A 72,089-nucleotide genomic window follows, 5' to 3' on the forward strand; every position below is an offset into this window, starting at 1 on the left:
ATGTACTACTAGATGCCACTCATGATCATTCCACAATTAATGATTAATTACGAATGACCAAAATAATCGAAAACCTATTGGGTCACACACACCACAAGTTTTCTGAAGGACTTAAAATGAGTTTAAGAATTTGATTCTTAGTTCGAGAGAATGTTTGTTTGGTTGGACCAAATAAAAGAAAAAACTAATTTGATTCAAATCAAAGGTGGTTTGGTTATTGAACCAAATAATTTGATGTTGAACTAAATTGAATCAACTTGATTTGGTTCATAATGAAAATTATTTTGGCAAGATAGAAGCGATGAGGAGATTCGTCTTGCGAAGACGAATTGAACAAAATTGATTTGAGCCAAATCGGAGGTCATTTGGTCATTGAACCAAGCAAACTAAAATTGAACCGATTTGATACAGTAAACCCTAAAAATTAGGTAGGCGTCGAACTGACTTAGGATTTCATTGGAAACCTAAAGTCAAAACTAAACAGTTAAAAAAACTATTTTCCTTCCTGTTATTTTTTATTCTGGACTAACTTGTAATGCAGAATAGGAGAAGCTAGAGCTTTGTATTTCAAATGTCCTTATTTATATCTAGGTGACCGGATGGTCTAAGCTCCCGAATGGGATCCAAGTGATCGAACGTCAATTGAACGGGCCAGCGAGACGGATCAGGTGGCAAAGTTTTAGTGGTCTGGACACAACCTCTAGGCGCCCAAATCTTGATAAGGGGTTGCGCAGCCAAAGTTGATTCGGAAACTTCCACGTCAACATTCAGGCATCCAGAAGGGATACAAGCACCTAGAAGATGTTGAGTCAGCATCGAAAGTGAATCGATGGAATGAAGTGGAGGTGCCCAAAAGGACTTCCAAATGCCTAGATCAGGCTTTATAAACAGTTGTGAGGGGAAACCTTCACATCAATTCAATACGCTTCTATGACGACCTCCTGAGCATAAACATTAAATCCAGAATGTCATCATAACGCCGAGGAGTTGCACCGACTACTATAAGTCTACTACTCTAAGTTAGTAGTCTTTTTGTTGCTTTTTGTATTTAAGAAATTAGGACGGTATAAGTTTATCGATCCTAACATATTTGTAAAAGTGATAAACTCCTTCTCGTAAGAGGGGAGTTTTTATAGTGAATTATCCGTCAAAAATGATCACGGATCGTGGGCCTTAGAGTAGCAGCCTGTGGTTTTAAATTAAGTTAAAATAAAAGTGTTCATCGTCATTATTTCCACTGCACTTTTTGATTTTGTATACTTTGTTTTATGCATAAATTATTAAAAGAATGGAAAAGTAAAAAAAGTATTATTCATCCCCCTCTAGCGCTCTTACTCGATCCTACACAAATCTGTGTTAACCGAGCTAGTACAATATATTAATCTCTCTAGGCCATAATGCTCTACAATCTTCATGGAAGGTATGTATGAACATGTGAAAAATATCCTACATAAATATCTAGAATGTAGGGGTACAAATGTCAATGATGCAAATCTAATCCTAAACTCCTCAGAAGGGAATCTAGGATCTGTATGAGGGGTACTAGAAGTCCTAACCTCAGTAGTCTTCCTTTTAATCCTAATGCATAAATTAAGATTTTAACTAAGGAAAAATAATTTAATTGATTTTAGGATCGTTCAGGGACTTACATAGGCATATTGGGTCGAAAAATAAAGAACTGACGACCTAAAAACCTTGACGGCGGTGCGGGAAGAAGTTTTTTTGGAGGTTGGAAGTAGGTTTTGGGTGGCTTGGAAGCTTAGGTCTATATAGACGTAATCCAACACCTGGATTCTAGTTGGGGGGCTTGGATTTCGTGCAGTGTGGGGTGCCAGAATTTTTCTAGGCGCTTGGATTCTAAAAGCTGGGGCGCTTGCACAAAATTGTGTGTGGTATTCGGGAAGAGGTTCAGGGAGCTTAAATTTATATTCGGGCATCCAGATTACGTTGGACCGGGCTTACTATTGGAATTTAAATTTTTTACTTAAGTTTTAATTTGGTAAATATTAAATTAGTTAAGTTTAAGAGTTAAGTTAAGTTTTAATAATTAAGTTAAGTTTAAAAGTTAATTATTAAATTTAAAAGTTAATTAATTTGGTTTTAACGTTCATAATTGCATCTCATCCATTTCTAGTTTATCAAATAGTTAATCCTATGAATTGTGTGAGATGATTTTCAATTTTTATCTTAATTAATTGAATTATTATTATCTAAGATTTGATTAACCTTGGGTTAGATTTAAGTTTAACCGTTAACTAATTAAGTATATATTTCAAGAATCAACTTCTAGGTAGTAGAGAGACACAGGGGTCTTCTTCGGTATTAGAACAACGACCACTTTCTAAAACAAAGCTAGTTTGAGAAATCATACACTTAACTAATCTAGAAAAAAATTTGGTCTAACTAGTCTAGGGTTTGACGAAGTAGTTTTGGTTAGTTCCACTCAGCTAAGTAAATTAAATAGGTTACTCCTTACCCCACTTGACTACTTAAATTGGATTTCTCTAGCATACTATTATCTTGCCCCACCTTGATACTAGGTTGGGCAAGTATTTATCAAATTTGTGTCCTTAACTAGCCTAGGTTCAATTTAAGTTCAACAAAAATAAAAAAATCAAATCAAATAATTTTTATTTAACACATATGGTTTTAGATCCCCTTAGATCATGACCCCTATTGGGTCTGATCAAATAGTGCATTTGATCCTTGAAAACCTAGTATTGATTCAGTCAAATTGGATTGGTCAGGTTAGACTTTGGACTTCATGCTTGGACTCGGGATTTTTTAGTTTATTTTACAAGTGGCAAATATGACCTATATATGGCTTTGTATCCAAGTCCAGATCTATTGTACATAGTCCTTTGAATTTCAAGCATCATATCAAGATACTTGGAGTCTGAAGTAAACTTTTTCAAAGATCTTTTCAAATTGTCAACTTAAAGTTTTATATTAAAATTTTCTTCCTCAAGTTTGACTTGAGTTGAAATTTTAGCTTGAACATTTTTAGTTGACAAGCGGATGTTAACTTTCTCCTTGAGGAGTGTTACCTCCTTTTGGAGAGAGTTAACTTGAACACTGGACTTTGCCAATTTCTTGATGAAACAAATAAATTATTGAGTATAATTTATCAGTCAAATTATTCCTTACAGTGCTAGTTGAACCTTCTGAACCGAATACAGATCCGTGGCTCGAATTTGATTCGGCCTTTGACTCAGTGAATGGTTCAGTCTCGACCTCATCAATCTTCTCTCTTGCTGGGAGAGCTAGGAAGCTCGTGTTTGCTTCCTCCTCTGAGTCTTCTGAGGAGGATTCATCTCAGGTGATTTTGAGTGCTTTCTTCTTTGTTTTGCACTCCTTCTTTTAATTAGGGCAATCGGTCTTGAAATGTCACTTCTCATTGCAACCGTAGCAGGTGAGTTTGGTCTTTTTGGTTGGTGTTTTGGTTGAGCTTGCCTTTTGAATCATCTTTTTCATCTCGGATCTCCTAACTCCACACTTCTTCTTGAACATTTTCCGAACTAGATTAACTAGTTCAGTAGCAACCTCGTCATTGCTTTTGGAACCCGATGAATCTTCGTGTTGTTTCTCAGTTCGTCGTCTTATTTTTCTATCTTTGATTTGATCCGCAATAAGAGCAATCCCTTTCTCGACTAGATTGGCGTTAGTCTGTTCGTGCAGTTCAAACTTAGAAAATAGTTCATCTAATTTAATTTTTGAAAGGTCCTTGAGACCTTATATGCATTAACCATTGATGCCCACAAGGTGTTCCTAGGGAATGCTTTCAATGAGTACCTGATTACATCTCGGTTCTCCATGGATTGTCTTATGGCATGGAGTCCATGAGCAGATCCTGAATCCTTGCGTGTAACCCACTCGCGGATTCGCCTTCTTACATTTTTATGTTGTACAACTGGTTCAACAGAAGGTCGCGCTTGCTCACTTTAGTGTCTAACATTCCTTCATGTAGCTCGATGAGTTTGTCCCACAAGTCTTTTACACTTATGAAAGTACCAACCCGGTTGAGCTCTTCCTTTGTTAGACCGCATTGGAGTGTTTGTATAGCTTTAGCATCCGCCTCAATTTTATGCTTTGTATATGCGTCCCACTTTTTGCAAAGCTATGGAATGTCATCGTTGTCCTTTGGAAATGTGAATCTTGTTTGTATCCCAATCCATATTTCCACATGCGTTTTGAGGTAGTACTCCATTTTATCCTTTTAGTAGATGAAGTCTTCTTTTGAGAATAGTGGAGGTCTGGCAATGCGATAGCCTTCTTGATGGATCATTTATCTTGCACAAAGAAAATTAAAAAATATATATACATCAAGACTTGGTTTTGCATTAGTAGTGCGGGAAAAATGAAAATAAAAAAAAAAATTAGAGTGAAAAATTAAAAAAGTTCAATTAGTTGTGGCACTAAATTCGAGCACCCTTCGTTTTGATACCAATTATAGGATTGAATTAGAGCGCTAAAAGGGGGTGAATAGCGTTTTATCACTTTTCACTCCTTAATCAATTCGTGCGTAAATCAGAGTATGCAAAAATAGAAAGTGCAATGGAACGACAAAATAAAGACACTTTTATTTTTTACTTGATTCACAGCCATAGGTTGCTATTCTAAGGCCCACGATCCGTGATCATTTCTGACGAGCAATTCACTATAAAAACTTCTCTCTTACGAGAAAGAGTTTGTCACTTTACAAAATATGTTAGGATCTATAAACTTATACCGTCCTAAACTCTTAAGTACAAAAAGCAACAAAATAGTTATCGACTGAGAGTATTAGACTTGTAGTTATTGTTGCAACTCCTCGACGTTACAATGGCATTCTGGATCAGCTGTTTGCGCGTAGGAAGTCATCGTAGAAATGTATTAAGTTGATGCTAGGGTTCCCTTCGTAATTGCTTATAACGCTTGATTCAGGCACCTAGAAGTCCCTCAAGGGTGCCTCCACATCATCCCGTCGATCAACTTCCACGTTAACTCGACATCTTCTAGGCGCTTGTATCCCTTTTGAACGTCTAGATGCTGATGTGGAGGTTGTCGGATCAACTTTAACTCCGCAATGCTTATCCAACTCCGGGCGCCTAGAGGCTGAGGTATCCCGATCATTGAGATTCTGCCACCTCTTCCACCTCGCTAGCCCATTCGACTGACGTTTAGTCACCTGGATCCCTTTTGAGCGCTAGACCATCTGATCGCCTAGATCTAGATAAGGACGCCCGAAACACATAGTTCCAGTCTCTCCTTTTATGTATTACAAGTTAGTCTGGAAATATAAATAATATGAAGGAAATAATTTTGGTAAACTATTGGTCTTGACTTTAGTTTTTCAGTGAAATTCTAGGTCAGACCAACATTTATTGTTCCCCTTACTGAGAATGTGTTGTCATCTATTCCACTCGGGATAATTTACCTTTTGCCAACTATGTCCTCCAGACCTGTTGGATTTTTGCTAAGCTTTGATCCTCGGCCCTCAGGTCTTCCACTACTAGACGCCCGATCCTCCAAACCTGCTTAGACTTTCTATCTGGTGCTATGATCTGCCAAGACTTTCTGCCCAGTCCTCCAGATCAGGACTTCCTTGTCCGGTCCTCCAAATCAGATCTTTCTTACCTAATTTTCCAGATTAGGTCTTCCTTGCCCAGTCATACAAACCATGTCTTCTTTCCTAATCCTCTAAATCAAGTCTTCCTTACCTAGCCGCAACTAGGACTTCCTTGTGTTACATGAACGCTCAATTCAATTCATCAGTCCACTTCTCAAACTTAATTTTAACTCTTTGCCATTATCAAAACTCAAATTCAATCGTGCTCCCTGCACCAACAAAGATATAATGAAGGATCACTTTGAAAGTGATAATATAGATAATGAATTTTTTATCACACAACAAGGCTATTATAATGAAGGGGAGTCTTGATACAATAGTAAAGTTACTATTGTGTGACTTGGAGATTAAGGGTTTGAGTCTCAAAAATAGTTTCTTGTAAAATAACGTAAAGTTGCGTACAATATATTTTTTTTCTAGGATTCTATATTGGTGGGATCTTCATGTACTAGACTGTCCTTTTACAACAAACTTATTCCAATAAGTTAGTTGAACGATTTGGATTAAATCAAGTAAATGATTTTGTATTCCTTTTAATCCAAATATAAAACTAAGACGTGAAGAAGGATCACTCCTCCCAGATTCTAAAGCTTATCGTGTTCATGTTGGAAGGCTTTTTATCTTGATTATTACAAGGATAAATATTGCCTTCCAACCTCCATTAAAGCCTTACTTGGAAGCTAAAAAAAGGATTTTGGAATATGTAAACTCAATGTTAGACTTGGACTTATTCTTTGAAATAAAGGTCAATAGTTCTTAATTTCACGAATGCTGACTTTGATGAAGATTTGGATAATAGAAGATCTATATGAGGTTATTTTTTTCGGTAATATAATTGTATCTTGGTGTAGGAAGAAATAAAAATTCAATATCTTGATCAACTACTGAGATAAAATATAAAGTAGTTGCACTTGTTGCTTAGGAATGTGTATAGCTACAAAGACTTCTTGATGATCTACCTGTTCTTATGCATAAGCCAGTTGCAATTTTTGAAGATAACCAGAGTACTCTTAAATTTGTATATAATTTTGTATGCCATGACTAAACATATTAAGTTTGAAAATCACTTCATTCAAGAAAAATTCTTTGATGATACTATTAATGCTATGGAAGTTTATAGAAAGGAGAATACTATATATATATATACAATTTGAGTTGCTTTGGAATATTTTTGTAATTTTTTGAATTCACAAAATCTTGAAGAAAATACAACACCTCAAAATAGCCGCACTCATCTTGATCTTCGATTTTCTCAACTTTCCTCTTGTTCACAATACCTACTAAAATTTTAAAATCTTCCTTATGCTCCGCAACATCACAAAAAATTTCATATCCTAGAAATTTCTAAAATTTTTAATGTATTCAACAATATCCTCCTTGAAATGTGTATCTTCCCCGCGGTCATTGATCATGCATTTAAATGAATCAAGAAAAACTAGTACAGATGAATTCGGAGTTGAGAAAGAACCTGCAATACCATCTTCTCCCATTGAGTCCCAATTTCACCACATTGGACACAAGTTGAGATGGAAAAAATTGATTCCAATGTTGATACAAAGATAGATAGCACACGGACAATTTGGATGATAGAAGAAAAGCAATATTTTACAAAATCATATATTAATATTAGTATCGACTTAGTGATTGATAATTTTCAGAAGGATAAAGTTTTTTGAAAATGTATCGGAGATTATTACAATGAGATTTAGGGACATGAAACTAAGAAGAGGAATTTTATGATTCTTTTTTGTAAAGATATTAAATGAAAATAATAAATAAAGATGTGTGATTTAATAGTATAGAATCCATAAAATATTATTGAGAAATTTTTTTGATAATGCAAAGAGGATTAGACTTTTATATTTTTATGTGATATTGATATGATATTTTAAAAATTATAAAAAAAACTCTAATGACATGTCCTTAGAACTACAACCATATCTCATTAAAAACTCAAGCTATTTACTTGAAACTATATTAAGATTAAATAATTTTTGTCCTTTTTACAATTTAAAATGTTAATGGTTGAAATGAAGTGAGTCTAGATTGTTCTTTTGAGTTATATTTAAGGGGATGAACTCTAAGCATTTGCATCAATGATTAAGTCAAGAATTTTTTAATAAAATTCTCTTTTGTCTTTTCTTCATTTGCAAGATAATTATTTCTTCGATTGTCTTCTTCCATATTTTTATTTTGACGATTTTAGATCATTAAAATATATTTTTATATTTTGATGAAGATATATGTACAAACTCCTCTTTAACACTGTCATAATAGTTATAGTCATAATTATTATAATATAAAATAAAATTACTCCAATTTAATTATAATTATAAGAGTAATGATAAACGACATGAAAATACAGCATGAAATTCCAGCATGACACATATAAGACTTGGATCCCACCTCCATACAATGTGTGTGTCATACTGAGATTTCATGTTGCATTTTCATACAGTCTATCATTAACAATTATTATATGTAACATTTTCATGCTGCATATAAAGTACTATTATATCAAAATTATCTCTATTAAATGGGTTAAAATTATTAACAGTTAATCAAAATAATTCTAATTTAGTTATAACTACTTTAACAGCTACGATCATGACTTAAAATAATTTTGAGCAATTTGATTTCGATTCAATTGAAATAAATTTGAATAATTTTAACCAAATCTATAATAATTATAATGATATTTCAACTGTTATATTTTTACTAAGTTAAAGAATTTTTTTAATAATTTGCTACAACTTATTTTAAATTATAATTATATTCATAATTATTACAAGTTATAATAATTATAATAGTGTTAAAAAGAGTTTATTCAAATTAAAATAATTTTAAATAAATTTGAAAATTTTTGACTACATTAATAAAAAGTTTAATATAATAATTTTTATGTATTATAATTTTGATAAATTAATAAAAATGCAATTTAATGCAATATATTATAATATAATTAAACAACTACAAAATAAAAATATTTAAAAAACAATAAAAATATTTTAAAAAAAGAAGTTTATGAAATGCAGTCCCTATTTAAGTCGGTGGTGGGTCCCACTTGAATAGCATCTCTTTTTGGCCCAGGCTGAAATTGTCAGTGTCACTAATGGCGCACAGCATTCCTGCCATCATTACGCTGGCGGATGTCCTCACCTGCGGTGATCCTGTCCTACCGACCCCTCCATTCCTGCAACAATTTCTTATTTTTTTTTCTCTTTTAAAAACTATAAAATATATAAAAAATAACTCATGTATCACCTGTCTAATAATTTAAAAAATTACTGTGGTTTAAAGTTAACATAATTTCATTGTGATATAAATCGTTATTATTTTTCTAAAATAAATTAAGAACAAGTAATAATGAATTTTCTATCTAATTCATAGTTAACGACAGCTTAGTCGCACCGGTTAGTCAGGTACATCCACCTCTTCCACCTATTCGCACTCACAAATCGCACCCACGGACGCACCCACCTTTAAGCACACTAATTATAATCATAAGTACGGAGATTAAAACTTAAAAAACTTTTTTTTCCTTTTCCTTTTTTCTTTTTCTTTTTCAAACTTCTCTCTCACACGCTTTCCCCTTCCTCTCTGTCCTCCCCCCTTCATCTTCTTCTTCTTCGTCTCCCTTTGCGTCTCGTGCCTCGATCGTGCTGGTGTCGCCCACTTCGTCCCTCTCGCGATTTCTTCTCGGCTGCTGCGGGCCTGCAATCTATTGGGTTTAGTCGAGCTCGGAACTGAAGAGCTCGCGTCGCCGAGGCGGGAGATCCGTCGGCGGAGTCGCGATCGAGAACGTGCGGAGATGTTTCGTGATGCTGCATGCGATTGGGACTTGGCGAGTGTCTTCTCTTCCAGGAAGGTGGTTTCATGACGGGGGAGTTCGAGCTGGATTGGATTTTCGAGCTGTGAGAGAATCTCGGTGTCTTTGGAGGAGGAGCAAGCAGAAGGTTTGGCGGCGTTTCCAGGGAGCAATTATCGCGCGAATTCACTATGTATTTCACCAAGCTCGACGATTCCCCAATGTTCCGGAAGCAGGTGCTTACCTTTTAGCTGATTCCGCGTTTTGTGTTTTGGAGTATTGTTCGAAAGACCACGCCTTTGGTACTTCAGGGGAATGCTTCTTCTTTATTCGAGAGTATTCGACAGCTAGTTTTCATGTAATCTTAGTTGACGTGCTCTTTGCCTCTCGATTTGTCGACCTAATGTCAATAATTGCTTCCACCAAAGTTTAGTTAGATTATGGTGATTGCAACTTATTGACCTGTAGATTTGGTGGCATATGTTTGCATCATTTATTTGTATTATCCAATAAAAACAAGAGAATTAAGAGAATGTGACACTTGACGCAAGCCTTACTTGGACATGCCTACTACTGGATCACTTTTTTGTTTCCTACTGTTAATTTATAGTGATTTGAACAGTTAACGCTAGCATATTCTTAACAAAATAAATTTCCTGCTCGTTTATTGTTTTGCACTTTAATGGTTGGAACCGGAAATATTTCTGATAAAAAGAACTCCTAGTTTTCTATTATTCAACGACATTTTACATTTTCTCAAATATGTATCTTAATCATATTAACGAAACTTGGTAAAGGGATACTAGACACAATGCCAATTATTGTCTTTTCCATTTTCAATGCACTGCTTCTATGGTGCCATATTTTGAGAGAATTGAAGACAAATGACCTTCTGGAATGTTTTAACATTGAAAATAGATGAAAAAGAGCCTTATTTGGCATTTAGTGCTTCAGTCAGGGGTCAACTTTTAATTTCAAACATTTTTCTAAAAAAATTTAACACTCATTTTGCAGTCTTGCTGTTTCATTAAGTTTAATATCAAATTTGGCATCTCACTTCTGCTATGAAATTTAATCTCATATATAAAACCTCTGAATTAACTCAAACTTTTTCAGTTGTGTTAGTTACCTGTACAAATCCACAATCAAAATTAAAATTATATCAATATAAACACTTACAAGTTGTTCAGGGAGAAGAAAAGTAATATTCTGTTTGAATGAGCAATAATTTCAAACTTTTGCTATGTTTGTCATATATTAAAAGTTAGCACGAAGTATATTTTGCATCATACTTTTTATTAGATATAGCATGTGGTTTGTTTTAGTATGATAATCATTGTTATGGGAATTATGTTTTATTCTTTCTTACTTGGGTTCTCTTCATGATAAACAGATTCAATCACTTGAAGAAAGTGCAGAATCATTGAGGGAGAGATGCATAAAGTTTTATAAAGGATGTCGAAAATATACGTATGTGCAAATTTATGTTATTGCTGAAATTTTTGTTGTTTCTTATTCCTACCCTTGTTTGTTGTCTGCACAAGAAAGTTAAGGATCACATCACAGTTGCTAAATACTGCATAGTCTAAGGTGTAAAATTTACAAGTATATGCAGAAAGGATTACCTAGGTAGGATGAACCTTAACAATTTTCCCTATTATCACTCATTAGGTGGAGTTGCTGGCTTGCTGATTGACTTACAGATTGATTTCATGGGGTGGAAATCTACAAGGAACTCTCCTACAGAGAAGATTTCAACCTTTTTCTTTATTTTTCTCCTTTTCAACGGATATCACTTTGGTTTGGTATTAAGGATCTTAACAGTGGCAATGCTAAGGATTGTTTCTTCTATACCTTCTTTCTCTTGGGTCTAGGTATTCTTCATCAGTTTTACTACCTTTACACTTGCAACACTTACAATAGAATGCTTAACCGAAAAGGAAGAATTGTCTCTTAGTTGAGACTACCTGTACACTTCTTCATATGTATGCTTCTTTATCCTTCTTTAGGGCGATGTCATTCTTATTACTATTTTATCAATCACATGCCTTTTTCTACTCTTTGCCAATATGTCATTCTTGCAATATTATTAAGCTCTAAAACTATGACTAGTAATAAAAACATATTATGACATCTTGAGTTTCAAATTCTAATTTCTTTGAAGCTATAACTCTATGACGAGAAAATTATATTTGTTTAGAGTTTTTAGACCATTTTTCCCACTGAAATGAAGATGTTTCATCATGAATCTCCAAAAGCAAAAGTAAACATACAAACTAAAAATTAAGCTAGTTACCTTTCCTTTGTGATTTATATGTGGCTTTACCAAGATCACTTATGAAATTCTTAAAGGATTAGGATTTCTTGTTGTAAGTTAGGCCAGGTTGGCAAATATCATAAGTTTCCAAAACATTGTGCTGGTTTGAATGGGTAAAAAATAACCCGAAACCATAAAGGTTCAAATGGTATAATTTAAATGAAGCAAATTATGAGGGACAAAGAATGTAGGAACGAACTTGACGCTAAAGGGGGAGGGGATGAATAGCATTATGAATTTTACAAGCTAATTTGCGTTCAAAAATAATTTTATGTAATAGGAATTAACAGAAATGAAGCAAATTATGAGGGACAAAGAATGTAGGAACGAACTTGACGCTAGAGGGGGAGGGGATGAATAGCATTATGAATTTTACAAGCTAATTTGCGTTCAAAAATAATTTTATGTAACAGGAATTAACAGAGTTATGCAACGGAAAGAATTCAAGTAACGATTCAATAATTTTAATAATCAAGTAATGAATAACAAAGAATAACAAACATGCAATTTTGACATACTAGTTAGATGTTGATTTTACTAGACTAATAGACATGCAATTTTAACAAATAATAGTAGGCTTGATTGAATAATACTTTAATCAATTAGAGCATGCAATTACTAGACAGAAACAGAAGTAGATTCGCATAATAAAACTAATATGATTCTTAGTTCTAAATTTCTCCTTTTCAAAAAGTCTATGGAGGTGGAGAAACCTTACAAAAAAAGAATCTAAAAATGTAAGCATAGAGATATAGATATATGACAACAAAATAAATAAAAGTTACGCAATGGCTGTCTATTGAAGTTTGAGCACAAGGGTACAACATATTGTTGATGTAGCAAGCGTGGAAGCACGAAGAGCACGAGTAGAGAGTAGTCAGATCAAGAATTGTTGTTCAAAGCTCTGTCTTGAGACTCCTTTTATAACACTTCACTGATTGTTGACATGGCAGGATCTGGTTGCCTGGAGCATATCCGATCTCCTGGATAGTGCTGATGTGGCAAGATCCCAATCGCCTAGATCCTCTTCGATCGCCTGGACATAGTTGATGTGGCTGCAATATTTATCCCGTGGATAACTCGTCCACGGTCTCTGGTCGTCTAGAGCTTGGTCAAATCCCATCTTGACTGGATCACCAGATCTTGTTATCTTCGGTCACTTGGAAGTATCTCGGTCATTCGGACTCTACGATCTCCTGCCATTTCTCCCGTTGCTTGGTAAATTCAGACTCTATCAATCGACGACTATCACAATCCAGTCGTCCGAACTCTTTCCGGTGGCTTGGAAACTCCGAGTTTTAGCTTTCCTGCATTGGTTACGCGTAATGAGTAAGATATTGAATGTAACTTAACTCGTGTGTATATTTGTTGGATGTTCAACTCCCAATTGACCTATCCAATGAGATTTATCAAGTTCAGCTCCCAACTGACTCCAACTTAGACTTGGTTGCTAAAGCTTCAACTCCTAGCTGACTCTGCTTGGACTTGCTTGCCAAGGCTTCAACTCTCAGCTGACTCTACTTGGACTTGCTCTGCCTAGTTCCTGATTAGGGCTTTTCTGCTTAGTTCCCAACTAAGACTTAATCAACCGTCTGGTTCCCAACTAGGACTGTTGCACTTGCCTTGCTTCACTAGGACTTAACTATTTGCCTGATTCCCAATCAAAACTTTGCACTTGTCAAGTAACTTGCTTTACTTGACACAAGAGTGTTAACTTTCAACAAACCTAACTTTACACTTAGTTATACATCAAAATTTTAGATTTATTGTGGTGTTTCTAGTACCAATAATCTCTCCCTTTTTGATTGTATGAAAACTAAGTTAAAGTTAGTTAATAAATAGAAAACAAAGATTATATGATATTCTAAGTATGAAATAAAATGAAATTGTATATAGCCATACATGAACATCAACATTAATTATTCTCCCCCTTATCATAACTCCCCTTTTTAAAACATGGTTTACCAAAAAGAATTTAAGGAAAAATGTTAAAGGGAAAAAAACTCGAAAAATTTAGCTTTCCACAAATTAATTTTCAAAAGCATCTATCAAAAATTCTAAAATGAAAATTTAACTTTCCAATAATTAATTTTCAAAAGCATTTATCAAACTTACTAACTTAAAAGAGTTTATAAAAATCTCTAATTTTCTTTCTCCTCCCTCTTTTTCAAACATTAAAAAGTTAAGGAAATAAAAAAAACGGATGCATGTTTAGGGAGTCAAAAGTAATAAACCTGAAGAGTTTAAACATGGAGTAATAATTAACATGTATAACAGACTAATTAAGTAAAATGAACTAATAAGTAAACTAACAAACAAGCTGGTAGTCAAATAATCAAACATAGATAAGTCAAACAAGTCAACTACAAGTCTAACAAAAAGGGTTCAAATTAGTCTGTTTTACATAATCCAAGTCTTCATTTAAGCGTATTGAATTTAGCTTTTATTAAGGGTTTAGTGAATATGTTAGCTATGTTAGATTTGGACTAACGGTTTGGTGAATATGCGAGCTATGTTAGATTTGGACTCAACATATTGGAGTTCTATGTTATCATTTGCTATATGTTCTTTAACAAAGTGATGTGTAACTTCTATATGTTTGGTCCTAGAGTAATGCATATGATTTTTAGTTAGATTAATGATGCTAATATTATCAATCAAAACTTGAACCTTTTTATAGTTAAGTCCATAATCTATTAATGTGTTCATCATCCACAATAGCTGAGCTACATATCCACCCATAGCCGCATTCAACTTCTGTGGTAGATAAAGCCACACAATCTTGTTTTCCACTAGTATAACTAATTAGGGTCTGTCTTAGAAATTGACAACTTACACTAGTATTTTTTCTTATCTAATTTACATCCAACGTAATGTCACTCAGTAAATCCAACTAAGTTGAAGATACTTGTTCTTGGATACCATAATCTTACATTAAAAGTTCCTTGTAGGTACCTTAGAATTTTTTTTTACTGTGGCTAGATGTGATTCTTTGACACAATATTGAAATCTTACATACATACCTACTACAAAAAGTATATTAGGTCGGCTAATAGTTAGGTATAAGAGTCCATCTATAACACTTCTATAGGATTTAGGGTTAACAATTTTTCCACTTGGGCCACTATTTAATTTTACATTTAGGACCATTGGAGTAGCTAGGTCTTTAGAGTTTTCCATTTCAAATCTTTTAATTAGTTCCTTAGCATACTTAGTTTGATAGATATAAATTCCTTCCTTAGCATATTTGACTTGTAAACCTAGAAAATAGTTGAGTTTTCCTACTAAGTTTATTTGGAATTCACTTTTCATAGTATTTTTGAAGTCTTTTATAAATGAATTACTAGTTGACCCAAATATGATATCATCTACATACACTTGAGCAATAAAAATTTCTTCATTATAAGTTTTGATAAATAAAGTTGGATCAACTTTACCTTATCTAAATCCTTTAGATACTAAGTAGGTAGACAACTTTTCATACCAAGCTCTAGGAGCTTGTTTTATTCCATATAATGTCTTTTTAAGTTTTAAAACTTGGTTTGAACTATTTAGGTTTTCAAATCCTAGGGGTTGAGCTACGTATACTTCTTTTTAATGAACTCATTTAAGAAGGCTGATTTTATATCCATTTGAAATAATTTAAATTCTTTATGGACGACAAAGGATGATAACATTCTAATTGATTCAAGTCTAGCTACAGGGGTATATGTCTCGTTGTAGTCTAACCTTCTACTTAACTGAACCCTTGGACTACTAGACAAGCTTTGTTTCTAGTAATTTCTCTTTTTCATTTTTTTAAAAAAAATCCATCATGTGCCTACAATGCTCTTATCATTTGGTCTAGGTACTAAGTCCCACACTTGGTTCTAATCAAATTGGGCTAACTTTCTTGCATGACTATAATCTAGTTTGGATTAAGTAAAGTCTCATTTATAAATTTTGGTTCTATTTTAAAAATCAGGACTATTTGACTTAGAGTTTGAGTGACAGATCTAGTTTGGACTCCTTGAGTTAGATCTCCTACAATTTGTTCAATTGGGTGGTTAACATTGATCCTAGTTGTTCTTTGATTTTCAAATTGTTGAGTTCTTGGTTGATCTTCATCTAGGTCATGTCTAATTCTTTCTAAGTTATTGTTATTTACCTTAATAATTTCAATTTGATTTTGTTGACTTGTTTTTGTTAAGTTTTTTTAATCAAATGTTACATTTGAGGTTTCTTCAATTTTAAGAGTTTTCTTGTTATAAATTCTATAACCTCTACTACTTGTTGCATAACCTACGAAAATTCCTTCATTGATCTTACTTGTGAATTTAGGTAGGTTATCTTTAGTGTTTAGATATACATTTTACATCCAAATATTTTAAAATATTTAATTGAGGGGGTTCTATTGTAAAATAATTCATAAGATGTTTTTTGTTATAATTTATTAATATGTGTTCTATTTTAAACATAACATGCTGTGTTAACATCTTCTGCTCAAAAGTATGTTTGTAGGTTGTATTTGTTTAATATGGTTCTAGCTGCTTCAATTAGGATTCGATCCTTTCGTTCAACTAGAATGTTTTGTTGTGGTATTCTTAGACATGAGAATTTGTGTTTGTATTCATTATTTAAACAATATTTTTCAAAGTCATGATTATCAAATTCTCCTCCATGATCACTTCTTATTTTCTTAATTTTAATATTCATTTCATTTTCTATTTGTTTAATAAATTGAGTTAATTTTTCTAATGTTTGATCTTTACTTTTTAAAAATATGTCCAAGTGTATTTTGAAAATTTATCAATTATTACTAGACAATATTGACTACCGTTTAATGACTTAATTTTATTACTTTCAAATAAGTCTATGTGAATTTGTTTTAATATACAAGTAGTTTGACTTGAGTTAGTTGGTTTGTGAGTTGACTTAATTTGTTTACCTTTCTTACATGCATCACAAATTAGGTTATCGGATTGAGTTAACTTTGGTAAACCCCTAACTAAGCCATTTTTACTTATTTTTATTGTGTCTAAAGTGAGTATGACACAGTCTCCTATGTCATAGCCTAGTTTCCTCTTGTTGTGCAATGAAGCACGTGTGTGAGGAAGATGATAAACTAATAGTGTAAATATTATTTTTCCTAGCTCCTAGTAGGGTTAGTTCAGGTTCTTCAATAGACTTGACAATGCATTTATTAGAACAAAATTTTACCTTATAATCAGTATCACATAATTGACTAATACTAAGCAGGTTAAAACTTAAATTTTCAACATATAAGATTTTCTTAATAAAGAATTTTGAATTTAAATTTATGTTACCTGCCCCGAGTACCTTTAATTTCCCATTGTTCACAAAGCAAACAGTTTCCATTTCCTTTAGCTTGAGTGATGTAAACATGTCTTTGTTCTCGGTCATGTGCTTGGAGCATCCACTGTCCAACATCCATTTATGTTAAACTTGATTTGCCAAGATGTTTGGGTCCGTCTTGGCTACGAGAGAGGTGTAGCATATTTGGTCTAGCTCAGTTTCTTCGTTTTGGGCCTTTACTTTCTCCCAGAGGTCCTTCGCATCTTTAAATGGTCCAACTTTCTTAACTTGAGCTCGAGTTAAACTACAAAGGATGATGTTGGTTGCTTTTGCGTTTGACTGAGCTGCTTGCTTAGTGTTTCTTGTCCATAAGTTGAACCCGCATAGGTTACCTTTTGAGTCTTTGGGAAGGTCTGTTAGATTTGAGAAATGTTATAAGACAATCGCCTTACAGTTATACTATTTATTAGATAAATAGCAATTCACTATTTGAGTGCACATTCCATATGTGTTTGATTGGATCTTAAACTCAAATACTGAATGCCCGCAATATGATTCATAGTATGAGAGAATTTGTGATTGGATCACAACTCGTGAGCATCTCTACATGTGCAATTATGAATGTATTGAAATTATCCATAGTCGAGGAATTGATGAGCACGGACGTCATTGATTCTGTCGAGACTAGCACGTTTAAACTCCTTGGTTAGCCAAGCAGCTGATCTTACTACTGGAGACATTGGATGTTGAGAGTTAAACATGGATGTTGGTTAAAGGAACCAACTCATTGGAGTGACTTGTCTTGAGACTTCATATGGTTTTATATATATGTCAATGAAGATCTCAGTGCAGCTTAAGTGCGAATTTCCTTTGACTTGCGATATTCAAGTCACCTTGGTCATGAAGGCTTATACTTTGACATCTTAAGCAAGCATCTTCGAGGAGGTGTGAACTCGAGATGATTGGATATAAGTCGAAGTGCCCGAAGGTGTTTGAATAACCCATAGAGGATTCACCGCTCCTTGAAAAAGGAGACGTATATCCTGCGATCACTTGTCAGGATTGTTACTAAAAGTCTTTGGCCAAAGCATTACATGTCAAGAGTAGGCACTTTTGGACACATATACAAGTAACTTTAATCCACAAGACAAGAAAGCAACTTGGGTTACGTGTGACGTAGTCAGCCTAGTGGGATCGACCATAGATCATGTCCTAAACTAAACGAGTATAAGACGGTTAAAGGAACAAGGCACGATTCAGTGTAGCTGTTGAAGGGTTAATTGTTCTGGAATCAATCGTTGATTTTCTGATCAATTGGGGATCATGATGTACTACTAGATGCCACTCATGATCGTTCCGTAATTAATGGTTAATTGTGAACAACCAACATAATCGGGAACCTATTGGGTTATACGCACTACAAGTTCTTCGAAGGATTTAAAACGAGTTTGAGAATTAGATTCTCAAAACGAGAGAAATAAAATCTGGTTGGACCAGACAAAGGACAATATGATGGAATTCGTCTTATGAAGAAGAAATGAGCGAAATTGATTTCGTTCAGATCAGAAGTCGTTTGGTTAGTGATCAAATGATTCGATTTTGAACCAAATTGAAGTAACTTGGTTTGGCTCGTGATGGAAGACATTTTGGCAAAACGGAAGAGATGATGAGCTTCGTCTTGTGAAGACGAAGTGAACAAAACTGATTTGGATTAAATCGGAGGTTGTTTGGTTAGTGAACCAAACGATTTAGCTTTGAACCCGGTTTACTACAGTAAACCCTAAATGAACCTGGTTCGATTTGCTACAGTCTGGTTTGGTTCGCAACAGTAACAATGCTGAACCCAGTTTTTAGGGTTTTCGGGTTTAGTCTTCCTTGCCCGATGCCGCTTGCCCAAAATAGTCGCGATCTCTTTTAAAGATCGCGACTAATGCTGGTGGAGGGTTGCCCTGTCGCGCACCGCCAACCCCTCCTCGATTTTGCCCTCTGCTAGCCATCTGCTGGAGAGGCGAAACCCCAACCCCTGTTCGCGCGTCTTTCTCCTCCATGTGAGAACCTATGTGGAACGCCGAAACCTTTGCCAACCGTAAGCGTGGGAGAGGAGGAAGAAACCCTAGCCGCCGCTGCCAATTATCTTCTTCCCGATCGGTTGCCGTCTTTGCGTGGGAAATCGCCGGAATCAAGCGCCGCCTTCCCTGCTTTCTTTTCCACACCGTTCGCCATTCGTCGAGAGAAGAGCCGTTGCCAGCCCAAGCATCTCCTTCGCGTGAACGCCGTCGATCAAGGCCACTCCTGAGAGTGCTTTGTTTCTCTCGGTCCCTAGCTGCGGTGGCAGGACGGCGGTGTCTGACTGTGGTGGTTGGTGACAGAGGCTAACTGATAAGATCTCCGGTTTCTTCCTTTATGTTGTTTGCTATTGCCGCACTAAATTAGGGTTACGGTGCCGATTTGGTTGTTGGCATGGGGCTATTGCTGGATTGTTTGTTGGAACAGAGCCGCTGTCGGATTGGTTGCCGGAGTGGAGTCGTCGCCGCGTCAATGTCGGAATTGTCGTTAGATTGTAATAGGATTTTTCGTCGGAACTCTGTGCATTCGTCGGAAATATTTCCTATAATTGGATAGGTTGTCTGGCCGTTACCGATTAATCCTCGATCTTTCGACGACTATCCAGCATTTTCTCGGAAGCTTGCGAAGCTTCCGGAGATTATTCCATCCTTGTCGGAAAGGTTCCTATTATTGTCCTAAATCGGGGATCAAAGGTTGATCATCGAAAACTACACCGGGAATATGATTTCCGGTGATAGTTAGAAAGCCCCAGAACGATCGCGACAAACGTTGTTGCGTGATTTCTAGAATAAGGCTTCTCTCGATTCGATTGTCATCGATCATTAGCTAGTATCGAAGATGATGATGCGACTCGTGGCTTCCGAAGCCGTCCAGACGAGAGCTTGGCGTTGATCATCAATAGAGGCGAGACTTCGATGAGGACCGCTCGATTGATTCCAACTCCGCTCAATGTCATCATCCGCGAGGTACACGTTTAGAATAATTTATTATTCTGCAAAAATTTTAATTTCATGCCATGTCTTGTATGTGTTATTTTCTGTTTTGCATTCGTGTGTTGTGTAATAATTAGTCTTAATTATTTGTATATTTCCGCTGCATACGTTTTCGAAATGTGTAAACATGTGCATTGCACCGGGACAATCCCAACAAGGTCGACCCCTTCTTGAATGACTTTCTAGCAGTTTGAGTTATTTTGAGGATTGACTCCATCCTTCTCTTCCAATTGGCAAAACTTTTGCCATTGAAAAGTGGCGGACGAGTTGTGCTGAGTCCCTCTTGAAAAAACATTTTCTCCAATACTCTTGCAAGTTTTGGGTTAAAAAAAAACACGTACAAGTTTGTTTAAGTTATGTTTAAGGTCTGAGTCAAGGTTGTGGTTTGGTTTGAGTTTGTTCAAGTTGTAGTTAAGGTTGGATTTGGCTTAAGTTAGGCTCAGATTTAATCAATTATTTTAAGTTGGTTTAATCCGACTCAAAATGTAAAATTCGTCCAAAGTTAGATTCATGTTTTGTTTTGAGCTAGTTAAATAAAAAGTTCCTAACTTAGTTTCCATGCCGTGGTGAGACACAGTAACCTTCTTAGGTATTGGAACAACGACCCTTTTATAAGACAACACCAAAGTAAGAACTTTAAATTTGACTAGCTTTAGTATAATCCCTTGGTCTAACTTGTTTAGAATGAGGTGAGGTATTTTCGGCTACTTCCACTTGACTAGATGCACCAGATAGGGTATTTACCCTTCTTATACATGCACCTAATTGAGTTTTCCTAATATACTACTAGCTTAACTAGCTTTGATACCAATTTATAGGATCGAACTCGATGCTAAAGAGGGAGGGGGGGGGGGGGGTTGAATAGCGTTACAAATTTTACTAGCTAATTTGCGTTCAAAAATAATTGTAAGTAATAGAAATTAACAGAGTTATGCAATGGAAAGAATTTAAGTAACAATTCAATAATTTTAACAATCAAGTAATGAATAATAGAGAATAACATGCATGCAATTTTGACAAACTAGTCAGATGTTGATTCACTAGGCTAACATGCGTGCAATTTTAACAAATAATAGCAGACTTGATTGAATAATATTTTAATCAATTAGATCATATAATTACTAGACAAAAGCAGAAGCAGACACGAACAATACAACTAATATGATTCTTATTTCTAAATTTACATTTTCCATAAAGTCTTTAGAGGTGGAGAAACCTTACAGAAAAAAATCTAAAAAAGTAAGCACAAACATACAGATATACGACAACAAAATAAATAAAAGTTATGCAATGGTTGCCAATTGAAGTTTGAGTACAAGATTACAGCGTGTCGTTGACATAGCAAGCGCGGAAGTACGAAGAGCACGAGCAGAGAGTAGTCAGATCAAGAATTGTTGTTTAAAGCTCTGCTTCGAGACTCCTTTTATAGCACTCCACCGATTGCTGACGTGGTAGGATCCGGTCGCCTGGAGCATATCCGGTCACTTGGATCCTCTCCCCGTCGCCTGGATATAGTTGATGTGGTTGCTTTTATCCTGTGGATAACTTGTCCTCGGTCTCCAGTTGCTTGGACTCCCTTCGGACGCCTAGAACTTGGTCAAATCCCATCTTGACCGTCTCGTTTGGATTACCGGATCTCGTCATCCTCGTTTCTTGGAAGCATTTTGGTCGCCCGGACTCTGCGGTCGCCGTCTCTTCTTTGATCGCCTAATAAATCCTGAGTCCATCAATCGAGGGTTATCATCATCCAGTCGCCCAAACTCCTTTTGGTCACTTGGAAATCTTGAGTATTGGCTTCCCTACATTGGTTACGCGTAATGAGTAGGATATTGAATGTAACTTAACTCGTGCATACCTTTGCTGGATGTTCAACTCCCAACTGATTTATCCAGTGTGCTTTGTCAAGTTCAGCTACCAGCTGACTCCAACTTGGACTTGGTTACCAAGGCTTCAGCTCCTAGCTAACTCTACTTGGATTTGCTTATCAAGGCTTCAGCTCCTTGTTGACTCTGCTTGGACTTGCTTTGCCTAGTTCCCAATTAGGGTTTTTCTATTTGGTTCCCAACCAAGACTTAACCAACCGCCTGGTTCCCAATCGGGACTTTTGCACTTGCCTAGCTTCACTAGGACTTAACCACTTGCTTAGTTCCCAATCAGGATTTCGCACTTATCAAATAACCTGCTTCACTTGACACGAGAGTATTAGGTCTCAACAAACCTAACTTTATACTTAGTCATGCATTAAAACTTTGGGTTAATTGTGGTGCTTCCAGCACCAACAAAGAAGAGTTAGAAATTATAGTGGATTTAACATTAAGTCTAGATATTCATGTATTCATCCAAATTTGTATAGAAAATATAGGTCAACATAGTAGATTGTTGCTGACTCGTATCAATACGAGTTGCCAATAATATCATTCTGTGTTGCGATTGAGATCAACATCAAACTGAGATTTAAAATCTTGAATCCAGTAATTCATAATTTTATTTCTTATCCCTTCATCTTATGTTACTTTGTGCTAAATCGCAAACCCAAACAAGAAAATATCCTGGGCTCAGAATCAATGGGCAAAGTTCTTCTATAGCAATTTTGAGGATCTGCATTTCTATTGTTGTCATCTTTAATTTTTTCATTTACATGCAAAGATGTCTAGTTCAAAATTTCAGTTTTTCTCTGCCTTCTGTTCTTTATGATTATTTTTTTGATTTACAGAGAAGGACTAGGAGAAGGATATGATGGGGATATTGCTTTTGCAAGCTCTCTCGAAATGTTTGGAGGAGGGCATAATGATCCCATCAGTGTGGCTTTTGGAGGTTTGTTCATGTTGTCTACTTATCGACATTATTTTGAGCAACTGATGGTTCATTTTATTAGTGGGAGCCTCTTCTTGGCTGTGGTTCAGTGATAAACTCAAATTTCAAGTACTCTTTTACAAGACGATGTCTTTGAGCTTGTGTCTGCTGTACATGTGTTTCACTTTTTACCAGGGAATTCAATATTAACTGGGAAAAACTAAGAATATATATTTTTATTTTATATTAGATTCTTTTTTTGTACCCTTTCCTGCTTTGTAAAAACTATAGTTCCTTTCTATACGTTTTTGCTCTCACTTGTTGCTGTCATGATTTTGCATAGGCTATGTATATGAAATTACTTGATTTCTCTGGATTTGATTTTTTGTTACCAATAAAATAGTTGGTACTAGGTGTTACCATGTTTTATTTCCTTTCGTTTGTTGTTCATATATTTTGTGACACAGATTAAGAATCAGATATTTATTTGATTTCTAATGAGCTGTGTATCTCAGGGCCTGTTATGACCAAATTTACGATTGCGTTGAGAGAGATAGGAACCTACAAAGAGGTTTTACGTTCGCAGGTAGGACACATACATTCTTGTCATAGATAGTCTCTTTCCATATGGAGGTTAAGTATATTCTATTTCCATGTGGAGGCTAATTACACTCTCTTTTCATGTGGAGGCTAAATAATTGGTTGATCATGTGCAGTGCTACTTCAAGCCAATCTGTCCATAAATATAGCCAACTAGCACTATATTAGCATGCCTAGACCTTCAATATGCCTTCTTAATATTAAATATTTAAATGATCTTGGTTTTTATACCTTCCCCAACTGAGTGAGCTGCTACTGGAAGTTTGTTTATGCATCACTGTTTGCTGGCAATAGCTATATGAACCACACAAGATTATGCAAAATAAACATAAAATATCAGGAGATGTTAAATTTTTGACTATGAGGAATGAATTTCCATTACATCTGTTAGATTTTGAGTTGATGTAGATATGAAATGAAGCATCAAGTGTTTTGTTATTATTTTATTTTTTACCTGTTGATTGTGCTTACGGAGTGGTTGAAGCTCACTATGATGCAGCAGGTGGTGCTGCATTTCTTCTTTTTTGTCACTATAATAATCATTGTTTTCATTTAACAAATTTGTGTGCCTACCTGGAAAGCTCATAGAGGCACTTCTCTTGTTTCATAATGCACCAGTTCTTGGTGTCATCTAAAAAGCAGCTTTATGATTTCTCGGGGTGAGCGTTATCACCTTTTGCTGCATTATGTCACATGATAATCATTTGATAAATGATAACTCAGCTTGGTATACTTTTTATCTTAGTAAATTCTGGTTGCTTGCTTATTTATATTCATCTTGCTAACACTGACTGCCTTCTCCTCTCCCTTTAATCCAGGTTGAGCATATCTTAAATGACAGGTTGCTCCAATTTGTGGAGATGGATTTGCATGATGTTAAGGTATAATCATTTCCTCTTTGCGATTATTAAACTGGATGGAGAAAGCATATTCTCTCTTAAATGATAGCTTGCTCCACACTTATTGTACACACTTGTGCTATGCTAGTTCATCATTTCTGTTGTTTTGTTTAACCTAAATTGTGATCATATTGTTCAGGAAGCCCGCAAACGGTTTGATAAGGCTAGCATACTATATGATCAGGTGTGTATGTATGCCTCCATTTGATATTGGAAGTCAAAGTCAATTTCCAAACCTTCCCATTTGGATATGACATTATCTGTATCTGGACTCTTGATTTCAGTTATCCTTTGCATACGGAATCATAATCTTTGGAAGGTCTTTTTTCCCTATGTGAAAATCTTTGAAACTGATACAGACTGGCAACCGTTCCATGTGGAATAATATTCAGTTCTGTTATTTTATTTTGAAGAACTCATAATTTCTTCTTAATCCTTGTCATCTTTTCAGTAATCCTATAATTAGGTCACATATATAATATATTCATACTAAGTTCCTTTTTCTTCTTCTCTTTTTTTGTTATAAAAATAAATTAGTTATATGTTATTTTAACTTAATAGACCCAATACTGTGAATCTTTCTCTAGTGTGCTTACATGTGTCATGTAGGAGAGGCCGAAGAGAGAAAAATACTTAATATTGTTCCTTTTGTATGTTTCTGATTGAATTATCATTGATGTACATATTTTCGTTGCCTATAGACTTTTATTTGGTGATTGTTTACTTATGATTCAGTGTTTAATGAAAATAAGGTCCACATATCCAATCCAAAATAGTTAGATTAACAAGACTTGATGATTATGATGATGGGATTTGTTTACTATGGGGATTGTAGTTCCCGGGAATGGAAAGAAGATATGTACATCATTTAGGACTGCTTATTTAAATTATCTATTCATTTTGGAGTCTTAAGGATTAGAAGTAATGCGGCATGCATTTCTATAAAACTACCTTGGCTACTCTATACACTGCGAGTTGCTGAAATCCTATGATACTATTCCATTTTTTGCCTATCTGCATGAAATATTTGGGCGTGGAACTTGACACCTTGCAAGAAAGTTATCCTAGGGTTCCCATGATCTTGGCACTCTAAGCCTTTACATCTTCTTCTTCCCTTTGGCTACCATGTCTCCTTGTCGACCCTTGCATTGTGGGGTTCATGCCTGATGTGTAACTGGACAACTAAGCATACTCAAGACATAAGGATGCTTTCAGCCTACATTTACGGACCTTGCTCAATTTTTTCTTCTCAGATAGTACATCTATATCTTAACTGTAAGAGCTAACAACTGATCTCTTGGTCTTCCAAGTTGAACTGCAGAAGAATCTGAGTAATGCACTGCACAATATGCTGCATTAGCACATACAAGGCCAAGCTCATTGGTGATCTCGTTAAGGCCACAGGAGGCAAGGCACTCTTTTCGAGGTTGTGGGATATATTTTCCTGCTAGGGATGTAAAAGCAAAGTCCATGTCAGGATGTAGGGGCATTGACCCAGAGGAGCCTTTACTTTTCACTTTTATGCAAGTTGGTAGGCCACAAGATGATTTTTTAGATGCAGTTTTTATGTTACTTAGACCCAGTTTCACTTGTGACTCAACTCAGTTTCATATTCCATAACTCTTTATGAAAGGCAGAAAACCTTCTTCTGTATTATTGTTTTGAGGTAGCTCTCAATGTGGTTTTGGATGTAGGCAACATTTCTAAACCACACAAATTGGATCTTCTTCTTTGATTGATTCTGTTTATTCTCTCTTTTCTATATTTTTTTGTGCTTCTTCTCACAATGCCTTGAGGATGATTGACTTTTAACTAATTGGAATACTGGAGTTAAAATTCTCTCTCAGACAAATTTTATCTATGAAATTCTAAATGTTTTAAAGACAAAGTAAATGGCTTCAAGCCAAGATTCAAAATATCAAATAAACATATACAAATGGTGGCTACATCTCAATCCACTGATGAAATAAAGGAACTGATGTGCCAGTATATAGTGGTTGTACATAGTGGCTGCAGATACCTTTATATTCGTATATTTGTGTATATATATTATGTGCATTTATCTGTACTCTTATATGAAATGGATGTCAGTATCTGTGGCTTGTGGAATTGATGGATTTATTTATTGTCAATTATCTTTTGTATCCTATTATTACTCTTTAAACTGGCTTTTCCCATGCTCCCACAGGCACGTGAAAAGTACCTATCCCTGAAGAAAAGCACAAGAACAGAAGTAGCAACAGTTTTAGAAGATGTAAATACTGCCATCTTTTGTACTGGAGTTGATTTTGTAATATAAAATGATTTTATATAATATATATTTTTTGCACATTTTTTCCTGAGTGGCCAAAGTAGCACTTTTGTTTCTGTGTTGCAGGAGCTCTACAGTGCGAGATCTTCATTTGAGCAAGCCCGTTTTAATTTGGTATATCTTACTATGTACAATTTTTTCATAAGTCTCATAGTCAGAAAGTCCTACAATGCCTTGTTGCAAATGCATGTTACTATAATTTATTTCCTTATTATTGCTAGGTTACTGCTATTTCTAACACAGAGGCAAAGAAGAGATATGAGTTTTTGGAGGCTGTTAGTGGAACTATGGATGCCCATCTTCGTTACTTCAAGCAAGTAATGCAATAGTTTCTCTATTGGATTTTCATCATTTTCACAAATGATTATTCTTACCTTCATTTCAGGGATACGAGCTACTTCACCAGATGGAGCCATATATCCACCAGGTAGACCTATAGGATTCACATTCTAATTTCTAGTCATGATTCCTCTTTCAATTTGCTGCACATTTTGTCATGCATTATGGTTCCAGATTCTATTTTGAAAATCATTCTACTTATTGTATGATTATCCCAATGGTGGAGCAAATTCATTCATGCATCTCATCAGTTCATAGAATAGCACTGCTTGTTTGCCAGTTCCAAAACAGGATGTTGAATCTTGATTGCCAATTTCAAAACTGAATGTTGATCACTAACTATGTTATCTTGATGCTACAAGCCTACAAAGGCATCTATATAGGGTTACATTCTGATTATGACTCTTCTTTCTGTTTGATATTCATTTATTTGTCTTTTGATATCCTATTTTGAGCCTGTGGTACAATAATCATCACCATAAGCAAATCTATAACATAGTATTTACATCTTCAACAACTACTAAGTATAATTCTGGTTATAGTACTGACTTGGAAACATGCCACCTTGAGAATTAAAGCAACGTCTAAACTCTAATTCTATTCTTGGTGTTTTTGCTAAGCCTTTTTGCAATTTGTAGTTTAGTCATTTATTCCCTTTTAATTATTTTTAATAGATGTACTCGAGTTAGATAGAATTGAACCCTTCTCCCTTAGTTGCAAAGGATGCATTTGAGGTGTTCTATGCCTTTTTTCATGACACCTGATAGTGGAATTTCATTATCTCCCAGTAGGTTTAAATAATGATGCCCGTGAAGAAAAATCTTTTAATGATTTACCAAGTGCAGTCAAAACATGTTTCTGAATAAACAATAGTTCATGTCATTGACCATGAAAGTGCTGATTGTCAGTGTTACTCATAAATGAATCTTCTCACATTTTTTAATTCACGTTTATGGGGTTGCATTCCCATGTATTAGCTACCAATTATTACCTTCTGTTCTATTGCATGGTAAATATGTAATTTCCACTTCTAGTATCCTTCATATCCTTCGAGGCTGCTGGAGTCTAAGATCATATTCCTGCTATGGTTGTTCAAGGTACTGGCTTATGCACAGCAATCAAGGGAAAGATCCCACTATGAACAAGCAGCACTTACAGAAAGGATGCAGGAGTTCAAAAGACAGATTGACCGTGAAAGTAGATGGTTGTCAAATGAGTCACATGATTCTCCTAATGGAGATGGTATACAAGCCATTGGAAGGAGTTCCCATAAAATGATAGAAGCAGTGATGCAATCAGCTGCAAATGGGAAGGTGACATGCTTGATTTCAGAGCTGGACAATCTGTTCAGTTAGGTTTTACAGAGCAATTTTGGCACTGAAACATCCTCTCCTGTTCTCAGGTTCAGACCATTAGACAAGGTTATCTCTCGAAGCGTTCATCAAACTTACGAGGTGACTGGAAGAGAAGGTTTTTTGTTCTTGATAGTCGCGGCATGTTATACTATTATCGCAAGCAATGGAACAGATCTACTGTATGTCCATCTCTGTTGTATATAATTACTAAAAAAAGTAGTCATACTATCATCTCCGTGCCTAACTTGATAGTGTTATCTAATTTTATCTTGCCCATTTTATGTGCTTCGTGCTTTAGGGAAGTAACCATTGTACCTTGAGAGGTCAGAACTCATCGGATCATGGTTCTGGATTACTGAGTCGTTGGTTTTCTTCTCATCATCATGGCGGAGTGCATGATGAAAAGTCTGTTGCACGCCATACTGTCAACCTGCTAACTTCAACAATAAAAGTTGATGCAGAGCAGTCAGACCTTCGCTTCTGCTTCAGGATCATTTCTCCAACAAAGAATTACACCTTGCAGGTAGAATCTTAGGCATCTAATAAGCTTCAACTCCTCGTTGATTTATATTCATAGTACATGCTTATAGTAAGGGGAACATATTAATTTTGCTTGTTCCAAACGAACTTATCTGTTGTTTCTGAACTCAATTTTTTAGCCACCTACATTAATGTTAAGATTATGCACTGTTCATTCACTTTATTCTGTGTTTTTGGTTCGTGCAGGCTGAGAGCGCCATGGATCAGATGGATTGGATTGAAAAAATAACTGGTGTCATTGCTTCTCTTCTAAGCTCTCAGTCACCTGAACAGGTTTGTGATGGAGTATTTTTATCCTTGCATGTTCTTTTAGTCAAGGGTCACGATTTTTTTTTCTTGTTGGAAAATTTCAGCGTCTTACAAGCCCTTCAAGTGGTGGCCATTATAGAGCACTGAGTGAAAGTAGCTCATTCAGCAGCTCAACTGATCTTGATCAGTTGGTCAATGAAGATTCATCAATTCAAAAGAGCAGTTTTAGTGGCCATCATGATCGTTCTATCAGAAGCTCGCAGCAACATAGATTCAACTCGAAGCATGAGAAACCAATTGATGCACTGCAGAAAGTGTGTGGTAACAACATGTGTGCTGATTGTGGAGCTGCTGAACCTGATTGGGCATCCCTGAACCTTGGAGTTCTTCTTTGCATTGAGTGCTCAGGAGTTCACCGGAATCTTGGTGTGCATATATCGAAGGTAAGCCTTGGGTTGATACCATCTTTGCAATATGAAATTTTGTCTAGAGTTCAAAGTTAGACAACTCAAGCATGTTGGAATCTTCTTGCCCTAAAATTTCTACTCCAACTTTAGTTGTTTATGAAATTTAAATTGTTTCCTGTTGCATGATTCTTAGTTGTCAAAACCTGAACAAAGGTTTCCTACCTTAAAAGATGTGTATATTCAAATCAGGCATGGACAGAATGCTTGTAATTAGGTCCTAGTGATAAATAACTAACACCCATGTTGACGAAACCTACACCTTTTTTCTGACCTATGATTTACCAGAAAAACTGCAATTAACCTTCTGGGGATTCTCCTTTAGATAGAGTAGAACAAGGTTAAGATACCATAGTATACCGAGTACAATGGACATTTACCAGTCTGAGCAATGACCAAGAGGTGGACCATCCTTTCCCAGCTGGTCGACAGTGAACCGCGATGTGTGGTATGCCTTGCACATTCAATAAAGATAATTATTTTAATATTTTATTGTCTGAATATACAGAAATGGTACAATATGTGATGTGTAAATTCAAAAAATTACCAACTTTGGCATCTGAATAGTCACCTGTTGTTTATATGTTAAGGTAAACTTTGTCCTTGGGTAAGCAGTTATTTTAACAAGTTGGTCTCTGCTGCAATGGGAAAACAACTGATATAGCAATCCTTAGCTGTCTTTTGTATTTTGTATGTCATGCAAAAGCACTAAAGCTCAAATTGTATGTACTTGGGAAAAGTTTGACATGATGTCACTGAGCCACTGGCTGAACTTGTCCACTGTTTGCAAGTAGGGTCATATTGTAAGCATCATTCTTTTCTAAGATTACTAATTAGAGCTTTAGCAAATGCTCAGTTGCTTGCACTAAGTCACTTCTGATGTTTAATGCTTTAGTTATGTTGAAATTGTTGGTTCAACAACTCAGAGAACCAAACCAATTGGACCGACTACCACAGGACATATCACCTTTGCAGAAGCCTCCAGAATTTAACAACCACTAACCACTTTCACCCACTCTCGAACCTTAGTCCCACTGGGATAATACAAGTGCCTTTATTTGCCCTCCCAATTTTCTAGTCATTTTCTGTTGGATTGGAATTTGCCTCCCTCAGCATGGTGTGAGAACTGCCTAAACCTATGCATTGGGTTGAGTGTGCATATATTAAGCATTACTGCAGGTTGCCTTTGCTTGAACCTTATTTCCACTCGGGAGTGTACTTGTTTCCTTTGAATGTTTATTTGAGAAGGTGCCTTCCTCTGAATTGGTGAGTTATTTTGGGCTGGTTTGGGCTCTTCCTCTCATCAACCACCCCATTCATGAAGCTCCAAACATATCAAACATTTTAGTAGTTTGCTATGTGAGGTTGCATGCTTCTCATTATAAAGATTGTGCCCTTAATTGTCAAATATATAATTCTCTTTCATTACATTATCAAAGAGATAGAAATTAATTTCATATTAATGATATGGTGTGGCTACTAAAACTCAATCTCTGCCTCATAGGTAAAGGAGTGCCTGCAATAAATTATCATTCTTGTTTGGACATGGCTTACGTTGAAAGATTTAGGTCAAAGATTGATCACATATTAGTGTTTTTGATAACGTATCTTTATTGTTGCAGGTGAGATCTCTAACACTTGATGTTAGAGTGTGGGAGCCTTCTGTTATCAATCTCTTTCAATCATTGGGTAACACATTTGCAAACTCCATCTGGGAGAAATCTTTACCATCGATAAGTAACGGGAACTTAGAGGATGTCTCTAGGTAATGATAATGCAGTCCTCAGTTGCAGTTTCTTAGTTTTTTTTCACATTGTTTCTGGTTGTTATTAACATGTTTTTGTTCAGCTTTTGCTTGCTTAACAAAAATCAAGAGCATTCCTCTATGAACAAGCCTAAACATTCAGATCCAATTACAGTAAAAGAAAAGTTCATTCAGGCGAAGGTATGATGCATGTTTATGGATACATTAAGTGGAAGAAGGCCTTTTGCTTTACCTTTTTTTCATACCATAAAATGTATGACACTTGGAAACTTTTTCCTTCATGAACTTTTATGTGCTGAGGATTATTTGGACATTTAAAAAAAATGTTACTTCTAGTCATTTTGACACAATAATTTTTCATTATGATAATAATAATTGCTAACATTTATCAGATGAAGCAACTAAATTTGTTAACTCGAATTTAGTGGAAATATGAGAAAGGCTTTGACTATAGTTTACCATGGCAACCTTCATCAGCTGGTCGTGTTTCTTAGGTGATTTATGAATTCCTTTACTTTCATTATTCTAGCAGTTTGAAACAGACATTCCTGCTCGTGCCCTTTCCCAGTCTAGTTTAGTTCCAAGGTTACTGCATACACATACTTCACTAGGGCATGCAAAGTCTAGGACCCCACAAGTTTTCAGAGTGCACAAAGATAATTTGACTTGATTTGACATCAAGACTTATATATTGCATTCCGTTGTTTGTTATTTGGGAAAAGTTGAAAATTTTCACATTTTCATCTTACTCAAAATGGAAGAGTTCACTTTCCATTAAATTTACAAAATGAATTCCAAGAATTGTTTGGGGAAATAGGAAATTGCTGGGAAAGTTGGTTTTGGCCGGTCTGACATTGTTTGCAGAGATTCCATACAAACTTGTTCTCTCTAGAAGCTATCACATCTGAGAAGTGAATATGCTTTTTATTTATCTTAAATTATGGAATTCTAAATTTTTAGCTGTGCCAAGATGTGATATTCTAAAGTCATTTTTATATTCATTTTACTTCTAGATTGGTTGCAATATAATCTCTTTGTTCAATTATGTACCCTCAAATTCTTAGGTCTGCATGCATGTATTTGGATTCAGAATCATTAACTATTTTTCATTCAGTGCTTAAGATTTCTTCGATTTTGAATCTCCATTTTCCAGTTCTTACTTTAAGAACTTTTAATGAGAGAAAAAGGTCCAATAAAATACTGATACGTCTTTTATCCCACCAGTATGCAGATAAACTTTTTGTTCAAAAAACAGCAGGAGATCAGATTTCAATAGCACAACAGATGTGGGACAGTGTCTGTGCTAATGACAAGAAAGCAGTCTATCACCATATCGTGGCTTCAGATGCTGGTGTGCATATCGTTTATGGTTTGGCATCTGCAAACTCTTCTTTGACTCTCGCAAAAGCTATGCTTCTACAAGATCAACCGACTGCTGTGCTAGATTGCAGTTCTAGCTGCTTATTAAGTGATACCATGCATAAGTCTTCTACTATGACTTCTATTAGCTCAGCAGGCAATAGTGACAACAGATATGAATTGGATGAATGCTTTGAAGGCTTCACTTTACTTCATCTTGCTTGCGTAACTTCAGATATGGGCATGGTAGAGCTCCTCCTACAGTATGGTGCTAATGTTAATTCCACTGATGTGAAGGGAAGGACACCACTTCACCATTGTATTCTCAGAGGCAGACATTTATTAGCCAAATTACTACTGACAAGGTGATTTGTCTTACTCATGTACTTGAATTCATGACAGTATCTTGTCTGAAACATGACTCATTGCAGTTATTTTTCAAATACCTGTTGCTTTTTCTACTTTGTTACTGGCTAAATAAACTACTGAATATTATCTTACAAATAATAGGTGCCCTTATACAAAATCGTCAGAGCCTAAGCTTGTTCCTGCACTTCATCTCTAGATAATTTATGACCATCTGGATAAGGATAGAATAACTGCAATTAGTTTCTACAAAACATTAAGATCTAGCACCGAAACATGACAAAGCTGTAACCATTCACTGTCTTCATTGTTCTTTTAGTATTTTTTTGCCGGAGATACATGTTCAACATAAAAAATAGCGTGTCATGACCTATTTCTAAACATATTGGTAGCATTATGTTGCCAAACAAATGACTTCTCTCAGAGAAAGTTTACCATTTGCAGTTCAGTTCAGTACTTCAATTATGTTACGCAGACTCTGCTCTGAGTATCCAGCAAAAATGTGGATCTAAGTGTACCACAAGGTTGGTCCTAAAAATTTTTACACAACCAATGACACTCGTGTGTCCACTTGAAGTTCCAGTGTTCGCCTATCAATGCCTGGCATTGATACTGAAGGGACAAATTAAGAGTCCAAGTATTAGAGTATTTCAGTAAAAGGTCATACAACTCCAAGGAGCTCTTTGCTATGTTTTGAAATGATTTTTCTTGTTTGTATACTTGTATAAACCATAGCTTCTAGGATATTATCCCTATGGCAGTTGGAATCCTACACATAAGAATACTGCTTCCTTTCCTATTCTGATGCATTCTTGCAATGGAAATAGTTTGCTAGCAGTTTCTGTTACCTATACTGTCAGCCATCTTTATCCTTATTAACCAATAATGAACATAGTGGCAATTGATGCAAGAAATTAGTGATTTTCTTCATTAAAAACTTGGAGATAAGTCTTGGGAGAACTTTGAGAACCACTATCAAGGCAGTTTGCAGCTCTTCAGATACCATGCAAAATATTTTCCTAATTTTGCAGCCCTTTTTTTTTGGCTTTCTTTGAACACGAAATGAAGTAGTGAAAATTATATTGGATTTTGCGATAGCATATGATAGAAAGATTTGTAAAGATTTAAGTTTATCCCTGGAGAAAATTTAACTACCTAATATAGGTTAGTAGTGTTTGATATACATCTCAAATATAATATCAATAGAAAAAAAATATGCACGACTCTTAAAATTAAATTGTGAAAGTTAAAAGATGAAAAACAAAATATATTTAAGGAGAGGATAAGAATATAAATATTAGAAGAAATATACGACGATTCGAATACGACATGCAATAATATGATATCAAAGTTGAAAATAGTAATTAAGAGTGTACTTGGTGAGTCAATGAGACATGCATCACCAAGTAAAGAATCTTGATGGTGGAATGAGAAAATATAGGAGGTGAAGAAAAAATGAACAGTCTATAAGGAATTATATACTTGTAAGAATGAGAAAAATTTTAAATATATATATATTAGCCAAGAAAGCAATGAATAAAGCTAAGAATAAAACTTTTGAACGTTTATATTTAAAATTGGATATAAAAGGAGACAGAGACATTTACAGAATATCTGAAGCGAGAGAGAAGATAAGAGATCTTATCCAAATAAGTTGTATTAAAGATGAATGCAATAGGGTACTAATAAATGATGATGAAATAAAAGAGTGATGGAAGAGAGATTTTTATCAACTTTTTAATGAAGGTTTAGATGACCAATTTAACTTAGATAATTTAAGTAGGCCACATGAGTATAGAAATTTAAATTTTTATCGTAGAATTCAAACTTCAGAAGTAGAGTAAGCTTTAAATGAGATGTAAAATGGAAAAGCAGTTGGATCAGATGATATTCCGATAGAGGTATGAAAGTGTCTTGGGAAATAAGGTATTGAATGATTTACAAAGTTATTCGACTTCATATTGAAAACTAAAAAAAATTTACAAACTATATAAGAATAAAGGAGACGTATAAAATTGTGCAAACTACCGAGGTATTAAACTAATGAGTCATAGCATGAAACTTTGGAAAATAGTAATAGAAAAAAGACTAAGGAAGGAGACTACGGTGATTGAAAATCAATTTGAATTTATGCTTGGAAGGTCGACAATAGAAGTTATATATTTTCTCAAGCAACTAATTGACAAGTATCAAGAGCAGAAGCAATATTTACACATGGTAGTCGTTAACCTAGAAAAAGCTTATGATAGAATTCTAAGAGAAATTATATAAAGAATTCTAGAAAAGAGAGGAGTTAGCATAGCGTATATTAAACTAATTAAGGATATGTATAAGGATGTAATGACATGAGTGAAGATATCAGATGGATTAACCGAAACATTTCTTATAAAGATATGATTACATCAAGGATTAACTCTAAGCCCCTATCTTTTTACACTAATAATGGACTAATTCACTGGATACATTCAAGGTACAGTACCGTAGTACATGTTGTACATGTTGTTTGCAGATGATATTGTTTTGATAGATGAGACACATAAAGAAATAAATACTAAACTCGAATCTTGGCGGGAAACGTTAGAAATAAAAGGTTTTAGGCTTAGTAGAGTAACATAGAATATATGAAATTTAAGTTTAGTACCGTAGTGTATGTTGTTTGCACATGATATTGTTTTGATATATGAGACACGTGAAGGAATAAATGTTAAACTCGAATTTTGATGGGAAACGTTAGAAATGAAAGGTTTTAAACTTAGTAGAGTAAGACAGAATATATGAAATTTAAGTTAACAATATTAGACATAATGAGACAATTGTTAAGATAGGAGATGACGAATTGTCTATGACTGAGAGTTTTAAATATTTAGGATCATTTTTGCAAAAGAAGGGAGGGATTGAGAGAGTTGTTTTACATAAAATACAATAGGGATGGTTGAAATGAAGTAGAGCGTTAGGTGTTCTTTGTGATCATAAAGTATCTTTAAGATTTAAAGAAAAGTTTTACAAAACGGCGGTTGAACCTGCTATGTTGTATGAAGCTAAATGTTGGTTATGATTCGAGCACATGAGTAGAAAATAAGAGTTGCAGATATGAGGATGTTAAGGTGAATATGCGGATATACAAGAATGGATAAGATAAGAATGAAAATATTAAAGAGAAAGTCGGGATTGCATCTGTTGAGGGAAAACTTCGGGAGACACGTTTAAGATGGTACGAACATATACGTAGATGACCAATAGATGTTCCAGTTAGGCGATGTGAAATTATAACAAATGTGCACATTAAACGAGGAAGAAGAAGACAAAAAAAAACTTAGCTAGCAACTATAAAACAAGATAAAATTTATTTAAATATAAATGATGATATAGTAGAGGATAGAGCTAGAAGGATCCATATAGCTGACCCCATCTAGTGGGATAAAGCATTGTTGTTGTTGTTTGAATATTTCTCACTAGAAATAACAAAAGTATTTATGATTACTACTATCAAATTTTAGAAATATTTTCAAATACATAAAGCTATAGTAAGATGTTTATTTTGTGGTGTTGTAAACTTGGAGACAGACATACTTAAATTGCATGTGTTCGATCTATAAATATTATATATATATATGGACTACTTTTTCATTCTTTTAGAGGAAACATTCACCATTAAATTTCATCCAACTGGCTAACAGCTTTATCGAATCACAGGGGTGCTGATCCACACGCTATGGACGAAGATGGTAAAACTCCCCTTCAGTATGCACTTGAAGCTGGCAACCTTGATGACGATGAGATACTTATTCTCCTGGAGGACCCTAACAGATAGCAATCTCATGTCCAAGCTGTCGGAAGGCCCAGAACCACAAAGATCTTGCGCCAACGGAAGGGTCAAGCAGTTGTGAACTGCAACTTTAGATATTTCTTTAAGTATTGCAGCTAAATCACCCCTCAGAGTGGATCAGATGGATTATTCCTCGTACCAAAAGATGCTTGCACATTCTTTTAGCTCGTCCCTTGCTCTTCATGGTAGGGATTCTGCAACAGACAGGTATTTGTCAGGTTTGGTAGTGCTCGTATTTGGATGGGTGATGTTGGTTTTCTGTGCATTTTCTTCGTGTTTGTTTTCGATTAACTTGTTCTCCTTATTTAGAAAATATATTTGTTGATCCTCCCAGTTATTAAATATCATTTTGACTGATGAGCTTTGTATATGTGGACTTGCTCTATGAAAGTTTTAGTTTGGAAGTGCAATTATTGCAAAATTCTGACAATTCAAAGTGATTGTTCACAATGTCAAAAAACTAAAAAATTTCAATTTCTTATCAGTTTGCCCCTCAAGTCATTATTAAGGTTGCCAATTCATCTGGCAGATTAATGACATGGTGAGTATGGCATGTGTTTATAATATACATTGGGAACTTAATTTTAAAATTTTTAAGAGTCTATTGTGGTAAGTTCTCTATTAGGAGAATAACTCTTAAAATTAAGCTCTTCCCAATAATATTGTATTGAGTTGGCTACTCTAATGAAATAGTACATGTTTTTCTTGTTGAATAGCAAGAAGGGCTACTAGTTGATAGATAAGAGACGCTCTACTATTATGGTATTCAGGTAATGACCATCTGGATCAATAAAAAATGGTTGACCATCTGGATCAATAAAAAATATAAATAAAATAAAATAATTTTATATGATTAAAAATTAATTAAACTTTTAAATAGTGAAGGTATAAAAATTGTTAATTTTTTTTATTGAATTATGAATGTTATTAAGGTGCGATTAATAGTATACTAAGCCTTTCTACAAACGAGCAATTACCATGCTATTTGGCCAGCCTAGAACTACTGCAATTGCAGCAATGAAAACAATAGACTTGATATAACCTTGGGAAGGACAAATCATGAACCTAATTGTGTAAGCAAAGGTTCTAGAGTTGCATTCCTCATCTCCATATAATGTTCACAGTAGAAAAAGTTTTGACAATGGAATGTATGCGCTGGCTAGGTTGGGATTGTTGGATCGATGTGGACCGACAAGAGGAGAGAGGGTGATTTGCTCTTGTAAATAAAACTGGATCTCTTATCCAACTTTACAAAGATAAACGTTAGTTTCAACAATTAAATAAATTTAACATAAATTAAATGAAATAAATTTAATAAGAGGCGAATACAAACAGAACACCTTAAATTTATTGGTTTCACATTCTGAGAAGATGGAATGGATTCTGAGCTAGAAGAATTATCACTTTTTCTTTAGAGTTCATACCTTACCCTTGTGACCTTGTCTGTATCCGAGTGCGAGTACTGTTGTGGAAACACAATCCTGAGGTCATTATACAAATAGAAATGTCGCCCTTCCATGGCATCAACTTTTATTGAGGGACAGAATTTGGATCAGATTTGCTCAACGAACTGGTTGATTGCCTAGGAGTGGGGCATAAAAGCACAGATGAAGTGCATAACATGGAGCACCGGCAGTGTTATCATTGATCTTTGAAGGGATATGATCATATTCATTGCTAGCTAGGGAGTCTTGGAACTATCCTCTTCAATTGCTCTAGGAATTGTGCTATAATCAAAATCATTTGGTAATCCATGACGGTTTTGAGAGGGAAAAAGCTCTGAGTTTCTTCCTTCCGGTGAATTAGTAGTCAGGTCATAACGCTCAGTATCTTTGCCCATGCAACCTGAAAGCCAAAAGTATCATTCTTAGCAATCGATCCTACATCTCTATGAAACAAAGGAGGTGAACCGCAACAAATGGACTAGACTCTACCGTGACACTCTGACCATTGTCACTGGATTTCAGTTCAGTTGTAGACGCAACATTAGATGGCAAGGCACCAGCAATATCAATTGATGCATGGTATAATAGTGAGCTATTATCATCAACACTGATCACTGAGAAAGGAAGCTTCTGAGACTGGTGAAAAGCTACCGCCAGTGCCTGCCAATATTTACAAGCAAATAGTCAAACACAATAACAATGTGCTATAGTTCTAAACCTTAAGAAATCTCTAGCGTTAAGCATCAGCTTAATGAAGTAGAGATTTGATCTGGTACCTGACAAACTTTTCCAGATGAGAATCGACCAGATAAGAGGGGCTCTTCAAATGAACCACCCAACCAAAGACCTCTGCAAATGTGATACACATGATCCTCTAACATGATTCATGCAGTGGATTATTGCAGGAATGGGTTGAGGATCACCATTCAAGCTCTTATGGTCACTGCTAACAGGAGAAAATGTATTGATTTCATCATGCAATATGTTAGCTTCTTTAAATGTAGTGGGCATCCTAGAATCAATCTCTTCATGCAAAGGCATTGTTTTGGTTTTACTTGCATAATTTGCTCCTTGAATAGCCTTTACTTACTAAATCCTTTTTGATGCCCCTCTGGACTCCCTTATTTTTCATTCTTTCAACCCATCTAGGACCCAGAGGAGATTGGGAAATTGTTTACCTTCTCTGGAGAAATAGCAAATGTACCAGTTGAAAGTCTTAGCTTGATTATTCCTATGATTACTAGGATTAACTTCCCATGCACGATGAGAATGAGTGAAAGATCCCTTATCAAGGACAAGGCCATCAGTGAAAAGGTTATTCCTCAATGTACTAATATCTGTAGTATTTTGAAGATAGGAGCTTTTTGAAAAGGGGCAATCTGGAATAAGCTGAGAAACTCCAACATTTAATTTCTTAAGATCTTGTGAGGGAAACAGACTATAATTCCTACCAAACTCACAAGCTTGAGAATCAACAGAATCATTATCTAGCAAATTAAATGCCATGGAATTGATCCCTAAGTGCTCTGACTATTCAGATGAGATAACAACCGCCTGTCTGGTTGGATTCCGTGGGAATAGATTGAATTATTTAAATTTACAGAAGAACTATGATTCTCAAATCCGCTGGTAGAGGAACTCAACCGGCCTGGTTGAAAGCCAACTACCCTAAATGCAGGTTTCTGGACAACATGTGGTAAATTAGGTAATAACCTAGCTATCATTTGAATCATTAGACTCAATCTTCAGGCCTTGAAAGTCTGAAGCTTCAATGATGGAAGTTTTGTATTCAAACAACCAATCTCTTTTTTTTGGATCTTTAATTCCAAAATGAAAGATGAAAATTTCCAATACCATTGCAATTTGTGCTTTCTGCATGTACTCCATCCAAATTATAGCTGCAAAAACTAATACAATCTGGTAGGGTCGACTCAAATGCGCGAACAGTGTAGCAATTCTTCACTGAAAGATCGATAACCGCCGACCATCTCTCAAAAAGATGAATCAATATCAACAAAAATAAAATTTTATTAAGAATCTCGCAATAGATGCAGCTTCTCACATACTCCAAATATGAGAAAGAAATGAGCAGAGGCGGCAACTACAAACTAGAAGGCGATGAAACCATCATATAGAAAGCAAACAGGTGCCCCTTTCACGGCACACATTCTTTCCCCGTTAAATTCCACGCCATGTCTAACACAGAAGCAAAACTGACCCGACGGCAATCGGGAAGCAGGCAGAATCAACGATAATTTTCCGAGAACCAATAACAAAATTCAGAAACCTAGCGAGCGGAGACGTCCGGACTGTGCTCTTACCACTCTACTACTTTCTACTTTCGATTCAATCACGAGAGAGAGAGAGAGAGGAAGAACAAAAAAAAGAGATTAAATTCCTCATCCCAGACGCCCCAAAACATTACTACGTTGCCAATTGGAAACGATTCGCTAAACAATACGGGGTCCATTTCAGCTCCCCTCTGATTGGTCATTTCAGTTGCGTAAATTGTGGGGCCCACACGAAGTTCTAGGCCGCAGATGCGTGTGCCACGCCTGACGGTAACAAACAATAGCGCGGATGAGGACGAGTGGCTGGTTCGTTAGCCCACCGTTGTGACCGGTCGGACCGACTTTCAATAAGTCGAAGCGGTTCGTGATTCCATTTGACAGGCGTCTTCATTTTTTTTTAAATTATTTTTTTATTATTACTATGGAGGGGAACATATGCAATTTTATTTATATTCAGATGACATTTATTGCTTATTCTATTGTTCCAAGCACAGATTTTGCCAAGCGCTTTAACTATTCTTGCACAGATTTTCAGCCTCGCCGTGCGGTGAAAGTCCCTCCCAAATTCTTCCGAGTGGTGTGGATAAAGATGTATTTTCAAAATAGAATAGTAGACGTTGGTCTAATCAGAGGCGGAGCTCCCGAATCAAAAAAAATATTAGTACTAATATTATATATTTTTTTGCCCTAATTACTTCATTCCTTTTCTTCTTTTTCGCCCCTTCTCATTGAACGACAACCCAACCCTGTGTCCACTGTCCCCGACCACGCTGTGACGCCAAAATCGCACATAGCCAGAGGAAGTGAGGAACACTTGTGCCATTGTGCCACGTCGAAATCCCCTACCGGCTGCCCCCGTGGCCTCGACGCCTCATCCCCCGTCGCGGCGTGCCGGCGTCGCCTCCTCTTCGACTTCTTCTTCCTCCACTGCTACCGCCTGTGGGTTGTCCCGACTGCGTCTGCCGCCGCACTCCACATGACCACAAAACTCAACAAGCCAAGGTAAGTAGGTAACCCACTAACCCAGTAACCCTTAGGCCTTAACCCTAAACAATTTTTCCTATTCTGTAAAAATAAAAAGAGGGCTCGATTTTACTCAAGCCTCTAGTCTCTAGGTGATTGAGTGATTCCCTCTTAATCTCTTTTATTCTTCAATCTTCATTTCAACAACCTACATAGTACAGCTAGTTCGGCATCAATTCCTGATGGGAAGAAATTTTCATTATTAGATTAGTTTTGAATTAAAAACTCCAATTGTAATACAGTTCCAGTTTAAGAGAGAAAATGGTAGGAATTCAACTTCTTATATTTAAAATCATATAATTATCAAACAATTCTGAAATGATATCAATTCCCCAAACCTAAATTGATCTAGTTTTCAAATCTGAAGACTGAGTTAACACTTAACAGTGTCATAATTTCTAGTATAATACTACAACAGTAGAAATAGAATTAGCAAACAAATACAGAATTTGTGTTTGCAAACTAGGGATGCTTCAATCTTCATCTTTTCCTATTCTTCAAGACTTCAATGTTACCAGATTTTCCTAATTGTTAATTTATTATTTATTTAAGTGTGAATTGTTGTTTATTTATTTATTTATTGATCTTAGGAAAATATTATGTCAACAATGCATAGATTTTTCAAAAGGAAAGCTCTAGAATTAGAAGAATAAAATATTGGAGATGTCACAGTTGAATTTGATTTTTCACAATTACCGACAGATCCTGGATTAAGGATTCCAATTTGTTCTTATAATGCTAACATTAGGGATCAAGTTCGAAGGATATATTTGCAAAAAGGTCCATGTCAACCTTCATGTTATGAATTCCCAAAATGAAAATTTGGAGTAAGTCAATTTAGACGGTTCAATCCTTCTTGGTTTAAGGAATTTGGTGATTGGTTGGAATATAGTATAGAAAAAGATGCCGCATATTGTTTATATTGCTATCTCTTCAAAACAACTAAAGGAAAACAAGCAGGAGGGGAGACTTTTGTTAGTGAAGGATTCACAAATTGGAAGAGTAAAGATAGATTAAACATTCATGTTGGCCAACATGATAGTGAACATCATAAAGCTCGAATGGATTGTGAAGCTTTGATGAATCAAGATGCACATATTCAATCAATTTTGCACAAACAATCAAAGCAAATGCGGAATGATTATCGTATTCGTCTTAATGCTTCAATTGATTGTATTAGAGTTTTATTGCGACAAGGGAATTCATTTCGGGGTCATGATGAGACTGAAGGTTCTCTTAATCCGGGTAACTTTCTTATTCAACTGGAGTTTTTAGGTGCTCATAACAAAGAAATTAATGATGTGATATTGAAAAATGCTCCTAAAAATTGCAAGTTAACATCACCTGATATTCAGAAGGATATAGTAAGTGCTTGTGCAACTGAAACAATTAATGTTATTATTAGAGATCTTGGTGATTCATTATTCTCTATTTTAGTTGATGAATCTCGTGATGTGTCAACAAAGGAGCAAATGTCAGTTGTTTTGCGCTATGTGGATAGTAGTGGGCATGTAAATGAGCGTTTTATCGGAATTGAACATGTTACTAGTACTACAACACTTTCACTTAAAGCTGCTATTGATAAGATGTTCTCTAGATATAATTTGAGCATATCTAAGTTGAGAGGACAGGGTTATGATGGAGCAAGTAATATGCAAGGTAAATTCAATGGTCTAAAAGCACTCATTTTAAATGAGAACCCATGTGCATTTTACATACATTGCTTTGCTCATCAACTTCAACTAGCTCTTATTGCTGTGGCCAAGAAAAATCTTCTGATTTCTAATTTTTTTCGTATTGTTGGTGATGTGGTCAATGTTGTTGGATCATCCTGCAAACGTTCTGATCTTCTTAAGGAGAAACATTCAGATTTTATTGTTGAGGCATTGGATAGGGGTGAAATTTCAAGTGGTCGGGGACTTAATCAAGAAACTACCCTTCAACGTGCTGGGGATACACGTTGGGGGTCACATTACAATTCTTTGATCAGTTTGATTTCTATGTTCTCTGTTGTTAGTGATGTGCTTGAAATGATTTCAGATGATGATTCCAGTTCCCCTGATCAAAAAATCGAGGCATATAATTTATTGGAGTCAATACTTTCATTCGATTTTGTATTCAATTTACACTTGATGAAACAGGTCTTAGGGATTTCGAATGAATTGTCAGCATCATTACAAAAGAAAGATCAGGATATTGTAAATGCAATGGATTTGGTTCAAGTATGCAAACAACGACTTCAAAATATGAGAGATAATGGTTGGGATTCATTTTTAGAGAAAGTTCACCATTTTTGTCAAAATCATTACATTGATTGTCTCAAAATGGATGATATGTTCACACGTTGGGCACCACGTGGTCGTCCCCATCGTAATCCACCAGAAGTGACAAATTTACATCATTATCGAGTTGATTTATTCTATGGTGTTATTGATATGCAACTTCAAGAGTTAAATGATCGTTTCTCAGTGGCAAGTACAGAGTTACTTCTTTGTATAGCTTGTTTGTGTCCACAAAATTCTTTTTTGGCTTTTGACAAGCAAAAATTGTTGAAACTGGCTGAGTTTTATCCACAAGATTTCTCAAGATTTGATCTCCTTATACTTGATGATCAACTTGAAACTTATATATGTGATATGCGTTCTAACAAAGCATTTCAAGGATTGAAAGGCCTTGGTGATCTTTCAGAGAAGTTAGTTATGTCAAAGAAAAGTATGGTGTATCCATTGGTTTTTAAGCTTTTGACATTGGCATTAATTTTACCTGTTGCGACTGCGACGGTAGAGAGAGTATTTTCTGCCATGCGAATTGTGAAAGACAAGTTGCGCAATCGGATGAGTGATGATTGGATGAATGATAGTCTTATTGTCTATGTGGAGAAAGAAATATTTCTAACGGTTGATAATGATGCTATTATACAAAGGTTTCAAAATATGAAGACCCGAAAAGAACAATTATAAGGTAATTATTTTATAATATTTTGCATTTATTTTTTTGAGTTTTGATTTCATTCAACATATCTTATTTTTTTAGTCTTCTATTCTTGGGAATATTTTGTTTCCCATTTTGATGACAAATGCTAATTTGATTTTGATTCATTTGCAGTTGGGTTTCATAGCTAAGCATCTTTTTATGATGATGGTGGAATAGATAGCTTTTTTTTATATTAGGGAGGCTTATCCGGTTGGACAAACTTAGCAGGTTAGCTTTTATTTTGTCATTTGGAGTTTAATTTTTATGTCAGTTTTTGTGCATCATTTCTTATTGTCTATTTTTTTGAGTTTTGATTTCATTCAACATATCTTATTTTTTTAGTCTTCTATTCTTGAGAATATTTTGTTTCCCATTTTGATGACAAATGCTAATTTGATTTTGATTCATTTGCAGTTGGGTTTCATAGCTAAGCCTCTTTTTACGATGATGGTGGAATAGATAGTTTTTTTTTTATATTAGGGAGGCTTATCCGGTTCGACAAACTTAGCAGGTTAGCTTTTATTTTGCCATTTGGAGTTTAATTTTTATGTCAATTTTTGTGCATCATGTTGATGTGTTCTATTCTATTAGATAATGAAACATAGTTATTCCTTCATATGAGTTTTTTGTGGGGCACACTCAATATATATGTTATTTAGTTAATGTTGATGTTTAATTTTAGAGCATGCATAATTTTATGATTATAAAATTTGAATTTTATTTGACTTTATTAAATATATTATATTGTTGCCCACACTCGATCAATATCCTAGCTCCGCCCCTGTAGCCCGGGGTCAGGTCTACCTCCTCTACCGATCTTAACTACGGGTTTTCACACCCCATTAGATCTAACCGACTTAGCTCGTTGAAACACCTAATTGTGATTTAACATTTTATTAAAGGTAACAAAATAAAAAACAAATATCTTTTTAAAATATGACATTTGAAGAAGGTTTTGGGCCAACTAGTAATTGGGCTTTTGCCATTTATAGCACTGTTCGATGGCCCACTTCAAATGCTCTCGAATCCCGAGCACGAATTCTAGGGCTTTAGATCTCTGGGAGTGAGTGAGAACTTAGAAGCCGCAGAGTTGCTCTCTCCGCTATTCATTTCTATCGTTTTGGCGATTCTTCTACGTCCTGTCCATTCCATCGCTGCCTTTCTGAGATCTATCGGCCTTGTATAATGGTGGTATGTTGAGTTTTTGATCTCTCTCTATTCTGTACTGTCAGTTACAGTTGATGATGGTAAAATCATTTTTATGTGTTTTAATCTTATCGTCTGATGTTGTCCGTGATGTGCAGAATACGCGGCTTCTTAAAGATGAAGCTACCGAGGAGAAAGGAGATCGAGCGAGGATGGTACGTAATCAGTTTTGTCTATGTAAATAAAATTACTGATACTGGTACAATCACCACTTCATGAAATCGAGCGTAAGATACCTTGTCGATATATTTTCAATAACAATTTCTTTTATCCATATGAACTTGAACTTATCCACAAATTCTAGGATTGTTAATAACTCTGGAATCAGTTTTTTTTTTTTTTTTTAGTTCAGTAAATTGTGGTCTAGGACTTGAACTTTTTTTTCCCTAACAGTTCATGGATCAAACATGTATATAAAGCTTGCTGATTTCTTTTTTGTGATAGCTGTTAACCATGATAACTGAATTGTGACAACTGAAGGTCTGTTCTATGTCAATGCATCTGCAACTGACATTTTGTTTGGAAATTTATCTTGTAGTTGAATGACGTCATTTATGTTGCAGGCATCATTTGTCGGTGCCATGGCAATTGCTGATCTGGTCAAGACAACTTTAGGGCCAAAAGGGATGGTGTGTTATTTATCTGCACATTATTTTAACCTTTTCTAGAGTGTTTTTGTCAAGTTTATATTGGGTATTCTAGGATAAGATACTGCAGTCAACTGGTAGAGGACACAGCGTCACTGTTACTAATGATGGTGCTACTATCTTGAAGTCACTTCACATTGATAACCCAGCTGCTAAGGTCCTTGTCGGTATCCTTTTTCCATGCATTGTTACTGTTTTCATGGGTTTATGAACTGCTATTCATATTTTACTTCTCAAAATTGTATTTGACTTCTATGTTAAAAAAACTTGATTCTAACTGACTTCTGCCAGAAGAGAAACTCCTTAACTTTGATTTCAGATATTTCCAAAGTTCAAGATGATGAAGTTGGTGATGGAACAACCTCTGTCGTTGTTTTGGCTGGAGAACTTCTTAGAGAGGCTGAAAAACTAGTAAATCTGAAAATTCATCCAATGACCATCATTGCAGGTTTCCTTTGTTTTTTCCAAAAATCCTTATAAGTTTTTTGCATTGAGTATACAGTAAGGTTTTGTAGGACAACAACATACAACATGTAAATTGTATGGCCTATAGAAAGTGGACATTTTCTTGTATAATTGTAACATTTAATACTCGACCAGTTTCTTTGTTTTTGTTGACTTTATATGAAGGGGAGATTTGACCAACGGTAAAATTGTTGCCGTGTGGCCTTATGGTCATAGGTTTGAGTTGTGGAAACAACCTCTTGCAATGCAAAGTAAAACTGCGTACAATAGATCCAATATAGTCCGATCCTTATCCGAGATTCTGCATTGACGGGAGCTTCGTGCATTGGATTATCTTTTTTTATTATAATACCGAACAATTTGGATTTCCACCATCTGAAAACTCAATTAAATCAATTGTATGACTGCATTGCTTTTTCTTTATAAAAACTATATTAACTAACTGATAAACAGGTTTTCATAGTCGTAGCATCCATTTTATGCTCTTGTGAATTTGTAGGCTATAGAATGGCTGCTGAGTGCGCACGGAATGCTTTGCTGCAGAAGGCCAAGGATAACAAACAGGATCCAGGTTTCAGTTATTTTTAATCTTAGCTAGAATTATATTTCTGGAGGCTCACCTGGTAGCTTTATACTCCAAAACATGACTTTTCAGGAACCATGGATTCAATAAAAGCCTTATTTGAAGTTTGAGTTTGCCTTTATATAAAAAAATGGATCAACTATGATCATCTGTGTTCAATTTTCATGATGCAGATAGATTCCGATCAGATTTGATGAAAATTGCTATGACTACCTTGAGTTCAAAAATTCTTTACCAGGACAAGGAACATTTTGCTAAACTAGCTGTGGATGCTGTTTTAAGGCTGAAGGTATCAAGTAATTTGCTTATATAATCCATAATTGTTGTAAACTATGTTACTCAGATTTATATGTGAGTATATTGACTATGAATCTTGGTGTCCAGCCAAGATTATATCACTTGTTTAGTAGTTAGTTTTATAACAATGGCCCATAGTCTTAGTAAAAGGCTAAAAATAATTTGTATCTCAAAGTAATGCTTGTACAATGATCTCCAAAAATGTACCCTTATCTCATAATATTGTTTTCCCCCCAAACAAGTAGGGCTTAAATTCTCAATTCTAACAATTATGCATATAAACTTTCAATTTGTCACTAATGCTAACTGTTGATGCACTAATAACTCCTTCCTTAACTTTCTTATGAAGGATTGCATAGTTTGTATATAGTTGTCAACTCCTATATGCTTTTGTAATGCTTTACACATGCTCATACATGAGCTATTAGTTCTCTCATCTACTCTTCCATATATCGCAATTCGACATGTAGCTTCAGCTCTCATATGGGTTAAGTTGCATGTGATTAAGTCAGGACAAAAGTATATGGGATTGATGCAAAGAGAATATGCTCATTAGACAGTGCAGATTAGCAAGTTGGTTGGAAAAGTTAAATTACTTTGATGGTTGACCTTAATTTTGAAAATTACAAAGTTGCTTCACCCAACTGCTAATTTTATAGTACGAGCTATATCTGTTAAATCTGTAAAGGAGAAAATTTTTGGAAGTCTCTATTCTATTTTTCAATAGGTATTATCATCTAGAAAAAAAGAAATTTTGCACAATAGTATTTTTTGTTTTGATGTAGTGACATGTAATGGTAAATTCTCTTTGTTTACCTTATATGTGTTTGATCTCTCTGTGATGTGCAGGCATATGAGCTTATTTTATTCATTAAATGCCCATCAATAAATTTAAAACTTTGATTTTTTTCAATGAAAGCTGATACTTCTTGGTTCTCTTGTGTGAACTTGATAGGAGCTGTCTTTTTGTCCATGTTCGTGAAATATTATGCTTTGAAACACAAGTAAAATGACAGTAAATGACATAGACTTAATTTCTAGTGGTGATTTATTTGGTTGCTAGTATTCTAAAGATGATAGCCTTGCCTAAAATCCTGTCTGCTTCATCATTTCTTCATTTGATAATTTGCAAACCTTTAAAAGGGTTGTTCTCCGACTATCTCATTCTCTGATGTAGGGCAGCACAAACTTGGAGTCTATCCAGATTATTAAGAAGGCTGGAGGTTCCCTTAAAGATTCATTTTTAGATGAAGGGTATTTATTTAATTTTCTTTCTTTATTCTTATGCTTTAAATGTTGAAGTTTGAAATATTTGATCTGTGTCTAGTGTAGAAGGAGATTTAAAAAAAACTTCTCTTGACATAATTAATAGACATCCCGATGTGCATAGTGATATTATCTATATGTACTTGCATATCACTAAATTAGTCTGCCATAAATAGTTGGGAACACAAATTATTTTTCATTTGAATTTCATAGATATAATTCTTCTTAATCATTGATGAACTGGATTATGACAATTAATTTCTACTTTCATCTATTCTTAAAGTTACATTTACATTCTCCATGCAGATTTTTTGCTGTTTGAATTTACCACTATTTCTTAAACTATTTATTAGAACATCATTTGCCATAAACTCAATCATATATCTTTTCTTAACATTCAATCATTAATTTTTTGTTTATCATATCTATATGAAACTACTCACTGAAACCTTGTTGTAAATTGATATCCCTAGTTTCGTCTAATGCTTTGTTTACTCCGAGTTGTGGATAGAGAAAGGAAAGGATTCTCTACAAAAAAAAAAATCTGTCCACGCGGAGGAAGAGGGAAGAGAAGAAAATCTTGCTGAAAAGGATGAGGGATGGAGGGAAGGAGGCTTCCGTTCTTTCGCTGATCGACAGATCTGCTCATGGATCCTTTTAGTGTGCCCATCCTCGTCCTCCGTTGCAAGGTCCGATCCGTCGAAAAGTCTGATCGATTGGTTTAGATTTGAGGTCCAATAGAGGTGAGGCACTCGACACACTTGCTCACGATGAGGAGCTCCTTTGCCATGGGAAGCAATGTGTGGTAGGTTTGGAGAACGATCAAGGTGTCGTCCCAGCTCTAGAGCACCACTTGGTTGAGGTACAAGTCGGCGACCTCACAAAGGTTGCTGGAGCCGTGATCCTCGATCATCTCTAGGAGCTCAGCGGCACACCGCAGCACTGCTACGTTGAAGGGGTCGAGGGAGAGCTTGTGTGGGGAATCCTATACGACAAAACAACAAAATTCGCAGCGGAAAATAGGATCCCTTCCGTGATCTATGCGAAAAATTCGTACAAGTTTAGATCTATAAAATCCTATCTAATAGGGTATAGCTTTGATGCGTGCCCTTCGCTTATCCTGCTCGTCCAAAGGTTGTCGGATCTCTTGCACGTTCAAGTGTTCGTGCCTCTATGCGTATCCACACTAACACTCACTTTTTGGAGGAAGTTGGTTGTGCTAGCAATCCTTTCATGTGACTCACGACCAAGAAGAAGAGAAGAGAAGATGATGTTCATCCAACCTCACTTTAGGGTAAAAAAACTCTTTTTATACCCAAGCCATGAATACCAAAAGTTTTTAGGCTTTTGGTATTCTCTCATCAATGTATGATTAATCCTATTAATCATGCATGATAACTTCCTCTTCCATGCATGATAACTTCCTCTTCTTTAATGCATGATTAATCCATATTAATCATGCATGATGAATCATCCTTCATTCATTAATTTGGTTTAATTTGAGTCTAACTCAAATTCAACCAATTTGAGTTTAACTCAAGTCTTGACCATCCAATGAGCTTAATTGTTCTTTTAGTCAAACTAAAATGAACTTATCTCCAAAATAGAATGTTATTTATGTGTGACCCAATAGGTTCTTGTAACGTTGACAATGTCTCTAAAATCCATTTTAGAAGCATAAGCAATGAGTGACATCTAGTAATGTATCATTGTTACCCAAGTGACAAGAATGTTGAGATTTGACATAACCTTCGTGACTATGATAATGTATGACTATGTCCTTCTATTCTCGATATCTAGATTGATCAATGAGACATAGACTGTGTCATCCCCTTATCAATCTTTATGTTTCTTGATCCCCAAGTAGACTCACTCAAGCAAATGAGCTCAATATCTCATATTGACTCATTTGAGCATGACCATGCATTTCGTGATCCTACTCTATCAAGCGGCTGCAAGATATCACTCCTGTTATATGAGAGGGATAGATCCCATCTACATCACTTATATCTCTCCGTATAATTCGTTACATGCTCAGTGATCTCCTTTATAGTCCACTCTGTTACGGGTGACGTTTGACGACACCAAAGTATATAACTCCTTATGTAGGGAACTGTAGTGACTTCGGGTCTAAGGACTATTTATATCAATAATCACATGAGAAAGTTTATGACACTCATATAACAATCTATGCAACTTTCTCATGGCGGGTCGATTCAATATACATTCTCTAATGTATACCCATGTGCTAACTCGATATCCCATATCCATGACTTGTGAGATCAAGTCATCCAACTGACCCACATGCTAGTCTCAACGCATTAATATCGTTTATGCATATTAATGTTTGACTAGGAATGATTAAGAGTAGTGTTCTCTACATTATCTCACTATCGATTCAAACAATCGATATGATGTAGATTAGAACTAGCTACCTAAGGGCATTATTATACTTAGTTATTTGGCACAAACATAAAGTAAGTATAATAACAAAAAATCCTTGCCTTTATTAATAATATAATATGATACAAAGTCCCTAGTCAATGATCACATAATTGACTCTAGGGCTATTACTAACAGCTTGGTGTCGTTGGCGAAGAGCGCTACCATTTTGAACGCCTCCGACCTACCGGGGAATTCCCGGTGTAATTCAACGGTGTTGGAGGCTTGCAATGCCTTCTTGAAGTAGCCACTTCTCGAGATCAATGGCGACTGCATGAATTAAAAGGATGAAAAACTACTACCCCCTAAAAAAGGTAAAAAAAATGCAAGAAAATTAGAAGCCAAAGCTTGAGCTTGGCCAACCCTGTGTAGGTCGAAACTTTTGCCATGAACTCGAACACAGATCTATGCCGGCAATCTTGTTTCTTGGCTCCTAAAAGATGGCAGCAGAGGAGCAGAGAATTGGAACCGCAAGAACTAGAACAACAAAAAGCAAATGAGAAACGCGAGCGTGATTAATCACTATGCAAAGACCACTTTCTTTAGCAACTTTGTTGGTTTGGGTTTGAGAATGGACTCGTTGTTGCCGGAGGAGGAGGACTAGATCTAGCACTCAAAGAATCCATGGTTGTGTAGGTTAGAGATGGATTTGGTGAAAAGTCATGATAATAGAAGGGACAAAGAAATTAATGGATATCTAGAAGGCTTTGGAAGGGCAATATAACAATTGTTCCCCTGTTGTTGTTCCTCCTTCTGCAGTGGCCGAGCTTTCATCAGTGGTGGGAAGCTTTCCTCGAGGAGAGGAAAGAGGGATAGCAACCCCTTTTTACGGTGCGGTGTTCCTCCACCTTTGGCAGTGATCGGAATAACTTCGCGGTGGAGGTGGAATTGGACAGAGTATTGGATCGAGGGGTCCTTCTCGTAGCGCTGTTGCTGGCTTCTCTACAAGGGCGGTGGAGGAGGAAGAGCGGTGATGTATGAGATCAAGTGCAAGGTGGACGCTTTGTCGCACGTGGTGTTGGGAAGGGACATGTTCTCGCCATGTCTTCAGCCGCACTACAATTCCATGTTCGCGATGGGTCTCATCGTCGTCGTTGGCCAGATCGCTAGGACTCTCCGAGCCGAAGCATGGAAGAGAGGAAGGATTTCGTTTCTGCAGGATTTCATTTCTGCTCGATTTGAGCGGATAAAAAGGTCCAAAAATCTAATCCGTCCCTCTATTATTTCTTAATAGGTAAACAATGGTAAAGATAAATAATCTATCCTTACGAAATAACAATGGAAAGTTTTCCGTCCTCAATTTTTTAAATCTGTCCTCCCAAGTAAACATAGCATAAGAGTTGAAAATATTGTTAGTTTGATGGTGATGGACAGATATTTATATAGTTCACTTAGATTGTTTTTAGGAGTCGCTACCTTTCCTTTCGTACAAAACAAATAAATTTTTTTCATCACCACTCATTGTTTCTATATTATTTTATTTTTATTCAACCGGGAATTCCGAATAGTTCATCTGCTGCCCTACCTTGTACACTATACGAAGGATCTATGCCTATCAATTATTTGAACTACAAAGAATTCAAATTTTCAATGGCGTTGATGAATAATGGTTCTTATAGTGAATATACTATGATAACCTACTCAAACAATGAATTAAATTCATAGAGGCGGCTGAGAAATAGAAGTTTTTTTTTACACTAGTTATTCCATTTTATGGCCATGAATTGTACTGCAATTGGCACGTTTGTTGGTGCATTTTGCTTGGTTGGCGTTGCCTGAAAATTCCACGAGGGTGTATGGGGGAATCTTCTTTATTCTTTGTAAATTGTAGGCAACTGCTACTCTTCACATTTCAATTACTATTGCAATTCTACTTTCTGTAGGGTTGAATATTTGGTTGGATGATTCTCTACTGAGGTGATCCTTGTGCTGTTTTGGTCATGTTTATATGTTAAGTTTTTGCAGTCTTGCATGTATGTCGCAACGTGTATATATATATACATATAAGCATTGTGAATCCCAAATGCTACTCCACATTTCAATTACCAATTGCAATTCTACTTTCTGTAAGGTTGAATATATGGTTGGATGATTCTCTACTGAGATGATCCTTGTGCTGTTTTGGTCGTGTTCATATGTTAAGTTTTTGCCGTCTTGCATATATGTCGCAATGTATATACAAGCATTGTGAATCCCAAACTTGAGTTAAGGTGATGATTCTAAGGCTTTGCGTCTGTTATCTTAATATGAAAACTTATTTTCCTATTGGCAGATTTATTCTTGACAAGAAAATTGGAATTGGCCAGCCCAAGCGTATTGAAAATGCAAAGATATTGGTGGCCAACACTGCTATGGACACTGACAAGGTGAAAATATATGGAGCTCGAGTTCGTGTTGATTCTATGGCCAAAGTTGCAGAGATTGAGGGAGCTGAGAAAGAGAAAATGAGACAAAAAGTGCAAAAAATCATTAATCATGGCATCAACTGCTTTGTCAACAGGCAGTTAATTTATAACTTCCCTGAGGAACTTTTTGCAGATGCTGGTGTTCTTGCCATTGAGCATGCTGACTTTGATGGAATCGAGCGGCTAGCTTTGGTGACTGGAGGTGATATTGCATCAACTTTCGACAACCCCGAGTCTGTTAAACTTGGACACTGCAAGCTCATTGAGGAGATAATGATCGGAGAAGACAAATTGATTCATTTTTCTGGTGTGGAAATGGGTCAGGCATGTACTATCGTCCTAAGAGGTTCAAGGTAATCATGGCAACTAAACTAGCATCTGTCAAGGTTTTATAGTTTCAAATGAAGTATCTCATTTCAGTTAAGACTGTCTGCAGATGATTATGATAGATTTTTCCTTCCGTAGTTCCATCCAACTGTTGCACATCCCAGCTTTAATTCATAGTGCTAAATCTTACTCTGCCCTGATTTTGCCTTTCCATATTTGTAGGACTTATGTACTTTTTGGAAGCTGAGATTATGGAAGGTTTTTAACATATAGAAACAATGACCATATAATTTTTTTTTTTTGGTAAATTCTTTCTAGTTCTCACGTGCTTGACGAAGCGGAAAGATCCTTGCATGATGCTCTCTGTGTGCTGTCTCAGACAGTTAACGATAGTAGGGTCTTGCTCGGTGGTGGTTGGCCTGAGATGGTCATGTCTAAAGAGGTAGATGAGCTTGCTCGTAAGACTCCTGGAAAGAAATCCCATGCCATTGAAGCTTTTTCTCGTGCACTCCAAGCAATACCTACCATCATAGCTGACAATGCTGGTTTGGACAGTGCTGAATTAATCTCTCAGCTTCGAGCCGAGCATCACAAGGATACAACTAATGCTGGAATCGATGTTATATCTGGTGGTGTAAGTAGAGTATGGGAGATACTTCCACAGTTAACACTGCAGTTTCTTGACTTTCCCTCTCATCTTGATGTCTTTGTTTCCAGGTTGGCGATATGGAGAAGCTAGGAATATCGGAGGCCTTCAAAGTAAAGCAAGCTGTGCTTTTGTCAGCAACTGAGGCCACCGAGATGATATTAAGGGTAGATCAGATCATCACTTGTGCTCCTCGGAGAAGAGAGGATAGAATGTGATCTTGATTCACTATCACAGCTCAGGTTTTAATCTTATTGTTTCATCAATAGCATGCTAGAAACTTGTTTTTCGCGTGATCCACACTTTCAGGAACAATTGAACCGATCTTCTGCGTCACTTATGTTTGTCTGTGTCTGTCTCGGTTGTTTAATTTGATGGATCAACATTTGTGTTTCTTAATTTTGGCAAGGAATTCTCTCTTGTGATTTTAGCTAAGTGACCTCTCTATTTAGACTATATTTTTCCAAAATTTGGAAACTCCAATCATGATAATATCTCCATCTAATATTTTAAGGCATATTCATTAAGAGTAAGAAGATTTGTTTTTTATCCCCTTTATATAGAGAGAGCAAGGCAAAGTAAAAACATTATGGGTAAAAATTAAGAGAGTTTTTATATTTATTATCATCAAAAGATGTATTTTGTCTTATTTTTATTTAAACAATGCCTTGATGCTTTAACAGTTTTGGTTAAATCCGTTATGTTTTAAAGTAATTTAGATTACAAACTGCTTCAATGTTCAAACAGTTCCATTGTAGTTAAAAGTACTCTAACAATTATTAAAACTGTTTTAATTTTATTTATTTTAATTTAGATAAAATAGCTTGTATTAGTTGTAATAATGATATTTTTAAATAAAAAATAGATGAAAAGCTATATAATTTTTGGAATATAAAAGATAAAAGCTCTTTTGATTTTTTTTTTCAATACGAAGCATCTGTTAGCAATAATAATAAAAAATTGATATTTTATTGAATCACATATTTGATTTTGCCGATTATCCGTAGTCCATTTGTGAATTGATCAAATTGTGAATCTTTTTTCATTCTATTTCTCATAATCTCTTTTTTTACTGTTCATCAGAATGAAAATAAAAATTTTGAAGTATTTTATTTTTTCATTAAAAAAAATTTAATCTCTTAGTTCTCCTTCATCTCCGTCTCGACAAGTTTCTTCCATCACCCCCTTCGTCTCCATTCAATGGTGGAAAAACACACAGCAAGTCGGTGATAATTTGAGATTAAGACTAGAACTTTGGATCGATTCGTAGTGGGCTATGGGAATCAATGATGTTTCTTATCGAGATTTAGAAGAAAGCGAAAGACATGGAAGTCGTGACGAGCTATGTCAATGACATCGAGCTGCGGCTTGATTTGTCGGGCTCCGATGTGTGAGAGAAGCTGACCATGAGGGATGGAAAATGAGCGCTTCCAGAAGATAAGACTAACTTCGTCAATTTTTCGCCAGAGGGCGACTCAGTCGTAAGAGTGTCGGTGTGCCCTGGTGGCAAAGTAAGTTTTTGATTTCAGATCAAAGATGTGAACTTTGTGTATTTTATGGTGCTTCTATTTTTTTTACCAGTAGTTATTTGATGAAATGCTAAGGCGCAACTAAAGATGGAGATGGAAGTGGATGCTGCTTGGTTGTTTGTGAAAGTCAGCATGGATGTGTCATATTCAGAAAATGAAGTGCAAGGGTGCAACACGTGGCCGAAGTAGCATCGAATAGCACCAAATGTGAGCACGAGCACGTTGAGAATGAGATTGTTGGAAAGTTTTGTCTCATGGCTCCTTTTATAGGTCTTCTTTGGATGTTGATGTGACATCTCTTGATTGCTTGGACCATCCTCAGTCGCCTATAAGTCTGCTAATATTGGTACAATGTTTATCCAATAATAAATATTATCCGCGATCCCAGTTGACTGAGATCCCTTCAGTCACATGGAGCTAGGTCAACTTCCTTCTTTGACCTGACTTTCCTATATCACAAGATTCTATTTATATCGTTGCCTGGAAGCATCTACGGTCACTTGGAAGTTAGGGTCGTCCGTCGCTCACTCTAATCGCTTGCGAGACTCCGACTCCAATGGTTGAAGGTTATCTCTAACCAGTTACCCAGGCTCCCTCCCGGTTATCTGGAATCGTCGAACTTTATTTCCCTGCACTTGATATGTGTAATCAATATGATATTGATTTTAACTTTACTTGCACGTACCTTGGCTAGATGTTCATCTCCTAACCGAATTTAGTGTGATTTGCCAAGCCATAGCTATCAGCTATCTCTACTTGAACTTGTTTACCAAGCTATAACTCTCAGTTGGCTCCACTTGGATTTGTTTGCCAAGCCATAACTCCCAACTACCTTTACTTAGACTTTATCCTATCTAATTCCCAAATAGATCTTTTATGCTTGATTCTCAACCAAGACTTCATAAATTGTCTAGTTCCCAACTAAGACTTTGCACTTATCTAGCTTGACTAGGACTTAGCCAATTTGTCTAATACCAACTAGGGCTTCCGTCTATCAAGTAACCTGCTTATTTGACATAAAATCATCAGTTCATAATAACCTAACTTTACACTTAGTCATACATCAAAACATTGGGTTCATTGTGATATTTCGAGCACTAACAATCTCCTTTTTTTTTATTATATGAAAACTAAGTTAAAGTTAATTATAACACAATAGTTATGAAACAGTTTAAGAGAGCATGATATTCAATGTATGATAAAAGATAATACTAATCATAATCATACAAGAATATCATGTTGGTGAAGGGAGTACCAGATAATCCAACATGTATTTTGATAATGGAAAAGAGTTCAAGTTAAGATTGTGTGGTGAACTGACGAGTTGATCTGAGTATGCAGGTAGCACAGGAAAAATTTCTAGTTATAGGCTAGACAAAAGAAGTCCTAGTTAATGGATCGGGCAAAAGAAGTCCTAATCAGTGGATCCGACAAGGAAGTCCTAGTCAGGTGGACCAGACAAGAAGACTTGACAGATCAAGAGCATGCACCAGGTAGGAAGTTTAGGCAGGTTAGTGCATCGGACATCTAGCAGATCGATGGGTCAACAAGGATCGTACATCGGAGGAAATCCATAAGGGATGAGGATCGGATGCTAAGCAAAAGTCCAACCAAGTATGAAACCAAATATGGAGGACCGAATAGTTGGCAGAAGGTAAACTCTCCTGAAAGGAGTAGGTGAGAATACATTTTCTTAAAGGAAACAGTATACGTTTGTCTGACCTAGGGTTTCACTAGAAACCTAAAAGTCAAGATCAAACAGTTGTGATAGTATCCAATGTTAATTTCCTGTGGAATATTTCTTGTGCTAATTGTGTGATGTAGGAAATTGAAAAACCAGAACTTTGAGTTTTGGGTGCCCTTATTGGATCCGGGTGATCGGACAGTCCAAGTGCCCGGATGTCAGCTCTTCGGGCCAATGAAGTGGATGAGGTGGCGAGTCAAGATTGGCCAAGGACAACTTAGCTTCTAGTGGATCGATGTGGACCGGCAAGAGAGGGTGAATTGCCCCTGTAAATAAAACTGGATCTCTTGCACAACTTTACAAGGATAAACGTTAGTTTCAACAATTAAATAAATCCAACATAAATTAAATGAAATAAACCTAGTAAGAGGCGAATACAAACAGATGTACTTGGTTACAACCTAGGTGGTTGTAAGCCAAGGCGGTTGAAGCTTACTATCAAAAACTCCTTGTAGGCGGAGAAGCCTCTTACAGACGTTTGTAGCACAAGACGGAAGCTAAGAAAAATATTACAATTGAAGTGTTGTTTTTCTCTTTAGCTTCTAAGCCTATTTATAACCTACGCAAACTAATCTTGACCGTTGATCGTAGATAGGATTTGATCTTGATCGTTGATCTTTGATAAAGGATAAATATTATCCTTTAAAAAATAAACGTTTATCAACGTTTGAATCATCCTTGATTAAGGATAATCTCTATCCTTAATTTGACCGATGATTAAAAGTCTGGAGCGCACGTCCAAGTCCAAGACCAAGTCAAATTTTGACTTGGTCAAAGTCAATAGAGTTGACTTTTTTTAGAAACATCGTTTGGGTGATTTCTGGCCAACCAGAGTTAGGCTCACCCGAACCCGACTCTGGCCTTTCGCCCCTCGAGCGTCCTTCCTCCTGGCTTCTCATTCCTCGGACACCGCGCACGTCCTTCTTGCTCCACCGTGTACTCTTCCGCAGCTTTTGCGTCCCTCGGATGCACCGAGCCCGTCGGCTCACTCCCCCGTGCCATCCTTCTCGACCGCTGCATCTTCCGCTCGACTTCCTCTGCTCCTAAGCTCCTGCACACTTAGACAGAGGGATCAGACCACAACAGGACCTAACCTAACTTGGTTGATCACATCAAAATCAACCGGGGCACCAACAATCTCTCCCTTTTTGATGTGCATCAACCCAAGTTCAGTTAGGGTTAAAAAAATAAAAATAATAAATAAATATTGTAACAGATAAGTAAAAAAAAATATATTTGTAAAAATAAATATTGCAATTAAGAACCATAACCTTCCCCTGAACTTAAGCTACTCTCCCCCTTTGATCACAACAAAAACGGGGCAACAAAAAACTAGGGAAAGAAAAAAAAAGTGATTTGAACTTAGAAAAATATGAAACTTTTTTTGAGCATTGAATAGGTTAAGTGCAGATCACAGAAATTTAATTTTTCAAAAAATAAATTTTTAAGTATTTTTAAAATTAAAAATATAAATTTTACTTAAAAATTCATAGAAAATAATTCGTCTGTTGGAAAAATTCAAAAAATTTATGTACAGGTGGAAGATAAAGTATTGACTTTGTACAAAAAAAAATTTCAAATGCAAAACTATTCTCGACGTTTGAAAATAAATCAAATACTTTTCAGAGTTAAAAACTAAAGATGTATTTTTTAAAAGTCAAAAATTATGTAAAAAAAATTTGAAAAATTTTTTCTTGAGGTCAACTGATGACGTGTAGATCTGAAAAATTTGGATCTAGTAGAAATGATTTTTTATCAATTTTTAGAATTAAAAATTCAAATTTTGAATAAAAATTCATGAAAATTCAAAAATCATCCAAAAAATTCTCAAAAATTCACAGTATGTAGATAACATATTTGTGCATCGAGAAAAAAATATATACTAAATTTTTCTCAAATAGAATTTGATCAAACTGAATTTTATAAAATTAATAATGAAGAATAACAAAAAAATATTAGTCAAAAAAAATATATAATAGCAGAAAATTAATTTAAAAATGATTTAGGAACCCAAAATAAGTTCCTATCTACCGGATTAACTAGAAATTTTGGAGGGATGTAATTCTTGGGCACTTTTCTAATTTGACCCCTATGATTTTTAATATACCAATTTACACCTTCAGGAAAAGTATTCTTTTTCATACGTAAACATGCAATGTCAATTTCCAATTTTTCAATTTGATTTCTTAAATTTTTATTTTCTATTTTCAGTTTGTCAGATAAATCAGATGAACATGCAGTGGCTAATTTCTCTTTCAATTCAGAGTTTTCTTCTTCTACTTTGCACATAGATTTCAACATGGATTTTATAATTGAGTAAATTTTATCAAGTGGAAGTAGGCATACCTCACTTACCGGGTCGTTTTCGAAGTTGGAGACTCTCCCTTCGTCGCTGCTTTCTTCTGAGGTGCTTTCTTCATCTTCATCTTGGTGACTTGCCATTAGCGCAAGTCCAACGTATTCTTGCACTTCCGATTCGTCGGAAGATGTGTCATCCCAGGTGGCTTTCAGCGCCTTTTTCTTCTTCGACTGGTTCTTCAGCTTGGGACACTGGTCTTTCAGGTGACCTTCCTCGTTGCAGTTGTAGCACCGGACTGTTCGTTTCTTCTTTCTCTGCACTTTGTTAAAACGGTTAGCTTTAATAAATTTAGACAAATTTCTTACCGTTAGTGTCGTTTCTTCATCGTCCGTTGAAGATTCTTCGTCGAGTTGGATCTTCCTCGTGTTCAGCGCGACATTGTCCATTTTCCTATTCTTTTCTACACATCGAGATTCGTGAAGTTCTAGTGTAGAAAACAACTGCTCTAACGTACTCACCTCTAAATCTTTTGAAATATAGTACGCGTCGATTATTGAGGTCCATTCCGGGGTTCTCGGGAACGCGTTTAGGGCGTACCTTTGAGCATCGCGGTTTGTCACCTTTTCTCTGAGATTTTCGAGGCTCGTGATTAACTCTTTTACTTTGGCGTGCAACTTGGCAACTGATTCTCCGTTTTCCATCCGGAGGTTGGTCAGTTGGCTTCGAAGGATATCTCGTCGCGCCAGTTTTGCCTCCGAGGTGCCTTCGTGCAGTTCCAGGAACTTTTCCCAAAGTTCCTTCGTCGAGTCGTACTTCCCGATCCGGTTGACATCTTGTTCGGGGAGGACGGTTAGCAGATGGAATTCTGCTTTACCGTTTGCAATGACGTCCGCTTGCTCCTTCTTGGTCCAGGAATCAGGTTCTTTGATTTTGCCTTCGTTATCTTCCGGAGCTGAAAAACCATTTTTCATTGTTAGTAACAGTTCATAATCTGTAGAAAAAAAATACCTTCATCTTCCTTTTCCACGCTGCGAACTCCCCCTCAAACTTTGGCGGGTAGATCACTGGTCCAACCATTTTCTTAGAATTTGCTGCAGTTGACGGTTAGTCCTTCTGCGGCGTCCAGCTCTGATACCACTTGTTGGATCGATGTGGACCGACAAGAGGGGGGTGAATTGCCCCTGTAAATAAAACTGGATCTCTTGCACAACTTTACAAGGATAAACGTTAGTTTCAACAATTAAATAAACCCAACATAAATTAAATGAAATAAACCTAGTAAGAGGCAAATACTTAAGGAAACGAAACTTCAAGTTCGGGCGCCCAGATGGTCCAAGCACCCAAAAGGGATCTAGGTGCTCGGATGTCAGCTCTTCGAGCCAACGAGATGGATAAGGTGGCGCACCCCCATTAGCCAGGGACACCTCAGCTTCCAAGCGCCTGGAAGGGTTCTAGACACCCAAAGAAAGATAAGACACGGCGGAGTTAAAGCTAATCCGACAACCTCCACGTTAGCATTCCAGGCACTCGGAGATGCTAAGTCAACTACGATAGTGGATCAATAGCTTACAGGGAGGCGCTCGGAAGAAGATCCAGGTGCTCGGATTCGTCTATATAAGCATCTGTGAGCAGATCCCTAAATGTAACTCTTACACACACTCTACGGTGTTGGTTCACGCAATCCAAGCTCCCGAGATGCTACTACAATGTCGAGACTCTACACCGACAATCACACGCAACCTCCAATTTATTTGTCAATAATCATAGCTTAATTTATTTAATTGCTTTTGTACTTATTTCATAGAACGGTAAACGTGTTACCATTTCTATATCATTTGTAAAGGCGAGACTCTTTTTCATTGTGAGAAAGAGTTACTTAGTGGATTACCCAATGAAATAGTCAAGGACTGCGGGTCTTCGGGTAGCAGTTAGAAGTTGTAAACCAAGTAAAAAATGAAAGCATCTTTACTTGTATTTTTATGTTACTTTTCACTATGCACTTCGTGTTTGATTTACGAACTTTTCAAAAAGTGTGAAAAAACGGCAGGCGCTATTCATCCCCCCCTCCTCTCTAGCGATCTCACCGATCTTATAGTATGTCAAGATAAAAGATACTACATTTGTCAACATTCATCATTGTGAAATCAAAATCCTAGAATTGCCTCCAGAATTAAGTTTTCTCACCATTTTCTCTCGATCATTTTGGTTATCTACACCAACACACTTTTTTCAATTCTCTAAATAATCAACTTCACAAGTATCTTGGTACTAAACACAGTCCCAAAGGACGATACAATTTTTGTTATTTGATGATACTATCCACTTGCGGTATGATAGCACGCATCAATGCTTTCTTGTTACTTTGGATTACCTCTTGATGGTTGAGAAATGGAGTAACACTTTATTCTTAAACCCCCAAGAAATGGCATAGCAAATCTTCCTCAAAATTCTCTTTTATAGGGTTGCTTTGAATTGATTTTCGTCTATTAGTCGATTGCTTTCTCCCATCAGTTGATTGATCCTTTGTTTTTTTTACCATTGCTTTGACCTGTCAACTCAACGGTTCCATCCACCTCAACATCAATCGATATCCCACCTTAGCAATCGATTGATCAACAATACTAGTTGAGTTACAAACTCTCTGTTTGTTAATACAGTGTCATCAGTCGATTGATCATGACTAGTCGAGTTGAACAATCGATTTTCAAACTTTCTATTTGCTATAGTAACACCATCAGTTGATTGATCAAACCCATCGATCAACTATTACTGTAGCAGAACAATGTTCACAATCGAGTTTCAACTTTTTGCCCACTGCTACAATGTCGAACGGTCGATTAATCAAACCCATCAATCAACTGTTACTATAGCAAAAACACTCTAAACCCAATTCCTATAGTAGAAATCTTAAACCCCTCTACTATAGTAGAAACCCTAAACATCATTACTATAAAAAAATCCTAAACCCCATTATTGTAGCAAAAATCCTAAAAAACTATTTGTAATGCTACAAAAATACTATTTTCACTAAATACTTTTATGCCGAGGGACTCTTATGGTATAAGTCAACCTCAAGTTATTAGGATCTCATCCTAACTTAATATTTGATTGACTTAAATCTACCAGGACTTCCTCATTGCTTAGCATCCGATCAACCGTGACCTACTAGGATTTCCTCATTACCTAGCATTAAATCAACTTTGACCTGTCGGGATTTCATTATTAACTAACATCCGACCAACCTTGACCTATCAAGACTTTCCATCACTTATATGACATCCTATCAATCTTGACCAATCAGGACCTGATCCTTTTCAATTGCTTGTTGAACTTCCACTAAGTGTTCAATCAATCATAATCCACTTATACTTTTGACCGTCAAGTGTGCAATCAATGGTGATCCACTCGGACTTCTCTCTTGCCAACTCCCTGTTACACATCTAGGTCCAAGTCTATCTCTTTGATTCATCCCAAGTTACACATTCACTCACTCAAGACTTTATCTTTACTTGCCAAGAGGTCCTTTGTACCACTGGGACTTCAATTTGTTAAGTGATTCCTCATGCCTCCAAGTCATCATCTTGCTAGGATGCTTCCTTGTGCTTTCAAGACTTCATCTACATACTATTCAATTCTTGACCTGCTAAGACTTCATTGCCTAGCATTCAATTTTTGATTAGCTAGGACTTCATTTCCAAGTAACTACTTGGACTTTTATTGTTACACCTACAACCTAAATTAATTTTACTGGAACCTATACACTTGACATTCATATAAGATCGTATCATTGTCTAACTTAAACATTTTTCCAAATATCAAAACACATATTGGTGTATAATTGCATCAACAATCTCTCTTTTTTTTTAATGTTTGATAATCAGTTTAAATTAAGTCTTCATAAAACACATATAAGGCAATATGAGCATATGAATATGAGCAAATGAAAGCTCCATAATGTTTATAACATGAAGGTTTCTATATGAGATTATGGCATAAAATGTTCACTTCTCCCCTTTTGACATACATCAAAATAGGATTCCATAGTCAAAATCCAACCAAGGTAAGCACCTCTCTTGTTCAAATCCCCATGTCAAAGTTTATTAGCCTACGGAGGTGTTTTTCCCTTAAGGAAACATTCCTTGTTCTTGGGGGTGTTCATGTATATTAAGTGGAAACCACCCCCCATGAAAGTTACTTCCTCTAACATTGTAGTACCTCTCCCTTGGTTTTTGTACCAACAATGGTAGAAAATTCTATGTCTTTGGAGCATTTCAACCTATTTCTTATGAAGTCAAAAGGTTTAAACTTAAGCCTTAACTTCCCTCTTAATTGGTGGTTTTTATTTTCCTAAGGGTTAAAGCAACACCCTTCTACAAAAATCAGCATTATACAATATTTGAAACAAGCCTATGCAGATGTTAGAAGCGAAAACATCATGCAAATATCAAAAAATTAATCAAATAGATTACAGTACTTTGTCAGTCTACTGATAAAATATTGTCAATCCACTAATGAAATACAAAGCAGTTGATTGATAATTAAAAATCAAAAATTTTCAAGCAAAATTAAAAAATAGATAGAAATTCTATAAATTTTCAAAATCATAAAATTACACGAACATATTTAACATATCATACTATATCATGGAAAAAATAAGTTTGTATAAAAATATCCTTTATTTTTTGAAATTGCAACAAAGTTAAAAACTTACAAAACTTTTAATAGTTTAACTCAACTTTGTATAATTTGAAGACTCCATTTAAATGTCTTCCTACGATTTTCAAAAATACTTTAAAATTTATTTTATTTGAAATTTGGCTATGTTCACTTTAATTATGCACAAGTTTTCCCTATTATTAGTCAACTTAATGATTCATATATTTGATGATACTTTGACTCAAAGTAATGCATCATAACAAGTATTAGGAGCCAAACACATCTTTCTAACATCTCACATGGTAGGTAGGTGTCTCAATACAAGAATCAAGGTATCGTATGTTAGTGCAGGAAGCACTAGCAGGTCAAACCTATGTTTTGATTATGGAACTAGGATCAAGTTAAGTATGTGGTTTGACTAACCAGTTTGAAGTGAGTTTTCAGAGAACAAGTTAAAGTCCTAGTGTGGCTAGGCAAGAAGACTTGGCAGAGTCAACGTGCACCAGGCAAGATTTGGACTTCGGTCAGGAGGACCAAGTTGCAGAAGGCTGGACTTGGGTCAGGAGGACAAGTTGCAGCAGAAGGCTGGACTGATCAGGAGGATCAGTTGCAGTTAAAGTCCTGGGGGGCAACGACAGAGCCGAGCACAAGTCCAACAAGTCAGGAGGACTTGGTTGGCATCAGGTAAATTCTCCCGAGTGGAGTGGGTGAAGAATCGTTCCTACGAGGAACTGTAGGCGCCGGTCTAACCCAGGATCTCACCGGAGATCCGAAGTTAAGACTCGGAGTTGGTTCAGCGAACCGACTCAATATCTTTTATATATCTTAAGCTAACTTTTGTGCAGGAAGAAAAGCCGACCAAAACAGGCCGAAAATCTGATTTTCGGACCTGGAGTCGACCCAGATGGGTTTTGGAGTCGACTCCAGCCGAATCAGCCGAAAGTCAAGGTCCGCGCGTCGAGTTCTCTGCCAGATCGGCCTGGAGTCGACCCAGGTGACAAATTGAGTCGACCCAGAGTCAAGATTTGATCGTCTCCGCCGCCAACGAAGCTAGAGTCGACCCAGAGTGCAATCCGAGTCGACCCAGGCGAGATAGACGTTAAAAGAGATGAAATTTTATCTGCCACCTCGGCTGGAGTCGACCCAGATGGCGATCTGAGTCGACCCAGGCCTGCTATATAAGGCAGTCGCGAGCAGCAGCCGAGGTACACCTTTTTCTCGCTCTCATACGCCTTCCCCGCGACCTCTGAGCTTCCAATCTTCGACGTCGGTGCCGGGCCTGCTCCAAGCTACTTCAACGAACACCGAGACGCCGAATTCACACTCCGAGGAGCGCAAAAACTTGGCAACAAAAGCCTGTATTTACATTTCAATAATTCGCTTTGTAATCGAGATTTTGTAACGCATTTTCGATATACTTGCTGCCGTAAGGGGCAAGTATCTTAGTGGATTGCCCAAAGTAAACGGTCAAGGACCGTGGGCCTTGGAGTAGCAGCGTTGCGCTGTGAACCAAGTAAAAACAAACCGAGTCATTTACTTTCAAGCAATTAATTATCGCTTTCGCTATTATTAAGTAATCGCTTCCGTTTTCGTACTCGGGTTTTATCGGAAAATCGAAAAGCGTGCAAACACGCTATTCACCCCCCCCCCCCTCTAGCGTGTTTTCGATCCTACATCGTAATGTTCTATGTGAGATGTCATAAAAGTATAATCCTAATCAACTCAATGTGATCATGCATAACCCATGAACCTAGTCAACAAAGAATATCTCAAGCTCTCTCCTAACTGTGGTGAACTTCGCTTCGAGTAAAGGTTGGTGAATATGTAGGCAAAATTTGACTTTGATTCAACATAGTAAGTGTTATATCTTCTCTTGTCACATGGTCTCTAACAAAATGATATTTCACTTCAATATACTTTGTTCTTGAGTGATGCATGGATCTAGTTGACTAGCAGATTCCTTAACAAATACTTGATTTGACTAATCTTGCATTCAATCGACTAACAACTCTGCTAATCTCTATCGTATCAATGGTCTTTTTCTAGCTTTTCTATTATATCATAAGTTGACTTAAATTGGCCGCTTGTAGACTGATATTGCCTTAGTTCATTGCCTAAACGACTATCCTGGAAATTAAACTATTTTGTTTGCTAGCAAACTATCTTAAATCAACTACCTAGTTGGCTCAACCATCAATGTACTGAATTCAACCTTCAATTGACTTGATTATAGACTTTGACTAACTATAAGGCTAGGTCCTCATCTAAGTCAAGTCAACCCAAAACACAAATGTACAAAACACTCGTAGACTCTTATCTTACTTGGACTTTCCTACTAAGAGACTATGTTTTGGGGATTTTCTTTTCCAAAAGACCTATCTCTAGGACTTCCTCATATGCCTATTATTGATCAATTTTGACCTACTAAAACTTCCACTTGCCAAGAGATCTTACTTCTAGGACTTCACTTCCATTTGCTGAGAAATATTTGTAGGATCGAAGAGAGCGCTAGAGGGAAGTGAATAGCGCTATCTTTTAGCGTTTTTCTCGATTTTCATAAACTTGTTGAATATTTTCGTTCGTTCATGAATTAGAGAATGTTGCAGCGGAAATAAAAGAATCACTACACAAGAAGAATACAAGATTCTTTTTTTACTTGGTTCACAGTCACAGGTTGCTACTCCAAGGCCCACGATCTTTGATCGTTTACGTATGGGCAATCCACTAATTAACTTCTTCCTTACGGAGAGGAGTTGTAACAATTTACAAAACAGAATCACGATAAAAACTTTATCATAAAAATTAAAGCATATAATAAATTATTACCTAAATCAGAGAATGAGATGAAGCTTGCGGTGCGAACACTGGCGTTACGACAGCTTCTAGGGTGATCCTTCATGCGTAGATTGTAACGCCCGCCCTTACGTGGGCCCTCGACGGACGCTACAGTTCTATTATTCATTTCATTACATTCATTCAACTATCATATACGAACAACTAAAACTTTACTTTGCAGCGGAAACATTAACACTATTTACAAACAGAAGTTCATATATGATAAATAAACACTAACCTAATAATAACAATAAGGACTAACCTAGGTTGCATGGCAATTCTAGATTACAAAGTTCTAAACATGATAATTAAATTACTGAACATGATAATTAAGACATTAGTTAACATGCATATATGAAATTAATTGCATGGCCGAGGCTTAGTCAAGTCACCACCACACACATCTTCTCAGCCCTGTCCCGCTGCTTCCCATTTCTTAATACCTGTTGGCTGGATCTGCAATATAAGGAAGCATCTATAAGCATAAAGCTTAGTAAGTTCCTTTCCTACTCATAAAATCTAATCGTTACATAACATCATAACATTTAAAGCATAAAAGCATATCAACATTTCCTAAACATGCATATTCACTCATTGGTTATTCACATCGTATCATAAACATGAAAATCATTTCCTTTTGAAAATATTTAACTTAATAGATAAACATAATCATCATCATTTTGGGGATCCCTGGCTTGCACCCATTCATTTCTTTTGCGCGCATTCATTCAAGTAGGCACGAGGTAGCTAGTCTCGACCTACCTGCATACTAGGTATTCTCAAATGTCCTTCAACCTAGGGGCGTTCTTAGGTACCCATCCCTTGGAACCCTTTCGGGTTCCGGTACAAGCCATTCATTTAAAGTAAAATACTTTTTATACTTTTCCTTTTCCATCATGACATGAATGTTCCATAACATCTTTCTTTCATTCATAGTGAACACTCACGTCATACATATTCAAGACATTCGTCATAAGGTAATTCATAACATCTTATGCTTAACAACATTTAAACCTTAAATTTAGGTTTGGTTGTACTTTCTCCCTACGATTTAACTTTATTAACATTAAACCGACCAAATCAGGAGATTTATATCCCTATCATCGATCAGAAGATCAATCGATAGGCTTGCATCGATCCTAGGTCGATTCTGTTCAAATTTTCATCACAGTGGCCTCTGTAATCGATCAACCGATCGATTACAGGAGCCTAATCGATCAGAAGATCGATTCCTTCCTTATGGTGTTCACAGTAGGCTTGGTAATCGATCAACCGATCGATTACAGCCTCGTAATCGATCAGCCGATCGATTACAGACCCTTAATCGATCGGTGGATCGATCAAAAATCACCGATTTCCCCGATTTCCATTCTCATTAAACCATGTAATCGATCGACCGATCGATTACAGCCTCTGGTAATCGATCAACCGATCGATTACCAGTCTTTCTGTTCTCGGGTTTCTAATGATAATCGAAACTTAAAACAAGATGTATAAATCTTAACCCTGCCGAGCCCTAACATGATAAATTCCTAGGTTTTAACCACATCGAATACATGAAATACAGGAAAGGCATTTATTCTTAAACCACATCGAATACATGTTAGGAAAGACATTTATTCTTAAATCTTGTTACAAACTAAACTTGTTTCACCCGTACTGCGAAACTGTAAAAGAACTTACGCTATAGATTACACTGAGAAACTTAAACTACAGTCTATAAACCTTGTTTATCATGCACATAGTTCATATGGTTAACAACCGTGGCTATTATATTGCAGGGAGGGGAGACTTACGGTAGTTCTGGAATTCCTAAAGGTTATACCCAGGGACGTAGCCTTCTCCTTTAATTTCCCTAGCCCTCTGCCTTGCAACTGGGACTCGCGCCTTCGGCCAGAGAGAAAGAAGAACAGAGAAGCGAAAGGAAAAGAAAAAGGCTCGAGGAGAGGGTTTATAAAGAGAAGCGGACAGTTACGATCGAGAGCCACAACTCCCCACAACTCCCACGACCTAAACCCACTACTGCCTCTCCGTTTGGTTTAATGAAATTCCATAAACCCTTAGCTTTAACAAGCATTTCCCTTATCTCTTTAACAAGAATTAACTACTATCTCTTATGGTTACTTAAGGCTTGCTACATGTAGGGGGTCCAAGGGTCAATCCTTGGCACCTCCACATTTCTTTTTCCTTTTTCTTTTCTTTTCTTTGCAAAGCCTCCATGGATTCAACCTAACATCTTAGGTCATTCTTAAAACATAAGTATTCATTCTTTTTATCATAATCGATCTAACATTTTATGCATAAATATCCAGAAATTATCGAAGGAAATTTCGGGTATTACACAGATTGCGTTAGGTTGCTATGGAATACTTTGAATTGATGTTCAGAAGCGTTCTGTCGACGTTCTTTTATAAGGCTTTTCGGGTGTATTCCCCTTCCAAGCGCCTACGTCTGCCGATCCGCCATCGATACTGCTGACTCGACACTTTCAGTCATCTGAATTTCCCTTCTAGTCGACTCGTACTGACGTTGAGGTTCCGGATGAACTTTGACTGCCGATGCGATTATCCGAACCCAAGTCGCTTGGATTCACCTTCTTTCTTTTTCCTTTTTCTTTTCTTTTCTTTGCAAAGCCTCTATGGATTCAACCTAACATCTTAGGTCATTCTTAAAACATAAGTATTCATTCTTTTTATCATAATCGATCTAACATTTTATGCATAAATATCCAGAAATTATCGAAGGAAATTTCGGGTATTACACAGATTGCGTCAGGTTGCTATGGAATACTTTGAATTGATGTTCAGAAGCGTTCTGTCGACGTTCTTTTATAAGGCTTTTCGGGTGCTTGGATTCCCCTTCCAAGCGCCTCCACGACGTCTGCCGATCCGCCATCGATACTGCTGACTCGACACTTTCAGTCATCTGAATTTCCCTTCTAGTCGACTCGTACTGACGTTGAGGTTCCGGATGAACTTTGACTGCCGATGCGATTATCCGAACCCAAGTCGCTTGGATTCACCTTCCAGGCACCTGGACCTCCCGGTCGCCTGGATTTCGGATAGAGTCGCTCGGAGTCAAAATTATCGCCTCTCCAATCTGCATTACAAGTTAGTCTAAAAACCAAAGTAATAGAATTGGATTAACAGTTTTCGAACTGTTAAGTGATCTTAACTTCAGATTTCCAGTGAAACCCTGGGTTAGACCGACGCTTACTATGCCACTTCGAGAACGCGTCCTTACCCACTCCACTCGGGAGAATTTACCTGATTTGCTAACAAGTCCTCCAGACTTATTGGACTTCCCTCTTAGCCATGGTCCTCAACCCCCAGGATTTGCTGCTAGGATATCGGTTCACCTGACCGCCTAGACTTCCACTAAGCATCCGATCCTCCTGACCTGCTTAAATTTTTACCATGCTTCTCGGTCCTCCTGATCTGCCTGGACTTGCACATGATGCACTTGATCTTGCTAAGACTTCTGTCTAATCCTCCAAACCAGGATTTGTCATTTGCCTAGCCACAACTAGGACTTTTCCTGTGCTCCCTGCACACTAGATAAGCTTATTAGTATATAACACACACTTAACTTGAACCTCATGCCATCATTAAAACTAAGGTTCGATCATCTTGTGCTCTCCACACCAATAATCTCTCCCTTTTTGATTATGGTAATCCGAGTTTCAAGTTAAGAAAACAACTTATAATAATGAAGAATTTAGTCATGATCATCATTCAACAATATTTTATGTAATGTGCAAATGAATGTGTAATGACTATATCTCCCTGCTTTCAGGGCTCCCCCTAAATTCATACTTATTTTGAAACAATCAAAATTTGAAAAAACTTTTAGTTCACTCCCCCTGAACTTGGCATGGTTAGTTTTGATCAGATTGATACAAAACTATTCAAGTCCTTAAAAAAATATTTTGAAAATTATTTTTGATAATCTTTGAAATAATTTTGAACCTTTTCAAGAATATTTCTGTGTTTGAAAACATAAGTTCAAAAGAGTTTTTGAAAGTAAAACAAAATTTAGCTATTTTCTTTTGAAAAGT

At 36.2% G+C, this 72,089-nt stretch overlaps 3 protein-coding genes and 1 pseudogene across 3 annotated transcripts; 3 read left to right on the forward strand and 1 right to left on the reverse strand.

Moving 5' to 3' along the window:
* The first annotated feature begins 9,222 nt into the window (after positions 1-9,222).
* On the forward strand, positions 9,223-37,389 carry LOC141814603 (ADP-ribosylation factor GTPase-activating protein AGD3-like). Its single transcript, XM_074702541.1, has 19 exons — positions 9,223-9,652; positions 10,810-10,886; positions 22,801-22,901; positions 23,396-23,466; positions 24,299-24,361; positions 24,519-24,563; positions 26,568-26,633; positions 26,757-26,804; positions 26,912-27,007; positions 27,076-27,117; positions 28,127-28,342; positions 28,432-28,563; positions 28,683-28,907; positions 29,111-29,197; positions 29,278-29,616; positions 31,260-31,402; positions 31,486-31,582; positions 32,627-33,126; positions 36,821-37,389. The coding sequence occupies exons 1-19, from the start codon at positions 9,608-9,610 to the stop codon at positions 36,936-36,938; spliced, it is 2,511 nt and encodes an 836-aa protein (XP_074558642.1). The 5' UTR covers positions 9,223-9,607; the 3' UTR covers positions 36,939-37,389.
* A 975-nt stretch (positions 37,390-38,364) lies between these two features.
* On the reverse strand, positions 38,365-41,512 carry LOC141815149 (uncharacterized; annotated as a pseudogene).
* Positions 41,513-42,583: 1,071 nt separating this feature from the next.
* LOC141815669 (uncharacterized) lies at positions 42,584-44,712 on the forward strand. Its single transcript, XM_074703622.1, has one exon. The coding sequence runs from the start codon at positions 42,774-42,776 to the stop codon at positions 44,670-44,672; it is 1,899 nt and encodes a 632-aa protein (XP_074559723.1). The 5' UTR covers positions 42,584-42,773; the 3' UTR covers positions 44,673-44,712.
* A 1,008-nt stretch (positions 44,713-45,720) lies between these two features.
* Positions 45,721-55,404, forward strand: LOC141815438 (T-complex protein 1 subunit beta). The gene is made up of 11 exons (XM_074703385.1): positions 45,721-45,876; positions 45,990-46,046; positions 46,455-46,520; positions 46,594-46,705; positions 46,858-46,986; positions 47,503-47,574; positions 47,760-47,875; positions 49,061-49,137; positions 53,864-54,349; positions 54,642-54,957; positions 55,041-55,404. Exons 1-11 carry the CDS (start codon positions 45,871-45,873, stop codon positions 55,185-55,187), a joined length of 1,584 nt encoding a protein of 527 aa, XP_074559486.1. The 5' UTR covers positions 45,721-45,870; the 3' UTR covers positions 55,188-55,404.
* The last annotated feature ends 16,685 nt before the right edge of the window (positions 55,405-72,089 follow it).

The sequence above is a fragment of the Curcuma longa genome, chromosome 21, assembly GCF_044706935.1.
Source record: "Curcuma longa cultivar G26 ecotype Majalengka, Jawa Barat chromosome 21, ITB_CL_G26_1.1, whole genome shotgun sequence".
NCBI classification, from domain to species: domain Eukaryota; kingdom Viridiplantae; phylum Streptophyta; class Magnoliopsida; order Zingiberales; family Zingiberaceae; genus Curcuma; species Curcuma longa.

What these genes read in the sequence shown, in the direction of transcription:
- LOC141814603 (XM_074702541.1), top strand. Translation starts at nt 9,608, where the DNA reads ATGTATTTCACCAAGCTCGACGATTCCCCAATGTTCCGGAAGCAG. An exon ending in GCTCTCAGTCACCTGAACAG is followed by an intron (nt 29,198 to 29,277) that starts GTTTGTGATGGA and finishes GGAAAATTTCAG; the next exon opens with CGTCTTACAAGCCCTTCAAG. An exon ending in TTGGTGTGCATATATCGAAG is followed by an intron (nt 29,617 to 31,259) that starts GTAAGCCTTGGG and finishes TTATTGTTGCAG; the next exon opens with GTGAGATCTCTAACACTTGA.
- LOC141815438 (XM_074703385.1), top strand. An exon ending in GATTCATTTTTAGATGAAGG is followed by an intron (nt 49,138 to 53,863) that starts GTATTTATTTAA and finishes TCCTATTGGCAG; the next exon opens with ATTTATTCTTGACAAGAAAA. An exon ending in ATCGTCCTAAGAGGTTCAAG is followed by an intron (nt 54,350 to 54,641) that starts GTAATCATGGCA and finishes AATTCTTTCTAG; the next exon opens with TTCTCACGTGCTTGACGAAG.
- LOC141815669 (XM_074703622.1), top strand. Translation starts at nt 42,774, where the DNA reads ATGGATTGTGAAGCTTTGATGAATCAAGATGCACATATTCAATCAATT.